This window comes from Carassius auratus, unplaced genomic scaffold (genome assembly GCF_003368295.1).
Source record: "Carassius auratus strain Wakin unplaced genomic scaffold, ASM336829v1 scaf_tig00216266, whole genome shotgun sequence".
Lineage (NCBI taxonomy): Eukaryota > Metazoa > Chordata > Actinopteri > Cypriniformes > Cyprinidae > Carassius > Carassius auratus.
This window is the reverse complement of record NW_020528482.1, coordinates 71945-122500: the sequence shown is the minus strand read 5'-3', so window position 1 is coordinate 122500 and position 50556 is coordinate 71945. Positions and strand designations below refer to the sequence as shown.

Sequence of the window (50556 nt, the reverse complement as noted above, 5' to 3'; positions counted from 1 at the left end):
GTTTGTGCTATTTACACAGTGTTTACGTTTTTTCAAGTTTGTAAGTGTCTAGGTACAGAAACCGAATAATAAAATGTAAAATAGCACTGTAAAAATTAAACATACAGTCAAACTAAAAATTATTCAGACACCTTCAACATTTCTCACATTATCAGTTTAGTTTAGAAAATGGTAATAAAATATGTCAAGAACTCAAGAGTTTAACTGTCAGAACAAATTCATCTTGATAATATCAGATAACTTTGTGCAACAGTGATAGAGTACTCGACAGCGACGATCGATCACGTAAACGATGATCGAAATTATTATTATTTTTTTTTTGATTGGTTATGGCAGCACATTGGGCGGCGCCCCTGATCTCTGATTGGTTAGCCTTCCACTTGATGCCTCAAAAGACATAAGAAGATATAATCATGGCCTCAAAGTCACGATGGCTGGTTTGCCTTTGAGAAGAACGATGAAAAAACAGTTCAGGGTAAGCTGTGCAGTGCCAAGCTGTCACACAAATCTACAACAAATACAATGCGCTATCATCTAAAATTTGTACATAAAATATCTGGCGATAACAGAGCGGCAACTCAAACGAGCATTGAATCACTTGACGTAAGACCTAAATGCAACGCAGGCAGAACCGAGAAGACGACAAAGCTATTCGCTGAAATGGTGGTGAAATATTTGCTGCCTATTAGTTTCAGGGACAGAGAAGGTTTACTTGTCCAGTGGTACCTGGCTGTTCCTGCAACATCTGTTCCAGCGGAGCTAATTTATTCCTCTAAATGTGAACAGGCTGCGCACTCGGTTCTCATCTGAGCGCGTAGACCGACTTATCTTTTTGAATAGACATTTGAATGTTTCACCGGTTGTGGTAAATATAATATCCATGTTTTTTAAATAATATTATTATTTTAGTTTTGAGTTTTAGCCATAGTTAAAATATCTAGGCTATTTGGTCTCTGTTTTATACATTATTATAATAGTTGTTTGGTTAAACTTGGTGAACTTTTTTCTTTATCTTTTAAAAACTACATTTCACCGCTGGATCAAAATATGCTGCTAAAGTTATACTGGAAGACAATGTTTTGTAAAAAAATAAAATGCAGTTGAATAAAGAGGCAAAAAAGAAAAAGTATCTTTGTGTCTTAATTTTTAAATCACAGACAAATAATGAAATGTTCTTTATAAAATAAAAATACAGTGGGCGCGGGCCCACTGCGGGTTTTCTGTGGGACAGTGTGGGCAGAGCAAACCCACACTAAACCCACATGGGCCCCATGTGGGTTAGCCCATACGGGACCAACAGCAGTTTTGCCCACAGGGGGCCCCAAGCGGGTTTCGTGTGGGCAAGCCGATTCTTGAAGATGGCTAAGGACTGAGCTGCTCTGATTGAGATGGAGAGGTCATTCAACCAGGAGGGAACATTTAATTTAAAAGTCTGTAAAAGTGTCACGCAAGCTTCTAGAAGCACATAAGTCTGAAGTAATGCATTTAGGTAAAGGGGTGCAGAGCCAGTGTTGGTTTTGTATGCAAGCATCAATACCTTGAATTTTATGTGAGCAGCAATTTGTAGCCAGTGCAAATTGATAAACATAAACACATAATAAATGTACACAGCACACACATATATTATGTAAAAAAAAATAAAAATAAATGTATTTATTTATTTTGGATACGATTCATGATCGATCGTTTAAATATTAAATATTTCTGAAAGGAAAAAGTAATATTTAATAATATAATACATAAAATTTGCGTCAGCTCTTCAGCACGTGATTAATTCTAGCCAATGAGAGCAGGAACTGTCGGAACTCTGCATAGTTAATGAGCTGTCATTCCGACTTCAACTGATACCGCCCAGCTCCGCTCAACCAGGTAAGCTTTTTAAATTTCTCAGTTAATTTCTTAATTTTCATTACAATTTGTAACATTAGACAAAATAGTTGTGAATGAATTATTTAATAGGAGTTAATTTACACATTTTAATTTTGATTAACAATGTTGCTAGTGGCGTTTTTAAATGACCAACGGTTTTAACGGCAGACTTCCGTTCGTTTTCTGAGGTAACATAATCTCTGGTAATATATCCTTTCAAATTGCACATGAATTCATTAAATTAACATTTATTTACGTCCATTGTGGTGTTAATTGGGTTTCCTTTTCTGTCTTGTTGTTTTACAGCGAGCAGTAACGTTAGGCCTAACGTACATAACGTAACATTAGTCTAATGGAGTAAGGTCCGTATAATGTCTCTTATAAACTCCTAAATAGCAACATAAACGAAGATTAATATAGCATAATACAGTACCTCAGCTACACACGCTTATCAAATCTCGTTATCATTAATGTATGGCTGTTCATAACTGATAGATTTATATGTACATTTATTCATACAAACCTATGTAATATTTAAGTGATAATTTCTTTTTTCTCCCTTATCCATTTTCAGATATTAAACCATATACCATATATTTTTTTTTTTTTTAACTTTAGTTTTAATCCATTAACATAATGTTTGTCTTCTCTCTTTTGAGTATTGTTTGCCATCTAGTCCTGATCGCAGAGTTAAGGTCCTGTCTCAGTCCTGTACTGCTGAAGCAGCTGATGGAGGTCTTCAGGGTCATCACACACTTCGGAAAGGTGCGGACAGACTGTAGATAAACTCTGCAGAGATGCTGGTCCTCCAGGACATCATTGTTGTAAGTGATCAACCTAGCAGTCATCCTGCGTGTCTTCTCAATGGTGTCAAAATAAAAATACATTTTAATTTGTATTGATATATGCAATATTTCACTGATATTCATTGATGTAAAGAGTCACTAGGAACAGGTCACTGCATCTTTTGTCATGTAAGTACACTTTAATTTGTTTAAAGCTGCATATTCATGCATCAAGTTAAAGTCATTAGTTAATTTTAAAGCGCTCATTTAAAAAAAATGAAAGGTCTGTCATTTACTTATACCTGTATTACTTACTGTATTACAATAATAAGCTATTTTTATCTGTGACTCAACTCCAGCGAACACTATTGTCTCATTTAGTCATTCACACTCTGTCACTCCCTGTGTATCTCTGCTATCAGTAAAGCATACATTAATTTATTATTAACATAAAAAAATGTTCCACAAAAAAAAACTATAAGTGCCCTGGGAGACTTCCTGAGGAGGATATTTTGACTTTGTTAAGGTTTATATATATAAATATATATATATATACACACACACACACACATATTTACATTTTAATTGTTGTTTTCTTTCTCAGGTAGATGCTGGAATGAAAAGCAGCCATGCTACAGCATCTAATATGGAGACTTCTATTAAAGTGGCTCTGTAACATAAGAGACTTGGGACGGTGGACGGAGCAGAAGATCAGACATCAGGCAGAGCTCTACTGGTGCCTCTTAGGGGATTGATTTATCTATAATTATCTATCATATCTATTTAATGTTCTGATGAAGTTATAATTGGTCATTATTCTGTTTTATAAATGTATTAAATATATTCTAGTGTTCAATAGTTTGGGGTCAGAAAGTTTTTTTTCCTTTAAGATATTACTTGTATTCAGCAAGGGTGCATTATACTGATAAAAAGCAACAGTAAAAACTTTTACATTGTTGGACAAAAATCCTATATAAAAATAAAAATGCTGCCTTTTAAAACCTCTAAAGTATATTCCCCACTGTGCCCACACCCAGCCCACACTGTCCCCACACTCTTCCCACTGTGCCCACACCCAGCCCACACTGTCCCCACACTCTCCCCACTGTGCCCACACTGTTCCCACTGTGCCCACACCCAGCCCACACTGTCCCCACACTCTTCCCACTGTGCCCACACCCAGCCCACACTGTCCCCACACTCTTCCCACTGTCCCCACACTCTTCCCACTGTGCCCACACCCAGCCCACACTGTCCCCACGCTCTCCCCACTGTGCCCACACCCAGCCCACACTCTCCCCACACTCTTCCCACTGTCCCCACACTCTTCCCACTGTGCCCACACCCAGCCCACACTGTCCCCACACTCTTCCCACTGTGCCCACACCCAGCCCACACTGTCCCCACGCTCTCCCCACTGTGCCCACACTGTCCCCACTGTGCCCACACCCAGCCCACACAGTGTACATAACTGTGGTCATGTTATGGGCACACAATTGGTCCTATTGGGGCCCACAGTGGGCTGCCCACACGGGCAAGATTTTTTGCCCACAGTGGGCCCAGGCAGGCCCCAAAGGGGCATACACTACACTCACGAGATGCCTGAATTGGTTTATATTTATATATATATATATATATATATATATATATATATATATATATATATATATATATATTTTACAATAATGTTCTATTTATTAAACTATTTAATTACATTATTTATCCTTTACTATTACTAAACTGCACTTCTACAACATTGTCAATTTCAACAATAGGGCTTGGGCGTCGTGACGTCATTACTTGGCGTGGCCGCCACGTTGAATGCTTCCTTTACTGCCACTCGGACTACTGTGCAGTGTTTAGACATACTCCCTCTCATCCGTGTGTCTTAATTTGATGAATTAAAAATCTATTTTAACCATTTTCAACCGTTGCTGTATTGTGGGGTGTAATAGCGCAACACATAATAGCCATGGGGAAAATAAAATGAGAATGGATTAAGTTTACACCGCTTTCCTGCTTGGAGGCGCGACGGAGACCATAACATCTGAATGTTAATTTATATAGCTTAAGTAAACATTGAAAATAAGGGAAATTTCTACATTCATCTTTTTGTTGCTATCCCTCTGCTGACAGCAAAAATTTGTACTATAAAACTGATGCATTAACTAACGTTAAGCGATTTGTGAAGCTAGGTCTAACGTGACTTTAGTTACAGATTGGCGTGAAATCGTGCTCTCACAACAACCACGCTATCTTAAAAAGCCCAACATCACGCTAAGGTTGCTTTCAAGTAATCAAAACGATGCTTTGGAAACATCTGTTTCGCTGGAAGGACAAGGAGTAGCAACAGGACAACAACACGGAGACTTGACAGGTCTGATGGAGGGGCTAACGGGATATTTTACATGAAAATACTAAAACGGGAAGACAGTGGGAAAACAGCTCAAATACGTGAGAACCCCGGAAAAATGGGAGGGTGGACAGCTACTAACTACACTTTTGAAACACATTGTTAAAAGTCCATGTGTGAATGGTTGTTAGCACTAACGGTTACTAAACTAGCAGCTAGGTAACGTTAGAGCGCAGCTTACCGGATTACTGTATACTGTTTTGCCGCTGTTCCGTTTCTATGATTTGCAGCTCCTGAACCCATCCATTTGTGAACTGTACATGAGACTTGACTTGTAGCTTCGGAACTATTCTGAAGTGTAGGCGCTCACAAAACAAACAAGGTAGCCGAAGATATCTGTAATGCAAACGTGCGGCAAAAAGTCTCTGTCGGTACTCCACTATTTGTTGGGAATTTCATATGGATCCAAACCGTTAATAGATCTGATTTTATCCACATACCTGGAATCCCTATTTAGCGTATCCCTATAAATCCCACAACCTTTTTGCGATTTTGACATCTTTTTTTCTTTCTACCAACTCTGCTCTTCTCGTTCAACTGACTGTATGTTTACATTCGCGAAGCTGGCAACATGGCCGCCACGTCCCAGAATGCAACTTGGCGCCCAAGCCCTATTAGGCTATAGCCTTCACTGTTGAAATCAATGGTTGTACAGTATTTGTTAACATAGTTAATGCACTCTGAAGTAACATTACCAAACAATGAACAGCTGTGTTTTTATAAACTAAGATAAATATAGTAACAAAAGTATTGCTCAATGGTAAGTTCATGTTAGTTAATGTTAACAATTCAAACCATATCCTAAAGTTAGAAACAAATAATTTACTCTAACTTAAATAATAATTTAAAATGAGAATGTAAGTGTGCTCTCCCCATTTTTGTTTGTAAGAAAAAATTTGATTAGATTTCATATCTCATTTCGCGGGAGCGGCCGGTTTTACCATTGCTGTGGGCGGGAGTGGGCAGTCAGAATATTTCACGGGAGACCTGCGGGGAACGATGGTGTGTAGTAGAACTGGAGTGCAAAATGCATTTTATTTTGAAGCATTCACGCCAGAGCATGTGAGCGGAGTCGTAATATTTCCTTAAGAGCGATGAGCGCCTTTGTGAAGATTCAGCTCCTCATGCTCAACCCAGTCCATAATCTAAGCGTTCTTTATGTGCATTTCATCTTGTATGTGGTTTACAGCTTTATAATCTATTTGTATTTAGTAAAGATCTAAGCACATTTCAGCTCGTGTGTTTGTTTGCATTTGTGATTAATGAGCCTGTTTTGAATATTGTATTACACAACAACGGCAGCTATTTTCATTGAAATTAAGTGAACGAAAATAAAAACTATCTTCTTCAGTTTTTACATTTTAGGTAGGCAAAGGTTAGATTATTATATTGAATACATTTTAATAAGTTTAATATAATTAATAAAATTATTAATACATTAAGAATTTCGTTTTGGAAAATCGCCATTTGTCAGAATGCATTATCCAAGAATTTCAACATAAAATGTATTTAGTAGGCCTAATTGTGTGTGTGTAAAAAAAAAAAAAAAATATATATATATATATATATATATATATATATATATATATATATATATCTTATATATATATATATATCTATCGAATATATATATATGTATTATTTATTTTCTTTTTTCCAATAGCAAGTTATTGTGAATGTGAAGTCTGTGAGATTTTAAAGCATTCAATTTTGTTTTATGGATTTCGTTTTGTATTTATTTTGTTAAAATTGTATTTTCAAAGTTCTGTTTATGTAATAGTTCCTTGTTAATCGTTTGGTGCATGTATGCAGTAGGCTTTGCCTGCGTTTAGGTGCCGTTAGTTTCGGTTTTGTTTTAACGGTTAAAATTTTATAACGCTAATAAAAAAAAAATACCCAATGTTTTTGCCATGTGGTGCTTTGGTTTAGCATCGGTTACTTCATATTATTTAAATGCAATCATGTTTAAAATCTCTTATTCTGGATGTTAACTTGAACGAATATTTAGTCTGAGTAACTATTTGTTTACATTTTTCATGAGCTCAGAGATAAAATCCGCGGGAGCGAACACAAACATCGCGGGAGCGGGCGGACCTTCAGCGGGTGTGTCCCGCGCAGGACTCTAACGTTACATGAGGGTACTCTTTGCTGTGTGTGGACGACCATGTCGGTCAGCCACCACAGAAGACCAAATTTGACCCAGGAAAAACCCTCCCAGCTAACACAGTTACGTTGTAACGACGTAACTGGACCAGACCATATTGGTCGCAGCGACGTACCATATAACGTTCCAGTGACGTAACTTTGTGATTCCCATATCCGTCGTGGCGACGTTATAGTGGAACGTCGCTGGAACGTGAGGAGTACGTCCCAGCGACCAAACTGTCACGTTATGAGGACGTTCCTATAAAATACCATATTGGTCTCAGCGACGTACCACATAACGTTCCAGTGACGTAACTTTGTGATTCCCATATCCGTCGTGGCGACGTTATAGTGGAACGTCGCTGGAACGTGAGGAGTACGTCCCAGCGACCAAACTGTCACGTTATGAGGACGTTCCTATAAAATACCATATTGGTCTCAGCGACGTACCACATAACGTTCCAGTGACGTAACTTTGTGATTCCCATATCCGTCATGGCGACGTTATAGTGGAACGTCGCTGGAACGTGATAAGTACGTCCCAACGACCAAACTGTCACGTTATGAGGACGTGACATTACAGGATCATATTGGTAATTCATATTTTCACCTCACCATTACCTTGAAATACATAAAGAACTAATAAACTCAATCCATCTCTGGTGCAAAAAATAAACCTTATGAAATCTAATTGTAATCTAATTATAGGGGATTCATAGTTAATACATTAATTACATACATGCAATGCAAACAAATACAAAAACATTACATTCTAATATAAAATAGACAAAAACACGCTGCATTCATTCACAAATCAATATTTATTCAGCACTACTTTCTACAAATATTAAGCCAAAACATTTTGAACATTGCACCTGTTCTTTAAACATGCAAAATGTTACTAAGTTATGAGCACAGAAAACTAAACACATCAATTCATAGATTACACAATATAAACAACAGAAAATTTTTGTCTTAAAGATGGGGAGATGGTTAATGACGTTATTATTGAAAATTAAAAATAATTATCAGTAAACTTATTGATACAACATAATTTAGTGCAACAAAAAATACATGATAAATAGATATGAAACAATTCAGCAGATACTGCACCGAGATACTGCACAAAGTAAAACTGTGAGCGTCGTATATGAGGCTCCTGGAATAAATGTCTGGTGGTGATGTGCTTTAATTACACGACATGCAGAAACAAATTTAGGCTAATTCATGCGCACGATTTTCTATTTCATTCCCTCGATTTGCTAAAACATGTACACTATTTATACATCAAGAGAACAAATTAGTAAATTGTGCATACGATTTAGCAAATCAATGAAATGTAAAAGTAATTGTGCATGTTTTAGTACATAGAGGGAACGAATTATTAAATCATGGACATGATTTCTTTCTTTTTCTTGCATGTCATGATCAGGGCTCTGTGCTCACTATCAGAGAATAAAACTAAACAATATAACAATTACCAAAGAACCATAATTCTTGAGCTTCTCAGAAAAAAAAAACATTCATAAAGCGTAAAGATATGAAAAATTAACAATATAGAGATTTCTAGCATCTCTCCTGTATTATTTGTTTTTAAGAAAATGAGCATATCGACTTTCTCAGAAGAATCTGTGATCTGTGATTACTGACTGTGGAGAAGACTCTTTCAGACAGTGCTGAGGAGGCAGAGTTAGGTGCTGGACAGCTGATAGAGAAGAGGAAGAGGGTGTTTCTTACCCCAGCAGCAGAAGACAGGCTCTTCTGAGGGAAGGACAGGAGGCTTGATGCAGTGTTTTGCTGTAGAACAAGGCTTCTTCTCAGCACCTGATCTTCTTCAGATGAGAGTTCCTCTAGTGTAGAGGCAGACACTCAGACTTCTTGCAAACTGGAATCTTTTAATAACATTTAGCATATTACTGTAGCCATGTTCATTGTTTTTATTATAACACATGGCAAGCTTATAGAAAATTGTTAAACGTGTTCTTCCTCCTCTTCTTCATCCTGGGCCTGCACTGTCAACATCCTTCTCTGAGCTGAAAGGGAGGATCATCTTGTTAATGTTGCTCATGTATGTTCACAACCAGTCAAAAATCTGGAATCTTTTCTTTATGGTTTTCAAGAGAAGTCTCTTCTACTCACCAAGGCTAAATTAATTTGATAAAAAACATTTTTTAAAGTAATTGTAAAAAAAAAAAAAAAAAACAGAAAGAAAGAAATAACAGTTTTCATACTCTTTTTTGAATATACTTAAACATATTTATTGAAATAATTATGAGGCAAAGCTGAATTTTTCAGTAACTTTACTCCAGTCTTCAGTGTCACATGATCTTTTTCATATACTGATTTGCTGATCGGGAAACATTGCTGATTATCACAAATCAGTGCATTTACATGCACCTAATCGCATTATTTCCGCTAAGATCAAAGTGTACATCTGCTCATGACGTACATGATGTAAATCACATCTGCAGTTAGCTTACTACGGTTGTTAGTTCCACTGAACTCTATTGGTAACGAAGGAACTTTTTGAACAAAGTTGGTTTTAGGGAAGCGCACCCCATATTAGAAATGATTTCCAGCATTTCTGGAAAGTTGAATTTTTTCTTCATTATTATTTTATAAAACACAAAGTTCAAAACATTGAAAAAAAGGTAATCTTTTGTAAAATTACAAAAGTCTTCTCTACCACTGGTTTTCAATTTTATGCATTCTTGCTATTAGCCAACCACCCCCAAATAAAATAAATAAATAAAATAAATAATAAATAAATATAAATGTAGTGTAGACAAAATGTTTGGGCAGCACAACTGTTTCCAACACTGATAATAATCAGAAAAATGTATTGAGCAGTAAATCATCATATTAGAATGATTTCTGAAGATCATGTGACACTGAAGACTGGAGTAATTAATGCTGAAAATATAGCTGTGCATTATAGAAATAAATTAAACTTTTAAAATATATTTAAAACTTTTGACCAGTTGTGTACATTGCCACATTTAAATGAAAACTCAACTTGTAATAAACAAAGCACACATTCTCAAAGAACTTACATTCTGGTGATAACTTCCTTCCCTCACTGCTGTCAGTTCCCTTCAGTCGTTCCCAGACCTCCTTGTTTTTAATCTTTCCCTCAAATCTACAGAAACAAACATCATTTTACAGACAATTTGGATAAGTCACGAATTGCAATAGTTATATAACTATAATCACAATGCTAAATTATATATATATATAATTATAAATATATATTGAATCGGCACACAAGTATCGGGATAGTATTGAATTGGCAGATTAGCGTATCATCCCATCATAGTTACTACAGTCAAAACAATGAAACTCTCATCAAGAGTGCACAATAACTGATATTTAAAACTGTTAAAAGAAAAGGCTCAAAATATTGCACACATATAATACACAACAATATCTCTTCCTTTGGTGTTTTGAACATTTCTGTGAGTAATGCTACACACTGTGACTCTGTGTTGCTTCAAGTGCATCATTCTGCACTGGTTGTGTTTACGTGCTGCACGCTGTATAGGAGCCATACCCTTTCGTATTATAATACAATAGCACAATGAAAGATTCTTGTTCTGTCCCATCTACCACATGTTGCTGCCTACATTACTGTGCTATAAATTTAAAAGAAATGTATTTTACACACACATACATTATACACACACACACACACATATATATAGACGGTTTCAACGGCAACAACATAAACAAACGTTACTGCGCAAACGTTACAAACGTTTGTGGACCTAACCTAACCGGTAGACTTCCAAATAGAATCAATAACAACAGCCAAGTCCCTCTAGAGTAGATATTTTTTGATAACAAACAAAATATGTTTGCTGCGTGGATCAGGCGGACTTAATGAAAATGCAAATTCATCCTTTGCCAGCAGGAGATGTTTTAAAGCATAGACATAAAGTGCGAGAAATAGAGGTTTCCCCAGTAACAGCTGTAAACAAAGCAGAGCTACGCTCACACGCTGCTTTCTCAGGCATATAACATGCAAGTCTTCCTTCAGAAATACAGCGATATAAAAACACCTGTGCCTCGTTTTGATATTTAAACATATAAATGTTAGGAATTATTAAACGTGCAGTACGTAACGTTACTCATGTTTATTCAACGAAGCCTTTTTGAAAATCGATCAGTTTTAAAATTGTGGCGAGTCTCCAAAAATAAATAAATGTATGGGAACACATCCCACAGCACTACCACCTGAGCCCAACTTAAGTCTACTCATCACCTTGCCTTTAACTGCGTTTGTAAATGGCACCGCAGCCAGACTGATATACACAACACAGACCGGAAGTTAACTTAGGTCCAGGCGTGTGCATCCGATGAAACTGTCTAATATATATATATATATATATATATCAGTTTGAGACCAAAGGTTTGGACACACCTTCTCATTCAAAGAGTTTTCTTTATTTTCATGACTATGAAAATTGTAGATTCACACTGAAGGCATCAAAACTATTAATTAACCCATGTGGATTTATATATGGAATTATATACATAACAAAAAAGTGTGAAACAACTGAAAATCCGTCATATTCTTGGTTCTTCAAAGTAGCCACCTTTTGCTTTGATTACTGTTTTGCACACTCTTGGCGTTCTCTTGATGAGCTTCAAGAGGTAGTCACCTGAAATGGTCTTCAACAGTCTTGAAGGAGTTCCCCGAGAGATGCTTAGCACTTGTTGGCCCTTTTGCCTTCTGTCTGTGGTCCAGCTCACCCCTAAACCATCTGGATTGGGTTCAGGTCCGGTGACTGTGGAGACCAGGTCATCTGGCGCAGCACCCCATCACTCTCCTTCTTGGTCAAATAGCCCTTGATGCCTTCAGTGTGAATCTACAATTTTCATAGTCATGAAAATAAAGAAAACTCTTTGAATGAGAAGGTGTGTCCAAACTTTTGGTCTTTACTGTAAAATATATATTTTACAGTTTTTATATATATATATATATATATATTAGGGGTGTAACGGTTCACAAAATTCACGGTTCGGTTCGATACGATACACTGATGTCACGGTTCGGTTCGGTTCGGTTTTCCACGCGTTTTTAGGAGCGATATGTGAACGGCCCCTAAGGCGCTCGCTCACTCAGCACGCGCTGAATGCTCGTTGCAAAATGTCGAATGCCTTTAACAGACCAGAAATATGAGATCCTAAAATAACCAACAGGTCTGGTGTTTGGGTTGGATTCCCTGTAAGCTATAGTGTCTACATGCTGCAGGGATTGTTTGCTGCTCCTTTTTTTCGTCTTTTCCCAGATAGTACTGACGCATATATCCCAGATATTCCCGCTGGGTTTTTTTTTTTTTATTGGTATTCCCGCTGGTGTACCCTGTCATGTTGCAGATGCGACATACCGTTGTTTTTTTTATCCACCACTCTCTTGCCATCACCATTATAGCTTAAAGGGAATCCAAAGTGCACCCAAACACCAGACCTGTTGGTTATTGGGGGATCTTCTCATTTCTAGTCTGTTAAACGCATTGGCTATTTTGCAACGAGCCTTCAGCGCGTACTGAGTGAGCGAGCGCCTGCTGAGTAGCCTAACATAAACATATAAGATGGTGTTTTTTTCTTCTTCGGGAGTGTCAGGGGCGTTGCCTGTTACGTTGTTTGGGTTATTGGGCTACCTTGTTGAACGCATATCATTATATTTCTATCTCTCTCTCTTTTTTTTTTTTCCAAATATAATTAATTACTCCAACGAACCGTTCGGTATACATAATGCAAAGCGTCGTACCGAACGGTTCAATACGAATACGCGTATCGTTACACCCCTAATATATATATATATATATATATATATATATATATATATATATATATATATATATATATATATATATATATATATATATATATATATATGTATATACACACACACACACACTTTTGCACATCCTGTCATACCAGTGACTGGGTGTTACTGCAATAGACTTTGCAGCATTAAGGTTAACGATTAATCGATTATTTGTTCATTAATTTAAACGACGATCGATCATGGAAATGATTGAAAATTGACATCCCTACACAGAAGTATAGAAAATTCTACATTGATTTAAATATTTTTTTTGCAAAAAACGACACTGATATCGGATCAGAATTACTGTCTCTTCTCATAGTGACAGCCAATCACATTAGTTTTCTGGTATTGCATGCACTTGATTGGCTTGCGTCTGCGCTAGGGTATTTGCGTAAGATGTTCTGACTGGAGGACGGCTGCATTGGCGCTTGAGAAGTCTTCAACTTCTATTTAGAATTAATTTCTAGAATTAATTTCACCATGCTTGACGTCACTTCATTTAAAAGTAAACGAGAGGCGTTGACGCCCCATGTGATGGGGCGTTATATGTCTGGATACCGCTGCACAAATCTTTCAACAACGAGAAATGTAGTTCCTGCACGGCCTTACATCCAGGACAGCAGAATGGTCAGGATGGCCTTGAAACACACAACCAACTGAAATCAATTTAAAAGTATTTAGTCTTGCCTGAGTGATGCTGAAACAACCAGGTTTAGTTTTTCACCCAGGAGAAACTGCTTCCTGTGGAACAGTCTCCATGAAGAATGATCTCTTGATCCTGGATCCTTGCTGCCATCCACGCAGAGATGATTTGGAGGATATGTGGTTGTGTCTAAAGGGTAATGAATCAATGTTACAAGAATACTGATAGCAGCACTATTGATCCTGTACCTTATGTAAATGTTTTCAGTACCGAACAAGTCAGGAACCAAATTAGTACCAGTTCTTGAAACCCATCTCTACTTGTAATAGTTGTCTTGTTGCTGCTGCCCAGACTGTCTCTTCCACTGATGATAAATATATGTGTTCATTTTAAAGCAATAAATAATACATTTAAATTATTAGGTGGTAACAAATATATTTCCTTATAAGGAACTCACTGAATCATGGACTCAACTGGTGGTTGTCAGGCCCTAAGAAAGTGAACAATTTGTTTACTTTTTGTGAAACGAAAGTATCAGATCAATTTGAGAATTAAACTAGCATTAAAAAGCATGCATGTGAAAAACACCATCAACACCAATAATGAACAGATGACAGAATTTACAAGCCTGTCACTTGAGGAAGAAAAGGGGAAATTATTAACCCCACATAACGTTACACTGAACATGATTTCGGGAGCCTCGGTCTAATTAACATTAAACTTTATATTTAACGTTATATCGGTTTATATTCAAGTTCACAGCATGGCTAGCATGAGCATCATCAAGCTCGAGCAGCAGGTATTCAAACAAACTAATTAACGTTACTACGGTTAAAAATTGAATAATTAGAAAGTTAATACTGTATAGTTTATAGTGATAAATTTCAAATAATTTAAAACAGGTAAGGTTATATTCGATTTTAACAGTTACCGTTACCTTAGACCACCTCTGAGACTGCTTTTGAGCTAATTAACCAAACAGAGCATTTATTTATTAAATTGGAAGAGAAAACCTACAAAAATACAAAAAACTACTCCTCTTTGATGGCATTTAACGTTATATCAGTTAAAATCTATGAATAAAAGTAGATTTATAGGACTTACCTTTCCTCCGTGTCCGTCTGCTGGAAGTTGACCGTTACAAAATGACGGGCACGCGCACGTCGCGCACTTCACTCAGAAAGTGACGTGCGCTGCTAGTTTAAGGTTTAAATGTTAATGAGTCCCGTACTCTCTTTCATTAACAAACATTGTCACCATTTGCTAAGTAAATTGTTTATTTTATTGTTCTTAAACTGATGGCATATATATATATATATATATATATATATATATATATATATATATATATATATATATATATATATACAATTATTTTAACATGCTTGATTAATTTTTTTTGTATATTTCCCAAAGAATATGCTGTTCAAATGGTATCTTAATAATAATAATACATATAGTGCAATGATATTAAAAGTTATCTGAAGACCAGCTGACCACGTCGCTACAACGTCCACAATGGGACTAACTAGCGACGTCTTTTGAGTACGTGCCCACGACGTTTCTGGGAAGTTAGCCAAGATTAAAAAAAATGAAACTTTACCACGACGTCTTCACAACGTTGCCATAAAGTAATGTCGCGCTGACCAAATGACGACTAACTGGCAACGTCCTCACAACGTTCTGTGTTTGCTGGGCTGTCATTAAAGATGAATTACGAATAAACACCAACCTCCTTGTTCCTCGTGATTTATTCTGCAGGTTTTTGGTTCCTCGTGTTTTATTCTCCATGTTTCTGGTTCCTCGTCTTTCATTCTCCAGGTTTCTGGTTCCTCGTGTTTTATTCTCCATGTTTCTGGTTCCTCGTGTTTTATTTCTGGTTCCTCGTCTTTTATTCTCCAGGTTTCTGGTTTCTCGTGTTTTATTCTCCATGTTTCTGGTTCCTCGTGTTTTATTTCTGGTTCCTCGTCTTTTATTCTCCGGGTTTCTGGTTCCTCGTGTTTTATTCTCCAGGTTTGTGGTTCCTCGAGTTTTATTCTCCGGGTTTCTGGTTCCTCGTGTTTTATTCTCCATGTTTCTGGTTCCTCGTGTTTTATTTCTGGTTCCTCGAGTTTTATTCTCCAGGTTTCTGGTTCCTCGTGTTTAATTGTGCTGGTGTCTGGTTCACTCGTGTTCTCTTCTCTCTCTTCTTTCACAAACTGCATCTTCACAGCAGCAGATCTCAGTTCAGATGATAAACTCCTCCAGATATTCTTGCTTGCTTCAAAACACAGTGACGATTGTTAGGATGAGAATATTACAGGTGTTTACTGAACTGATTCAAAAACTAACATTTTCTCTTAGAAACGTGTCTAACCGTTTGTGTTAAGGCAGTACACCGACATAACAACAACAGAGAGCGCGGTGAAACTGAACTTCTTCCTCTAAGCTTTAATGATGTTTGTCAAACAAACGAATGTGTTTAGCGCCTCCCGCTGGACTGGAGCGAAGCGACCAGGGGTGCGCTTCCCAAAACTATAGCTAAAAATTGCTAACCTGTTAGGAACTTTGTTGGTTGGCAATGGGAAATTGCATTGCAACCAACAACGTTGCTAACTTAGTTAGCAACTATGGTTTTGGGAAACGCACCCCAGACTAGTGATGTGTCGTTCTGAACGTTCGTGTGTCGTTCATTTGATAAAGCTAGCACTTCAATTAATTATATTGTTAATTTTTTTTATTTTGTTTGTGAAGTTTTTTTTATTCACAAGCAAAAATTCTTTAAATCGCAGCCTACTTTTCCAAAATTTTTAATTGAAATTCATGCATGTCTGAAACCTCTAAGGTTAATTAAAAACAAGAAAAGTGACAGATTCCTGAAATATTATGACAATATTTTTGGTATTACCACTGATGCATAATGTTTCCTCTATGTATCCCTTTTTTATTATTATTATTTTTTTATATATTTATATTTCATTAGATTTGGTTTATATATGTGAAGCTTTACATATACTTGATAACATTTGATTCCTGTAGATGTTCTATTTGTTCTGTTCTTTATATGTCCTTGTTGTCTAAAGCATATTCAATAAAAAAACAAAAAATATATATATATGTTTGGCCAGGTCTGGCATAGGCTACAATTTCGTTTGGTTTTAAATTAGCCTGTAGCCTACTCAATTTAAACGTGAATGTGTGCTAGGTATCCTAACTAAAAACATGACAATATAGGTTCCATCATCCCTTTATCTTATGTGAAAGACGATCATGCCTTTCAACCATCAATGCAACCCACAGACGTTTAACAGGATGCAGTTGTACTTTGAAAAGCCAATTCAATTGCGTGATATCTGACGCTTTCAGGGACAGTAATGTACAGAAAATTAGCATTTGTTTTAATAACCTGTAGTATAGCCTACTTTATCAGCCTTTGGCTTTCAAACCTACTTTCCATTTCAACATCCACCCTTTGCATGTGTCAGAGATGCACCTGACCTTAAAGCAACTCCAGTGCAAACCTTTCTGCGTATTATAAGGCGCTCTGAGCAACAACAACGTGGTGTAATTGGCTTTTATTTCAATAATAATTATATATATATATTATATAATAAGGGTAAGTTTGCCTATTTAAAAACTTTCATCATAGAGCCCTGCACACTGACAACTAATTATGCTAATTTTCAGCATTGTAGCACACACTGTATATCAATGTGCTTATCAACATTCCTGGAGTTGCATTGCTGAGCCAACTGCAACAATGTGTTTGTTGTATTATTTCATTGATTATTGCTCACCTTCTAAAGTGGGCAATGTGTGTTGAAAATTACTTGCTTAGATAAATTACTTGCTACTTGATAAATTAGTAGCATTGTAGCTTACTGGGAGCACTGGCCATTAGCTACAGCTTCTCAAGTTCAGTATCACCGATTTTGGTTGTGTATTTCCTATCACACATCACTTGCTAATTGTATTTGAGTGATGGCAATTTCATGCATATACTGAGCAATATAATTCTAATTTAGAAACTGATCAAAGTGATGGTAGCCTTGGTGCAATACAGGCACGGATAGAGGAGCTGGCTGTCCTCGTCAAAGTACGCAGCCTAAACCTTTACAAGCAAACAGGTATTTCAGAATAACATATACCTATATTTAGGTTCTTATTAATTCTACTCAATTCTAAAGTTTCAGTTCCTAACCATACACACTGTGACCCTTTAGAAAATGTCCATTGTACCTATGCAGCTAATGGAGCCTTGTCCCGACAGTTTATGTATAGCAATATGCATGAAATCTGAATCAACTATAAGAAATTAATACTCTGTGACTTTTTTGTCAGATAGCAACAAGAGGCGACATAAGATACGAAGAGTCATTTAAATGACAAAAAACGCCTGGCAGCAGCTGTTGCAGAGTACAATCATCTGGCTGAACCTGGACACGTGGCCTTGCCAAAGTGAAAGTAAGTTTATTTTATTCTCTTTTTTTTAAAATAGAAAAACATTTACGTTCGGTCTCATTATGCAATATTGGTTTCCATCTCAAGTAAACCTCAGACCTATGTTGCAGAAATGTCAAAATCCAATCTTTATATTGTCTATCTAATATCAATCACATTGCACAGGGCTCCTTTGAAAAGTAGATGTAATATCTCAATGGGACTCTCCTGGAAAAATGAATGATGAATAAAACATGTTCTATACATAAAAATTCCCCTTTCACCTTTAGCAGACCTTCACACCAAAAGGAAGGTATTTGATAAGTTTATGGCTGTGCAACGCCTGAAGGAGGAAGAAGTAATCCTCTGTAAGGAAATGCTGCAACACTGGACATCACTAAAGACACAATACTTGACACTGCCCAGCCGGCATTTCAACGTTGATTCAACGTTGAAACAACGTCAGGTACCATGGTTGAATCAACGTTGAAAAACCTTTCGATTTTGCAAATTGGATCAACGTTGAAATCACGACGTTGATTCACCGTTGAAATCGTGACGTTGATGTACGGTTGAAATCACGACGCTGATTCACCGTTGAAATCCCGACGTTGAATCAACGTTGAATAACCTTTCGATTTTGCAAATTGGATCAACGTTGAAATCACGACGTGGATTCACCGTTGAAATCGCGACGCTGTTTCACCGTCTTACCTGCATTATGGGTGAATTAGGGTCGTGCTGCAGACCTGGGATGAAAGCTGAATGAGGTGTTGATTTTGAAAAGTTAATCAGCGTTGATAACACGACGTTGTTTCCCCGTCGTACCTTGCACCGTGTATAAATACACCTAGATCCTAGTTGGCATTTAGATCAACATGGTACATGCAAGGCTAAAAATCTAATGACTGGCAGCAATGGCTTTACAAACAACTTCAATAAACTACCACATGCTCAAAATTGTCACACAGCAGTTTAATTTTGGAAACATACTGTATAAAACAGATGAAAATAATCCCACACTTTATTATGTAGAGTATGCATGGAGGTAATGCTAAAAACAGGTAGAAGAGCAATCCAAATACAATAATATTTAAAGGTTTTTGTAAAATAATTTGGCACATAAATGCATATTTTTTTGCAGCACTTACAAGACAAACCCTTGTACCTTTATGACTGAAACCAGTGGATCTTTTATTTTGGTGGAAACCTACAGTTTCTGTCAAAAACATGTTTGAGTAATGTGTCTCATTACAAGAGTTGTGTACATTTGTGCAGTGAAAATGTGTTGCACAGTACGAGAAGGGAACCTTCCACCAGTTGATTTCTAATGGGAACCCCCCCGGACTGTGTCTTCTTTACCGTGGGGAATGCAGAATGAGATTTCTACCGCAGGGCACTCTAAAATGTTAGAACCAGCAGCCTTAGTGTATACGGTGTGGTTGTGCTTCGGGTGATCCTTGAAAGTGTCCCAGCGCTAGGTCCTTTCTGACGCCGTCCCCTCCACTCTCTCCCACTTGTGTACTTTCTGTACCGTCCTGTATAAACATTTACATTTAATCATTTAACAGACGATTTTATCCAAAGCGACTTACAAATGAGAATAACAGAAGCAGTCAGGTGTACAAGCGAACAACAACAGTATACAAGTGCTATGACAAGTCTCAGTTAGTCTAGTACAGAACACATAGCCAGGTTTTTTTTTTTTTTATATATATATATATATATATATGAAAGACAAGAAAAGAAGGAAAAGTGCTAGCATTAGTTGGTTAAGTTCTGGTGAAAAAGATGAGTCTTAAGATGTTTCTTGAAAATGAGTAAAGACTCAGCAGTTGGGATTGAGATTGGGAGGTGATTCCACCAGCTGGGCACAGTCCAGGAAAAGGTCCGTGAGAGTGATTGTGAACTTCTTTGGGATGGCACCACAAGGCGTCGTTCACTTGCAGAGTGCAAACTTCTGGAGGGAACATAAGATTTAACCAGTGAGTTTAGGTATGTTCACAATGTTTGACAATAACTTTGATATTGTGAAATATATTTAACTGAAAACTGAATGCAAAATAAATCACACAATATTTTCACTTTACAGTTCAGTAACAGTGATGTTGGAAACAAAGTGGACAACACTATTCATTAAACACTTATTTAATGTATTCAGATGAAAATGTACAATATTAACAAATTATTCACAAGCAGTGTTTTCAGAGCCCCCAGTTACACTGTTTTAATCAGAACACTAACATTACAGTGTAGAAAAACAAGTCAATTCAGTACATTTTTATTAAACTAAGCACAATCAAAACCTATCACAAAAGGTCAAAGCATCTCTAGCAGAAGTGACGGTGCAATGTAGCAGAAGAACAATTTCTTACCAATGTTTCAAGAACAAGCTGGATCCTCGATGACTCTACAAGGGGAAAGAAGAAAGAGTTTACTGAAAAGTTCTTAAAAAGCAGGATTTCATTTTATACCATTTCTTTAACCCAATGGTTCTCAAACTTTTATATCAAGTACCACTTCAGAAAATATTTGTTATTAAATATTAAGTTGCACCATAATGACCAACATTACATTTCAGCAGCGTAGTTGGCCAAACTATTCAGCTACAGGTCTACAGTTAAAAAATGAGGCAGTTTTATTCTAATAAGAATATTTATTGTTGTCAGACATTTTACCATGGTAAATACAGTTTGAACATTAACACTACAACTGTGCTTACATACACAGGTAAATGAAAAAAAAAAGTTTAAATTAAAATGTAATTTTAAATGTAATTATGTAACAAAAGTTACAAAACTGTACTGTACTTTCACTCTAACATACTTAAATGTGCAAAAAAAAAACTTACTCAAAGATTAAGTTAAAATATATTAACATTAATTAGTTTAATTTAGTGATTCACCTGCATAACAACTAGAGGGGGCCTGACACTTTGAGAACCATGGCTTTAAACAATCCTTTCTTTTTTTTTTTTTTTTCATTTTCATTAATTCATTAAAATTATATTATTTAAATACCGACATTTGCACTTATATGTTGCAGAAAACACTTTGAAACTATTATAAGAATACAAACATATATAACACACCTAATGCATGGGATTCATATCAGGAAAATATGGGAAAATCTCTAAAAGACAGACATTACCACATAACTTACCAGCAACACATTGGGTGAGCATCTAACTTGATCATCTGTGATAAAGCAATGCAAAAATAGACACACGGGTATTTATTTATCTGCAGGTTACATGTCCTTTAAACTACCCATTTGTAAACTCTGGTAATACTTTACTATTTTCAAAAGATAATAAAGATAAAGTTAGCGATTTTCTTACCTCATTTTGCCAGGATGTTTTCAGGACCTCGCAGAACACCTGACCCTTTTTGTGTTCACAGTTTTTGTTCTCCATTGACATGTCACGACTCAAATTCGCTCAAAATAAATAAAAAATGTACAGGCAAATATGAAATAATTCGGGACCGACCGAGCAGTAAGTTATAACGAGCAGCAGCTCACAGTTAGCCGCCTCACTCACAGAAAGACGACAATAACGGTCATATTTTTAAATGTAGAAAAGCGCGAACCGATTCAGTGTCCAGTTTCCTGAATGACAGCCAGATTAACCAATCATGATAGAAGTAATAAAATAAAACTACCAATGGGAGTTGTTTTCAGTGTGATAAAGCAGCGAAATGTATAGTTTTATTGTTGTTAATGATGATAATATTTAACATATACCTTTAGATTTTAGAATAGGTATCATGACTAAAATATTTTTAAATGCTATTAAAATAATAATTAATTTAAATAATTTAATATAAATAATTTAAAAGCTTGTTAACCTTTTTCTACCATTTAGCATTAAACATTTTTAACATTGTTTCATTAAAACAACTGACCTTATTTCAACCATATTTCAATGTTGAAAGTTGGTCATGTGCTGGAAGTTTTTCAACAGTTCATCTTTAGACGTTGAATCAACGTTGTTTCAACGTTGAAACCACAACTGACCTTATTTCAACCATATTTCAACATTGAAAGTTGGTCATGTGCTGGATGTTTTTCAACCATTCAGCTTTAAACGTTGAATCAACGTTGTTTCAACGTTGAAACCACAACTGACCTTATTTCAACCATATTTCAACGTTGAAGGTCGGTCATGTGCCGGCTGGGTGGGAGCCCTTTCTTCAAACTGTAAGCACATCTATGTCTGTGTCACTGTTTATTTAGATAGAACTGTCTGCAATATTTTACTACACTTTCACCTTAAATACAGTTTTGCTGGAGTGAGTATGTGTCACGGAGTGACTGTGACGGGGCGGAACCAAAAATGAGGAAGATTAGTTCCGCCATATACCATATATCGCAAACACCGCCGCTTCCGGGAATTCCGGTGAACCCAAATCGGCGTGTTATTGGGAACAGGTGTCTTGTTAAGCGTGGCGATCACGAATTTGGCAATTCAGTGAAGAGGAGACACATAAATAGGGCATCAGAAACACAGGAAATGGTTGGTGATTCCGAGAGAATCGTGTACTGTGGAGCTTGGGCAAAGAGAGATACACACACAGGGCTGAGTATACGAATATCTTTATTGGAGCATTGTGTTCAGATGCATTGTGTGAGGTGAAGTTAACACACATTGAAGATCTGCTAGGATTGCAGGAAGGAGGAAAGTGGAAAGATCCAGTGTTAATGAAAGGGTGAGTACACTGAAATATTAGTCGTGTCAACGGTTACTTTGCAAGTGTGGAATATCCATATACCTCTTGTGAGTTGTGACCAATGTGAGCGGCCCCACCGTAATAGGATTAGTGGGTGTGCCGGGACCAGCGAAAAAAAGGAGTCTGGTGCCTTGTCGTGGCTGTGACATTTCCTCTGCCATCTGCTGCATCGGTGCCCCCAACGTCCAGGAACTAATCCCCGGTCCTATGTGGTTTTGACCCTAATTCACTGTGAGCTTTTGGAGTGCAGTGGGTGAGTCCTTTTCTTTGTTGTGTGTACACTTGAAGTCTGCAGTGTCGTGCTGTGTCATGTCGTCAGTAATCACCCTCTAGGCTGGGAGAGTAAACCCTGTGGGGAAGAACGTGCACCGGTGTTGTGAGACAACCGTCTTTTATATACATGCCCGCTCGTGGCTTTGGACCCCTACTCCACCGAGTGGTGACGTGTCAACAATAGCAAGTAAGGAACAGTGTGCATATTGTGGGGGACGATGACTGCGACGTGTTGGCTGCTATATGAACATCCAGCACTGTAGCCCTTGTGTATGAATACCTGTTTGTGGAGTGCTTTCCGAGGTTCGCCCCTGTCTAGATCTCTGGTCCGTTGTCTGGAAGAGAGGAGAGGGAAGCGTTCGAGTCATTCCTGAGGTACATACCCGGTGGCACAAACCTACCTGAAGTCACCCAGCGTGGTGGCACCAGCTGAGGCCGTGGAAGGCCCAACGTGCAGCAACTTCAATCTGTACTTCTATCCACTCTTGGTCAAATTCAAGAGGTGGTGAGTCTTTCTCCATATATTCACTGAAGCTAAGTAAATTTGTGAAGGAACTCTGTCTGTCTGTTACCAGTCCTACAGGTCTGAGCTTGAGGCTCTGAGCCATCATGGGAGTGTTTCCACGGTTGGAGGTGACCGGTTTGAGTGTTGGTCTGGGAAGTCTGCCCCAGTGAAGAAGACCACAGTTGTCGTGACATATACACATTCTCTAGACTCCCGAGCTGAAAAGGGCTTAAGCCTGACGTCCACCTCTTCGAGGGTCTGTGAGTTGTATCCATTCAGTATTGTCATCGAATACCCACCTGTATGCCCAAAGTCAAACTCCAGTTGCCCTTTGTATACTCTACTGTACGCCCACATTTAAGAGCCAGCATATTGTCCTTGTATACTTGCGTGTACGTCCAAAGTAAAGACCCAGTTGTCCTTCTGCATACATACTTGTACGCCCGAGTGAAATACCAGTGCATCGCCCTTGCATACTCGCCTACAAACTCCATCCGTAGGGTTTACCTGGACGAAAATCCCCGTGACAGAGTAAGAAGCGACTCGGACCTATACTCTCTGGCCTCGAGAGTGGATATTAGATTCCCTTTTCCCTTCCCTTCACACCTTTTAGATAATTTAAATAAAGTTTGTTTTACTCATACTCCCTTTCTCTCGTGTGTCTGGTCATTGGGATGTTCTTGGGACCTCCTCGAGGTGGAAACTAGGGAGGGGAGAGACTCACGACATCTGTGGTCCGCTCCGACCTGTGACATATGTTTGGTGAAGATCCCCATTTCCTTGATTGCAGTAATTAACTAGTCACTCTGGAATGCATGTGCACACTAACAAATGTAATTGACTTCATTGATTTATTGTTATGTTTTTGCAGCCTCTCTTGTTGACTTCTCTGAGGATGCACAAAAAGGACTGCAGTGTCTGGTTCATCAGAGGCTCAGCAAACTGAAAGCAAAAATGCTTTTAGTCAACATCCATTACAAATCTATCCTGAATGATAACTCTCACCTGGAGATGGAGTTGGAAGAAGACATATAACTTGATGCTATAGCCTCTGATTTCAGCTGTTCTGATGAGGACTCTGACTGAATGTCATCTGCCATCAAACATGCTTCAATTACTGTGTGCTAAATTCAGAAAAAACAGGTGTTAATTATAGGGCCTAAAAACTCTGCTTGTAATAACCTGGAACACTGTCTAAGACTTGATGGTTGCTGTCAATTCTTCGTTATCATTTAGGAACCTAGGTCTGCTACTTGATGGCAATCTTTCCTTAGAAAGCCACGTTTCTAGCCTTTGTAAATCTGCATTTTTCCATCTCAAAAATATATCTTAGTTACGGCCTATGCTCTCAATGTCAAATGCAGAAATGTTAATCCATGCATTTATGACTTCATGGTTAGACTATTGTAATGCTTTATTGGGTGGTTGTTCTGCACGCTTAGTAAACAAACTACAGCTAGTCCAAAATTCTTACTAGAACCAGGAAGTATGACCATATTAGCCCGGTCCTGTCCACACTGCACTGGCTCCCTATCAAACACCATATAGATTTTAAAATATTGCTTATTACTTCTAAAGCCCTGAATGGTTTAGCACCTCAGTATTTGAATGAGATCCTTTTACATTATACTCCTCTATGTCCGCTACGTTCTCAAAACTCAGGCAATTTGATAATACCTAGAATATCAAAATCAACTGCGGGCGGCAGATCCTTTTCCTATTTGGCGCCTAAACTCTGGAATAACCTACCTAACATTGTTCGGGAGGCAGACACACTCTTGCAGTTTAAATCTAGATTAAAGACCCATCTCTTTAACCTGGCATACACATAACATACTAATATGCTTTTAATATCCAAATCCGTTAAAGGATTTTTAGGCTGCATTAATTGGGGTGTTATGGGAAGTGTTTCCGGTTTACCTATTTACTTGCTACATCATTAGAAGAATGGCATCTACGCTAATATTTGTCTGTTTCTCTCTTGTTTCCGAGGTCACCGTGGCCACCAGAACCAGTCTGTAACCAGTTCAGAGGGTCACTGCAGTCGCCCGGATCCAGTACGTATCCAGACCAGATGGTGGATCAGCACCTAGAAAGGACCTCTACTGCCCAGAAAGACAGCGGAGTCCAGGACAACTAGAGCCCCAGATACAGATCCCCTGTAAAGACCTTGTCTCAGAGGACCACCAGGACAAGACCACAGGAAACGGATGATTCTTCTGCACAATCTGACTTTGCTGCAGCCTGAAGTTGAACTACTGGTTTCATCTGGTCAGAGGAGAACTGGCCCCCCAACTGAGCCTGGTTTCTCTCAAGGTTCTTTTTCTCCATTCTGTCACCGATGGAGTTTCGGTTATTTGCCGCTGTCGCCTCTGGCTTGCTTAGTTGGGGACACTTCATCTACAGTGATATCGTTGACTTGATTGTAAATAAATGCACAGACACTATTTAAACTGAACAGAGATGACAACTGAATTCAATGATGAACTGCCTTTAACTATCATTTTGCATTATTGAGACACTGTTTTCCAAATGAATGTTGTTCAGTGCTTTGACGCAATGTATTTTGTTTAACGCACTATATAAATAAAGGTGATTGATTGTTTGATCATAATATGGATGTGCTCTGTTTGACAGAAACTTGGCTAAAACCTGATGATTACATTATTTTAAATGAGTCCACCCCCCAAGATAAAAGGCAAAGGGGGAGGAGTTGCTTCAATTTATAACAACGTTTTCAGGATTTCTCAGAGGGCAGGCTTCAAGTATAACTCGTTTGAAGTAATGGTGCTACATATAACATTATCCAGAGAAACAAATGTTAATGATAAATCCCCTGTTATGTTTGTACTGGCTACTGTATACAGGCCACCAGGGCACCATACAGACTTTATTAAAGAGTTTGGTGATTTTACATCCGAGTTAGTTCTGGCTGCAGATAAAGTTTTAATAGTTGGTGATTTTAATATCCATGTCGATAATGAAAAAGATGCATTGGGATCAGCATTTATAGACATTCTGAACTCTATTGGTGTTAGACAACATGTTTCAGGACCTACTCCTTGTCGAAATCATACTCTAGATTTAATACTGTCACATGGAATTGATGTTGATAGTGTTGAAATTATTCAGCCAAGTGATGATATCTCAGATCATTATTTAGTTCTGTGCAAACTTCATATAGCCAAAATTGTAAATTCTACTTCTTGTTACAAGTATCGAAGAACCATCACTTCTACCACAAAGGCTGCTTTTTAAGTTATCTTCCTGATGTATCCAAATTCCTTAGCATATCCAAAACCTCAGAACAACTTGATGATGTAACAGAAACTATGGACTCCCTCTTTTCTAGCACTTTAAATACAGTTGCTCCTTTACGCTTAAGGAAGGTTAAGGAAAACAGTTTGACACCATGGTATAATGAGCATACTCGCACCCTAAAGAGAGCAGCCCGAAAAATGGAGCGCAGCTGGAGGAAAACAAAACTTGAGGTATTTCGTATTGCTTGGGGGGAAAGTAGCATATCCTACAGAAAAGCATTAAAAACTGCTAGATCTGATTACTTTTCTTCTCTTTTAGAAGAAAACAAACATAACCCCAGGTATTTATTCAATACAGTGGCTAAATTAACAAAAAATAAAGCCTCAACAAGTGTTGACATTTCCCAACACCACAAAAGTAATGACTTTATGAACTACTTTACTTCTAAAATCGATACTATTAGAGATAAAATTGCAACCATTCAGCCGTCAGCTACAGTATCACATCAGACAGTGCACTATAGACCCCCCTATAGGAACAGTTCCACTCATTCTCTACTATAGGAGAGGAAGAATTGTATAAACTTGTTAAATCATCTAAACCAACAACATGTATGTTAGACCCTATACCATCTAAGCTCCTAAAAGAGGTGCTTCCAGAAGTCATAGGTCCTCTTCTGACTATTATTAATTCCTCATTGTCATTAGGATATGTCCCCAAAACCTTCAAACTGGCTGTTATTAAGCCTCTCATAAAAAATAAAAAAAAAACACAACTTGACCCCAAAGAACTTGTTAATTATAGACCAATCTCGAATCTCCCTTTTCTGTCCAAGATACTAGAAAAGGTGGTATCCTCACAATTATATTCCTTCTTAGAGAAAAATGGTATATGGGAGGATTTTCAGTCAGGTATCATAGTACTGAGACTGCTCTCCTTAGAGTTACAAATAATCTGCTCTTATCATCTGATCGTGGGTGTATCTCTCTATTAGTTTTATTGGATCTTAGTGCTGCGTTTGACACAATTGACCACAGCATTCTTTTGCATAGACTTGAACACTTTGTTGGCATCAGTGGAAGTTCATTAGCATGGTTTAAATCGTACTTATATGACCGCCATCAGTTCGTAGTAGTGAATGAAGATGTATCATATCGATCACAAGTGCAGTATGGAGTACCTCAAGGCTCAGTACTAGGGCCGCTACTCTTCACGCTTTATATGTTACCCTTGGGAGATATCATCAGGAAACATGGTGTTAGCTTTCACTGTTATGCTGATGATACTTAGCTCTATATTTCCTCGCAGCCCGGTGAAACACACACATTTGAAAAACTAATGGAATGCATTGTCGATATAAAAAATTGGATGACGAGTAATTTCTTACTGCTAAATTCAGAAAAAACAGGTGTTAATTATAGGGCCTAAAAACTCTGCTTGTAATAACCTAGAACACTGTCTAAGACTTGATGGTTGCTCTGTCAATTCTTCGTCATCAGTTAGGAACCTAGGTGTGCTACTTGATCGCAATCTTTCCTTAGAAAGCCACGTTTCTAGCATTTGTAAAACTGCATTTTTCCATCTCAAAAATATTTCTAAATTATGGCCTATGCTCTCAATGTCATACACATAACATACTAATAAGCTTTTAATATCCAAATCCGTTAAAGGGTTTTTAGGCTGCATTAATTAGGTAAACCGGAACCGGAAACACTTCACATAACACCCTATGTACTTGCTACATCATTAGAAGAATGGCATCTATGCTTATATTTGTCTGTTTCTCTCTTGTTCCGAGGTCACCGTGGGCACCAGATCCAGTCTGTATCCAGTTCAGAGGGTCACTGCAGTCGCCCGGATCCAGTACGTATCCAGACCAGATGGTGGATCAGCACCTAGAAAGGACCTCTACTGCCCAGAAAGACAGCGGAGACCAGGACAACTAGAGCCCCAGATACATATCCCCTGTAAAGACCTTGTCTCAGAGGACCACCAGGACAAGACCACAGGAAACAGATGATTCTTCTGCACAATCTGACTTTGCTGAAGCCTGGAATTGAACTACTGGTTTCGTCTGGTCAGAGGAGAACTGGCCCCCCAACTGAGCCTGGTTTCTCCCAAGGTTTTTTTCTCCATTCTGTCACCGAAGGAGTTTCGGTTCCTTACCGCTGTTGCCTCTGGCTTGCTTAGTTGGGGTCACTTCATCTACAGCGATAACATTGACTTGATTGCAAATAAATGCACAGACACTATTTAACTGAACAGAAATGACATCACTGAATTCAATGATGAACTGCCTTAACTATCATTTTGCATTATTGAGACACTGTTTTCCAAATGAATGTTGTTCAGTGCTTTGACGCAATGTATTTTGTTTAAAGCACTATATAAATAAAGGTGATTGATTGATTGATCTGAAACAATGCTTAGTGAGGTGGTACATGTCAAAGTAACATCCACATGAATGGCAGGAACCAAGTTTTAGCAGGAAAACATTGAGCAAAGCATCACACAAGCTTGCCTTATGCCCATAGTGCATCCTGGTGCCATTTGTTATTAAGGTAAACGATGCACATGCACCTGGCCATCCACAGAATGTATTGCCCATTGTTGCCATTTTTGGCAGTGGACAGGTCAGCCTGGGCTGTGACCATCACCTGTGGATGTGATTTGACATGAATTGGAACATTCCCACTTCCTATTATTTTGTTCTCATGGACCTATACTGTGTTCTATTGTATATTGGTGAATCAAAATTACGGCTGATACTTTTTGATGTGTAGGCCTACCAGGAAAGCTACTTAAACAATAAGTAGCTTTCCTGGTAGTACTGGCTACGGCTAATTTAACCATAGACGGTTAAAATAGCCGCCTGCACCTAAAACCCGAGGGTCACATCAGGCCCGCTATGTCTATGATGTAATAAATTCAATAAACCTAATACTGCAAACTATCCTCAAGAAGGAAGAGGCCACAAAAACTGTCATGGAAGTGGGTATACAGTATTGTTCAAAATAATAGCAGTACAATGTGACTAACCAGAATAATCAAGGTTTTTCGTATATTTTTTTATTGCTACGTGGCAAACAAGTTACCAGTAGGTTCAGTAGATTCTCAGAAAACAAATGAGACCCAGCATTCATGATATGCACGCTCTTAAGGCTGTGCAATTGGGCAATTAGTTGAATTAGTTGAAAGGGGTGTGTTCAAAAAAATAGCAGTGTGGCATTCAATCACTGAGGTCATCAATTTTGTGAAGAAACAGTTGTGAATCAGGTGGCCCCTATTTAAGGATGAAGCCAACACTTGTTGAACATGCATTTGAAAGCTGAGGAAAATGGGTCGTTCAAGACATTGTTCAGAAGAACAGCGTACTTTGATTAAAAAGTTGATTAGAGAGGGGAAAACCTATAAAGAGGTGCAAAAAATGATAGGCTGTTCAGCTAAAATTCAATGATGAACTGCCTTAACTATCATTTTGCATTATTGAGACACTGTTTTCCAAATGAATGTTGTTCAGTGCTTTGACGCAATGTATTTTGTTTAAAGCACTATATAAATAAAGGTGATTGATTGATTGATCTGAAACAATGCTTAGTGAGGTGGTACATGTCAAAGTAACATCCACATGAATGGCAGGAACCAAGTTTTAGCAGGAAAACATTGAGCAAAGCATCACACAAGCTTGCCTTATGCCCATAGTGCATCCTGGTGCCATTTGTTATTAAGGTAAACGATGCACATGCACCTGGCCATCCACAGAATGTATTGCCCATTGTTGCCATTTTTGGCAGTGGACAGGTCAGCCTGGGCTGTGACCATCACCTGTGGATGTGATTTGACATGAATTGGAACATTCCAACTTCCTATTATTTTGTTCTCATGGACCTATACTGTGTTCTATTGTATATTGGTGAATCAAAATTACGGCTGATACTTTTTGATGTGTAGGCCTACCAGGAAAGCTACTTAAACAATAAGTAGCTTTCCTGGTAGTACTGGCTACGGCTAATTTAACCATAGACGGTTAAAATAGCCGCCTGCACCTAAAACCCGAGGGTCACATCAGGCCCGCTATGTCTATGATGTAATAAATTCAATAAACCTAATACTGCAAACTATCCTCAAGAAGGAAGAGGCCACAAAAACTGTCATGGAAGTGGGTATACAGTATTGTTCAAAATAATAGCAGTACAATGTGACTAACCAGAATAATCAAGGTTTTTCGTATATTTTTTTATTGCTACGTGGCAAACAAGTTACCAGTAGGTTCAGTAGATTCTCAGAAAACAAATGAGACCCAGCATTCATGATATGCACGCTCTTAAGGCTGTGCAATTGGGCAATTAGTTGAATTAGTTGAAAGGGGTGTGTTCAAAAAAATAGCAGTGTGGCATTCAATCACTGAGGTCATCAATTTTGTGAAGAAACAGGTGTGAATCAGGTGGCCCCTATTTAAGGATGAAGCCAACACTTGTTGAACATGCATTTGAAAGCTGAGGAAAATGGGTCGTTCAAGACATTGTTCAGAAGAACAGCGTACTTTGATTAAAAAGTTGATTGGACATGCCCCCAGAGTGTAGCGCTGTGCTTGGTTGGATTAGCTGCTGGCTGTAGTAACTTGAGCTAGGTAAAACCAATTTTCCCTTGTTCTCAAGTTTCCCTTTTTTTCATACGGACAGTACTCGGTGACCACGAGAAATAGAGATCTATGTGAAAACTTGACAGATTTGTCCTTTAAAGCAACCCATAACAATTGTTTGACCTTAACATAACATTTTCAAAATCATTTTAATGGCAACCTCATAACATGACAAACGGCACTTTTGGCATTTTCAGAGCAGCCAAAATCAAAACAGAACTGAAGCAAGATGTTTACCACATTTAATTAGTTTTAGCTGAAATCTAACCTTTCATTTTACGCTTAGAGCTGCGTTTTGCAGCTGGAGGGAGAGAGAGAGGAGGACCCAGGTGTTGGAGGGAGAGAGGTGTAATGATGAGACAGAGACGTTCGGATCCATGTGCAGAACTTTAATGAAGAATGGTCAGACAGGCAATGATCAGTAACGGCGTCAGGTATGTAGGGATAATCAGAGTCGAAACCAGAAACAAGCAGATGTCTCATGGGCACTCCATCTAATGATCGTGACATAGACGACCACCATAGTTGAACAGACATGACAGAGGCCCACCAGGGTGGAGCAGAGGACCCCCACAGTGGAGTTGATGGCACAGGAAAGCAAGTCTGGTCAGGTGGGACTGAAACAGTGAACATAAACAGGTTAATAGCGGCCTCCATGGCCGTGATGAGATGGTAGCTGGCCTCCGTGGCCATGACAGGACAGACAGAGAGTTGGTGTATGGTCTCCGTAGCCCTGACCGGAATGAATGACAGCTCATTGACGGCCTCCCTGGCCGTGACAGGATAGGACGAGAGCTCTGAGATGTGACGAGGCTCTGGTAGATCTGTGGTGATTTGACTGGGTTCATGAAGATCAACTGTGACTTGACTTGGTTCACGGAGGTTAATGGTGACTTGCCTTTGCTCATGAAGATCATTGATGACTTGACTTTGCTCATGAAAATCGTTGGTGACTTGATTTGGTTCCTGAGGATCAACTGTGACTTGACTTAGTTCACGGAGGTTAATGGTGACTTGACTTTGCTCATGAAGATCATTGGTGACCTGACTTTGCTCATGAAGATCATTGGTGACCTGACTTTGCCCATGAAGATCATTGGTGACTTGACTTGGTTCCTGAGGATCAACTGTGACTTGACTTAGTTCACGGAGGTTAAGGGTGACTTGACTTTGCTCATGAAGATCGTTGGTGACTTGACTTGGTTCCTGAGGATCAACTGTGACTTGTCTTGGCTCATGAAGTTTAACTGTTGTTTTACTTGACTCTTGGGTGTTAGAGGTGACTTGACCCATCTCTGGATGGTCAACGGTGACCTGACTAGACTCCGGGAAATCGACGGGGACCTGATCAACGGTGACCTGACTTGACTCTGGAAAGTCGACGGGGACCTGATCAACGGTGACCTGACTAGGTTCAGTGAAATCAACGGGGACCTGATCAACGGTGACCTGACTAGGTTCTTGGAAATCAACGGGGACCTGATCAACGGTGACCTGGCTAGGTTCTGGGAAATCAACGGGGACCTGATCAACGGTGACCTGACTTGACTCTGGAAAGTCGATGGTGACTTGCCCTGACTCTGGAGGGTCATCGGTGACTAGCCCTGACTCTGGAGGTTCATCGGTGACTAGCCCTGACTCTGGAGCGTCATCGGTGACTAGCCCTGACTCTGGAGCGTCATCGGTGACTAGCCCTGACTCTGGAGGGTCATCGGTGACTAGCCCTGACTCTGGAGGGTCAACGAACACTTGACTCGACTCTGGAGGGTCATCGGTGACTAGCCCTGACTCTGGAGGGTCAACGAACACCTGACTCGACTCTGGAGGGTCCACTGGGAACTGAATTTGAGTTTGATTCCACCACCTCCTCTTCAGATGCTGGATGATCCCCCACCTCCTGCTCTGCTTGGTTTTCCTCCTCTTGCTCTACTCGGTTTTCTTCCTCTTGCAATGGATTTGGGTCCACCTCCTCAGGGACATCCTTTTCTTGAGCGACTAGCAGAGATGCTCACAAGTCTCTGAGCTAGAGTCCAAGTCAAGTCTCAAGTCTCTGAGCTAGAGTCCAAGTCAAGTCTCAAGTCTCTGAGCTAGAGTCCAAGTCAAGTCTCAAGTCTCTTTATTATATTAAGTCTCTGGTTATAATAAATGTTGCATCACGTACAGCGACCCATCCAAGCTGCTTAGAACACTGCATAGCTATATATAAGGAATTCAAAGTATGTAATATGTTATTATGACAGCTCTATCTATTAGCATACAATATCAACTTTGATTTTGGTATATAATCAGTGTAAACAGGCTATTGCAACATGACAAAAACACCAAGAATGCTTTACTTTTAAGTTAATATCTGTATTTTGCATTTATGAATTCAGTAATGGCCTTCTGTCTGTCCTGGCTGTATAGCTGCACACCTCTTGTCTGGCTTAAGAATGAACAAAGCTACGCTGACTTATGTTATTCATACAATACCTATTCACAAATAAACATCAAAAACAAAGCCGGCTGCAATGAATTTCTGTGCAAAACAGCTTTTACTACAAACACTTCAACACAAGAACATTGTTATCACACAAGAACATGTTGATAGAGAACCAAAAATATTTAAAGTAGATAAAATTAGAATAAATAAAATGGAAATGTCTACATACTATTACTACTGTAAACTTTGCAAATAGGACATCAGCCCCTTCAAGTCAATGAACAATAACAAAGTGGGCTGCAATGAATATCTGTGCAAAACGTCATGGCTCCGCTCCTACCCAATGACAGAGGCACGCAGGTTTTTTTCCACTGGAGTACTCACGTGAAGGATGCGTGCACAACTAATAACTAATATCATCACGCTATAAAGGGTTGGCCTGCGCTGGGTGCGCCCCTCCCCCGTAACTGTTCTGTCTCGCGGAGGAGCTCATTTGTGTGCATCTGTGTGAAACACGCGCTCTGAAACACGCATAGGAAAAAAGAGCGACAGAAAGAACGGCTCTCCCCCAGCCGTCACTCGGCTCCCATCGTTCATGTTTATGAGCCGTTCAAAAGAATCGGTTCGTTCGCGAACGTCACAACTCTAACAGCGAGCTCATCTGACGTTTACTAAAAATTAACATTGTTCACGAGTCCCGGAGCTCGAGTCCGAGTCGAGTCTGAAGTCTTTCGAGGACGAGTCTCAAGTCGAGTCTGAAGTCACTGTTTGTGCGACTTAAGTCGCACTCGAGTCCGAGTCTCAAACTCGAGTCCCCATCTCTGGCGACTAGTTCTGCTAAATTTTTATATTAAATGTTAATGACAATGTTGTAGAATCAGTGTAACCTATGGACTCGAGTCGCTTATTGCTTTTCTAAAACTGTTACTATAAATACCTGGCAAAGATTCATAAAGTAAGGCACAGCAACTAGAAATATAACGAGTTGTTCCTAGATAATCATTTTTCTGCCAATAAATATATTTCCTCTATCTGAATGGTTGCCAAGCAATGTCGTGACGCAGCTACTTTAACATTTGTATCAAGTTATAGTAGCCCAGTAATTTAGAAGAAAATGCAGTCAAGGTGTATGTTTATGCTGCATTTTACAACGGCATTGAGTGCAATTCAGTCAATCACAATCAAGGACTGGAACTATCAGTTTTAGAAGTTGTACATATATAACATGACCGATACAGGTGCATCTCAGAAAATTAGAACAAAACAGTCCATTGTCCTAACCCAGATTGGATGATTAAATACTCAAAAAACCATTGCCAGTGTGTTTATCTAGTTAGCTGATTAGAGCTCTTCTCAGGTCGACATTTGACAATTTACAGCTCATGGAAATTAAAAACTCCACCATCTCAAAATATTCCAATAAAATACAATATACACTGTATAAAATCATCAAGATTAAAACAATCAAGAGCAAAAAAAAAAAAAAAAAAAGCTTGGAAGATTCTACTGTACGTGTAATAAATGTAGAATATAAAGTTTCAAGTTTTGAAGTACATAGACTTACATTGATCTATAATGTTCCTTATAAATGTGTAAACATTGTCACTTTTGGGAGATACAGTAGGTTAGTTTGTTTTGCCACCTCAATGAGCTATACTAACATAAAGGTGGGTCTGACTGAGAAGGGTATGTATAATCTTATCTTACTTTAAAGATTTTAGGGTCACGCTGTACTTGGATAGTTTGCCCACACACTATCTATAGATGCTCAGATCACCTCACTATCTGTGGACAGTGTCTATATTTATGTTGAACATAAGTATGCATTACTGTGTTCATGTTGAAAATTTCAGGAAATCTTACTTCGTAGTAGGTGCTCATAAAGACTTTGCATCTTTTTAATAATTTTGGAAATCTCAGGATTCCCTGGGTTTCCAAGGCAATGTAATAGGTCAGCTGCCATTCCCCCTGTCCTGTTCTTATGTCCCAGGAATAAAATTGGATAATACTCCAATACGCTGAGTTTGTTAACCTGCAATAGCGATGAAATCAGGACACATATTTGGATTATAAACAATTATGCAGTTAGTGCCACTGTAGTAATACAATGACTAGACAATGAGATTATACAGACAATGTACTTATATAATGTTACGAATTACAGATCAATGTGATTGGTAAGGCTAGATCAATGAGTTTAAAGTTAATGGTGATTGTTTGTTTATCCTGGACCAATTAATTACAAGTGTATGTTCACTAAAATGGTACAATTGGAAACATTTTCAAATAGAGTGTACCCAGACCCTATCCACAAAGGGACACACCAAGTTTCCTGGCACAAGGGAGTGTTGTGTTTATTATTTTGTATTTATGTTTTGATTTGCTTGCTTCCTGGTTAATGAAGAGTTAGTATTGAACATTATAAGTATGCTCCTTGATTTTCTACAAGGCTCCAGATTTGGGGAGGAAAATGTTGACATTAAATTTCATCATGTTCACTCTCTGGTTTTAGATGACAACCACAGGTGGAAAAACAGAAGGGCGAACCTGAGGAACCAAATGGAAACACATTGTTTTTTCCTAATACAACAATTTCTGACATCTTACCAGTGTGATACTCTCTCCTTACTAAATCATGACATTCCTGCACATAAATTCCTTAACAATGTATAAGGAACAAGGCCTACTTTGTGATTATGTGATTGGAAGTTCATATAACAGTCTTATATTATAGGCATAGGCCTATGTGGTTTAACTGGATATGTAGGGCTAGACAGTAGAAAGAGAGTAAATCCAAAGTATAGAAGTTGGATACATTTTTCATGAAACCACATCATCTGCAAATGTTGCAAGTTAAACATTACTGTTATTATATACACAAACATGAGGTCATATATTGTATAGGCCCTACTAGTTGCTGTGCTTGTCTTGTTGGCTATAGTTTCATGGCTATAGTTTCTGTTTTGAGGGTAAGCTGCTTAATAAGCCTAATTCTGATGTTGGGGTAGTTCAGAAGTGGTAACAAAGATTAATCAGAAAGCCACTGTCCATGGTTCTGATCATAGACTAGTAGAGCTATGTTGTTGAGTTATTGTAATGTAGCATAATCATATTATATTTAAAAGCTTGGATTCTTGGGAATAGATACAAGACAATCTTCATCATATACAATATGCATACTGCTTTGCGTTATCAAAAATACCCTCCAGCCCTTGCGTATATGGAATCCCAAGGAATATGTGGATGCAAAGTATTGGTTCTTAAAATATCCACAAGAATCCATACAAATAGATTATCCAATATAAGTTGTGACTTTGTGTAGTCCATCTTATACAAACCCATTGAAACAGCCATGCCATGGCAAACATAGGCTCCCGATTTCTGTTTAATTATTAATGATTTAGTGTTGTGAATCTAGGCTATATGAGAACCTCTGAAATGCAATTCTAATACTGTACATGAACTGTTTTACCCATCATTTGAGAGGATTATACTTCTTACAGAAGGTTTCTTGAGCAGTGAGCCTTTTATTGCCAGTAAGCACTTTGGGAAACCTAAGTTCCTACTTGGAGTCTTGATAAGGACCTTGAGCAAAGTGCATGGGCATACTTTTACAAATAATTGTGTAAATTACTATTTTTTTATATATTTTTTATAAACAGCTTCACAAGACCTGTTGTCAGGCTGCAATTGTGTTTTTGAGACACTTCAAGTGATCTACATTGCAAAATATGGCTAGTTCAGAGATATCTAACATGTAGAAAGAAAAGGCAATAGAAACTACTTGGCCTTAGCTTTCCAAAAAGGTCAAGCTTTTATGTCATACTAACAATAGTCTATGTGGGAATGACTTACAGACAACTGAGCAGCCCTCAGTATTCTGCTCACATTTCTGTTTTTTTCTCACAGATTCAGTCCAGTTGGCGGGAACCTTTCTTTGGGGCTTTAGTGGGAAAAGACAGGCTTTACACGTGTTTTGCGGTAGGCGATTTGAGACCTGGCAGTTGGGGCACTTCAGAGTCTGTGGTTTTGTCATGTCTGCAAATGAAAATGACACATATATTATTGTAATAATTGTACAATAACTATATATATATATATGTATATATATATATATACAGTACTTACAGACATTATGCATATTGTATATGAAGAAGATTGTCATGTATCTATTCCCAAGAGTCCAAGCTTTTAAATGGTATATAATACGATTATGCTACATTACAACAACTCAACCACTCACAACATTATAACAGGTACCAGTATATATATATATATATATATATATATATATATATATATATATATATATATATATATATATATAGTACAGACCAAAGGTTTGGACACACCTTCTCATTCAAAGAGTTTTCTTTATTTTCATGACTATGAAAATTGTAGAGTCACACTGAAGGCATCAAAACTATCAATTAACACATGTGGAATTATATATGGGATTGTATACATAACAAAAAAAGTATGAAACAACTGAAAATGTCATATTCTAGGTTCTTCAAAGTAGCCACCATTTGCTTTGATTACTGATTTGCACACTCTTGACATTCTCTTGATGAGATTTAAGAGGTAGTCACCTGAAATGGTTTTCACTTCACAGGTGTGCCCTGTCAGGTTTAATAAGTGTGATTTCTCGCCTTATAAATGGGGTTGGGACCATCAGTTGTGTTGTGCAGAAGTCAGGTGGACACACAGCTGATAGTCCTACTGAATAGACTGTTAGAATTTGTATTATGGCAAGAAAAAAGCAGCTAAGTACAAGAAAACGAAATGAAGGTCAGTCAGTCCGAAAAATTGGGAAAACTTTGAAAGTGTCCCCAAGTGCAGTCACAAAAACCATCAAGCGCTACAAAGAAACTGGCTCACATGCGGACCGCCCCAGGAAAGGAAGACCAAGAGTCACCTCTGCTGCCGAGGATAAGTTCATCCGAGTCACCAGCCTCAGAAATCGCAGGTTAACAGCAGCTCAGATTAGAGACCAGGGCCCGGTTCCCCAAAACGTTCTTATCGCTAAGTAGTTCTTAACTTATTCTTTAACCTCTCCCTTAATCTTATGGCACGATTCCCGACACGTTCGTACGCTAAGTATATCTTCTGTAATTCACACTTTCATAAGGTTGGTCTGGACCATTCGTAAGCTCTCTCTTAGTTTTGTTTGAGCTCAAGACGCTACTGTACAGCAGTCTTTAGAAATCAGCTCAGTGCAGTACAAGTCAAATTTATGGTATGACAACAATGATTTTATGTTATGGACATTTTAACAATGGATACAATGGACAATGGATACAGGCCTATTTATGAAGTTGACTTTATTTGGTATCAGAACTAATATGGTGGTAATTAGCCTAGGCTATTTCGTAATGTAAAAGCGTTTAAATTGGCAATCACTTTTGATAATTAAAATCTGGCAAACAATTAGGCTCTAAATGGCAGCCAACTATGGCAGCAATCCAACGTGTCCTTTTATTGAATCAAAGATTGCGCCGGCCACGGAGCCGTTTAGTCCATGTAAAATAAAATGTATTCTGCAAAACTTCAGCCCTTTTGACATTTCGCCTGACGTGGCTATATTTAAAAAGTTTCGCCTCCCAAGACAACAAATTTTGGAGCTACTGGACCTTCTCAGACCTGCGCTTGCCAGGCTAATGCGGCGGAATTTCGCTTTATGCCCTGAAGTCCAGCTGCTTGCAACACCTTTTGCTAAAGGTAGCTTCATCGAGGTTGTGGGAGAGGGCTACGGACTAAGCAGGACCTCTGTGTGGAGGTGCGTCCACACTGTCACCAACGCCATTCTGCGCCATGCCGGGGATTACATCCGGCTGCTGGCAACACGCCAGGAGATCCAGGAGGTGCACCAGGGCTGTCATGCCATTGCTGGCATTCCCAGAGTCTTGGGCCTGGTGGATGGCACACTCAGCCCTATCGCCAATCCATCAGTGCTTGATACGGCGTACATATCGCAAAAGGAATACGCGGCCATAAACGTCCAGGTTATAGTGGACCATAGGGCTGTGATCTCCGACCTGTTGGCAAGGTGGCCAGGCAGCACCCATGACAGTTTTGTCTGGGCCAATTCTGCCTTGGGTGAACAAGCAGAGAGAGAGGGGTTTGGTCAGAGCCTGTTCTTCGGGGATAGTGGATACCCTCTGAGAACATACTTATTCACACCACTGTCCAACCCACAGACTCGGGCTGAAAGAGCCTACAATGCTGCACACGTTCGCACGCGCAATATTTTTGAGTGTGCATTTTTCATCTGGAAGCTGCGCTTTCGGTGCCTGCACAAGTCGGCAGGAGGACTGCGACTGAAGCCTCACAGCTCTTGCGCAGTTACGGTGGCAACGGCAATACTCCATAACATGGCTGTGCGTGGAGGCGTACCTATTCCGGAGGAGGAGGAAGAAGTGGAAGCGGTTGAGGAGGAAGATGAAGAGGGAGAAGTTGAGGTCCTTTATCCTCCACAGATGGCTGCCCTGCACGCTGCCGGGGGTTGAAGCAAGGCAGCTTTTGATTGCAAATGTTTTTGGTTGACTTGTATTTACTTTTTGGATTAACTTGCTGAGCTATCATTAGCCATCATCCATGATTGAATGGATTTTTCTTTTGATTCGTATTATAATGGAATTTTTAGTTTTCAGAAAAAATGGGAGTTTCAAACCTTGCATCCATTAAATGTTCTGTGTGTGATTTGAATTATTTACTCTTATCACGTTAGAATTTCTGAGTCAAAAGTTGACATATGCCATATCTTCATTCATTTATTGGGCATTGAACGCAGGTCACATGGTTGTCAGAGGATTCCCTTTCGCTGCTTTGCCTCATGCATAGCTACACGTCGTCAAACACAGATAATGTACATTACAAACTAATGTCTTTACCAGCCTCTTCAAACGAGTCTTTATATCTGAATTTACACTTAGATTGACACTGTTTAATTTTACTTGTGGATAAATAAGGTATCTCATAGATAAAGCAAGATTTGATGCATAGGTTTCCAATGGCAATAAAGAATCAGTTGTTGACTCATTAAGGATGACAGAATGACATAACATCTTGTTGATGATCAATTATTTTTAATGAAAATGCACATACAAACAGGGACACGGTCACTGGTGTGACTGTTGCTCAGCATCTTTTAAAGACAAACTCTGTGAGGAAAGGATAGGAACATCAAAATCTATAAACCAAGAACAACTGGCTCACCTTCAGCTGGCAGCAAGATTGGCACGGAGATTGAGGGCCTGTTGAATTGGGCCTCTGCTAGGGCATGCTGCTGCTTGGCCAGTTCCAGCTTGGCTCTCTTCAGCTCCAGAGACTGGCGAGTGAGCACATTTGCTTCGGTAAACTGGCGCCGAATGTCCTGCAACATGACCAACTTCTCCTTTTCAAGGTTCACCAACTCTTCGCTACACCGACATGGTGAGATTATGGAGCAACGTCGTGGTGTAGTGTAGCGAAGTCCTGGCGAAGACATGTGTATGGGAGGTGGTGGCGTAGTGCACCCTTCCGGCCTGGTGCTGCCAGGTGAGGAGAGTGCTGCTAGTGGCTTGGTGTCTGGGGAGCATGGCACATTGGGGGGGTGGCGATGATCTGGAACATGAGGCCTGTTCAGCGTCATCTCTTCTAACTTCAATCCCCCCAGGGATTCCATGTGAGGCTGTGTCTCCCATGATCGCCAGTGCCTTCTCCTCATGTGCTGTTAATGGTTGCAAGGAACTCGCTCGGTCTCTACGGACAGCATAACCTCTCACCTTCACCTGGCTTGAAAAATCATGCCAATTTTTCCTGACGTCCTGCCAGGACCTTTGGTGTGCCTGATCCGCAAGCAGCCATCTTCCTTGCTATGTCACTCAATAGCTCTTTTTTGTTGCGGTTGCACAAGTTACTCAGAAAGCTGGAAAACAGTGTCACCTTGTGCAAGCTCACCTCATCCAGCAAAACATCAAGCTCCTCTGACGAGAAGCTTGGTGCCCCTTTTTTTTACGTTGCTTCCCCACCATATTCTGTATCTAACTCTCTCTCTCTGTTCATTGTAGATAGGTTGCTTTTTATTGAAAAAAAATAACCAATGGCAATCAATACCGCATTAAACAGAAGTAACTGCAGCTGCTTGCCAATCAATTCTGATTGTAAAGTACCTTGCCATTAATATAAAAGTGTATTACATAATCTTTATAAGTCGTTAAACCCATATCAAGAAGCGGCACAAGTGGCACAATGGGATAAGGAGGGTGAATGATTAGCGAGTGATACCCGGTTCGTCTACCCATCACAACATATCGTGTGAACATATTACTGACCATTTGATAATTTCGTTTATAGTCCATATTTTACTGATAACTTAAACTATATTAAAATAAATGTACTGTAATAATTTCAGGAATGTTTCATTTTCATAGAGCGTGTTGTCTTTCTTAACGCTGTATTGCACCTTCGCGTGAAGTGGAAAATCGATTCCTGAGCAATCAATGCCAACTAATTCAGCACCCTCACTTTGGACGGCACTCTTGTAACATCGGATGTAAGAGGCAGCATGCTAAGAAGCTTCCTAAGGGACACTTCGGGGAACACACTTAGGAACAAACAACTGTGGTAAGATATATCTTTTGAGGTCTTCTTAGCGCGCTAAGAGTGAGCGTTATCGGGAAACCGGGCCCAGGTCAATGGCACACGGAGTTCTAGCAGCAGACACATCTCTAGAACAACTGTTAAGAGGAGACTGTGTAAATCAGGCCTTAATGGTAGAATATCTGCTAGGAAACCTCTGCTAAAGAAAGGCAACAAGCAGAAGAGACTTGTTTGGGCTAAAGAACACAAGGAATGGACATTAGACCAGTGGAAATCTGTGCTTTGGTCTGATGAGTCCAAATTTGAGCTCTTTTGTTCCAACTACCATGTCTTTGTACAATGCAGAAAACGTGAACGGATGGACTCTACATGCCTGGTTCCCATCGTGAAGCATGGAGGAGGAGGTGAGATAGTGTGGGGGTGCTTTGCTGGTGACACTGTTGGGGATTTATTTAAAACTGAAGGCATACTGAACCAGCATGGCTACCGCAGCATCTTGCAGCGGCATGCTATTCCATCCGGTTTGTGTTTAGTTGGACCATCATTTATTTTTCAACAGGACAATGACCCCAAACACACCTCCAGGCTGTGTAAGGGCTATTTGACCAAGAAGGAGAGTGATGGGGTGCTGCGCCAGATGACCTGGCCTCCACAGTCACCGGACCTGAACCCAATCGAGATGGTTTAGGGGTGAGCTGGATCGCAGACAGAAGGCAGAAGGGCCAACAAGTGCTAAGCATCTCTGGGAACTCCTTCAAGACTGTTGGAAAACCATTTCAGGTGACTACCTCTTGAAGCTCATCAAGAGAATGCCAAGAGTGTGAAAAGCAGTAATCAAAGCAAAAGGTGGCTACTTTGAAGAACCTAGAATATGACATATTTTCAGTTGTTTCACACTTTTTGTTATGTATGTAATTCCACATGTTTTAATTCATAGTTTTGATGCCTTCTGTAATGGGGCTGTTCTAGGTGGGGATTGAACCCGGGTCTGTTTGGTCCAAAGTCACTGAATTAATGGATTGAGCTAACTCCCCACTAAATGAATCCAAGAGCAGGGATGGTCAAATGGCCAGGAGTCGTGGGTCTTCAACAAGACAAAACTTTACTAATAAAAAGTGCAACAAAACAAGAGAAGCTGTGCTTCCAAAAAACAGTACAAAGAAAAATAGACACAAGGGTCCAAAGACTAAAACTTAAACTTTGACAGACTTAGCTTGCAACAGGTAACATAGGCTCAAGACTGAACAATAAGGCATGGCACAAACACACTTAAATAGGGCAAGACACAGGTGTGAGGCATCAGGCATAATGAGTGGTAGTGTTCAGCAGGAGTCTGGTGAGGGTCGCCACCTGCCGACCAGGAGGAAAATAGCAGTCCTGTTAAGGATTCCTTACAAGAGTCCCCCCTCTAAGAACGGCTCCTGACATTCACTTGGTGGAGTCTTTGGGTGCGACGAAAATCCGTGATGAGCGTAGGGTCCAGAATGTCTCGAGCAGGCACCCATGAGCGCTCCTCTGGGCCGTAACCCTCCCAGTCGACCAGATACTGTACTTTCAGTCTGACCTGATGAGAATCCACCAACCTATGCACAGTCTAAGCTGGTTGTCCATCGACAATCCGGGCAGCTGGGGAAGTCTTGTGAGCTGGGGACAGAGAAGAACCAACAACAGGCTTTAGCCGAGAGACATGAAACGTTGGGTGAATCCTTATGGACCTTGGCAGCTGTAAAAAGGATCTTAAAAGGACCAATATAACGTGGAGCCAGTTTGCGAGATTCCACCCGCAGAGGCAGATCTCTGGTTGCAAGCCACACCCTCTGACCCAGCCGAAGCACTGGTCCCAACCTCCGATGCCGGTTCGCCTGCCTCCGCTCTTGTTGAGTTGCCTTCAGTAAAGCTGTCCAAGCCTTTTTCCAAGCCTGTTGACAAAGGCGAACTAGTTGAGCAGCAGCAGGGACACATACCTCTGGCTCCTGTCCAGGGAACAAAATGGGAGGGAAACCGTACTGGCACTCAAAAGGGGACATGCCTAAGGAAGAATGGTAGAGAGTATTATGTGCAAACTCTGCCCAGATTAATCGAGAGCTCCAAGTGGTCTGATTGTCTGCTGCCAAACATCTCTAAGTTTTCTCGATCTCCTGATTCACCCTCTCTGTTTGCCCATTAGACTGGGGTGAAAACCAGATGACAGACTGATGTCAGATCCAATGAGACGACCAAAAGCCTTCCAGAACCGGGAGGTGAACTGGGAACCTCTATCAGAGACAATATCCTGGGGGAATCCATGAATCCTGAACACATGCTGCATTAGGAGCTCTGCAGTCTGGCTAGCTGTGGGAAGTTTGGGTAACGGCAGGAGGTGACAGGCTTTAGAAAATCTATCCACCACCACAAGAATGACAGTATTACCTTGGGATTCAGGCAGACCTGTGACATAGTCCAGAGATATATGCGACCAAGGATGTTTAGGGATAGGTAGAGGATGCAGTAGTCCTTGAGGGTGGGTTCTGAGCTCCTTGTTCTGGGCACACACAGTGCAAGCGGCGACAAAATCACGGACATCCCTTTGCAACTTTGGCCACCAAAATCTCCTCTGGATGAGCTTGCAAGTTCTAGAGGACCCAGGGTTACCAGAGGGGAGGGATGCATGTGCCCACTGCAACACATCAGAACGTAAGCGTGCTTGGCGGGAATTCAGTCTCTTGGCCTCCCGAATGTAGGTTAGGTTTCTGTGGTCTGTCCAGATGAGGAACGGGTGCTTGGCCCCTTCCAACCAATGCCTCCACTCCTCCAATGCCACCTTTACTGCCAACAGCTCTCGGTTTCCAATATCATAATTCTTCTCTGCCGCAGTTAGTCGTCGAGACAGATAAGCGCATGGTTGAAGTCTGTTGTCGACCCTGGCTCTCTGGGACAAGACTGCCCCTACCCCTACATCAGAAGCGTCAACCTCCACCACAAAGGGCAACTCTGGGTCTGGAAGGGTTAAGATAGGGGCAGATGTAAAGAGTTTCTTGAGCTTGTTAAAAGCTTGATTGGCCTTCTCAGTCCACATGAATGATCGGGCAGACTTCTTGGTGAGTGTGGAGAGAGATTCTGCAACAGAGCTGAAGTTTCTAATAAATCTTATATAAAAGTTTGCAAACCCAAGAAAACGTTGTACCTGCTTCACGGAATTAGGTTGAGGCCATTCCTGCACTGCTCGCACCTTGCCAGGGTCCATCTGGATGTTGTCCTTGGAAATGATGAAGCCAAGAAATGGGGTTGAAGACACATGAAATTCACTCTTTTCAAACTTGACGATGAGGCTGTGTTTAAGTAACTGGGAAAGGACCTGTCGAACATGTTGAATGTGTTCTTGGTAGTTGCGTGAGAAAATAAGGATATCGTCAAGGTAGACAAAAACAAACTTGTTCAGCATCTCCCGCAAGACATCATTAATCAGCGCCTGGAAGACATTGGGGCATTGATCAGGCCAAAGGGCATTACTTTGTACTCATAGTGGCCCGTCGGGGTGTTGAAAGCGGTCTTCCACTCATCCCCTTCTCGAATCCTGACCAGATGGTAGGCATTTCGGAGATCTAATTTGGTGAATATGGTGGCACCTTGTAGGATCTCAAGTGCAGAGGTCATCAGGGGCAGGGGGTAGCGATTCTTAATGGTGATGCGGTTGAGACCCCTGTAGTCGATGCAAGGCCTGAGGTCACCATCCTTCTTCTCAACAAAGAAAAACCCTGCTCCAGCAGGTGAGGTTGAAGTACAAATAAAACCATTATCCAAGGCTTCCTTGAGGTACTTCTCCATAGCGGTCCTCTCAGGGGCAGAGAGAGAGTAAAGCCTACCCCGCGGTGGGCATGCTCCAGGAACCAAGTCTATAGCACAGTCATATGGTCTGTGAGGGGGAAGGGAGGTGGCTCGGGACTTGCTGAAGACTTCCTTGAGGTCAGCATACTCTGGAGGAACTCTGGACAGATCAGGGAGACACACAGGAGGCATAATACTCTGGGTTTTCGAAATGGGAAGCTGCAGTGCATCCGTGGCCTGGGGAACTTGAGGCGACTCAGGGTGAAATGCTGGGCACTTCGCAAGGGCAGATTTAAACTGAGATACAGGTAGCTCTTGAGTATCAGACCTGTCTGTTTTGAGATTGGCAGGGCACCTGGATAGTGTCGACATTGGCTCTGGGTATACCTCCAGTTTCTCAGTAGAACGGCAAAAAGAAAGAGCAGAAACACAACAATTAGTTCCCCAACCTTTAACTACGCCTCTAGACCAGTCAATATTTGGGTTGTGACAAGTTAGCCATGGAAATCCAAGAACTAAAGGGAGTTCTGGTAACTGGATGAGAAAAAACTGTATTAGCTCCTTGTGACCCCCAACTTCAGACTGAATAAACGAAGTGCAGTGACTAACCTGTCCCGACCCCAGAGGTCTGCCGTCGAGAGCTGTGATGGTTAGAGGTTTCTGGAGGAGCATGGAAGGAATGCCCAAACGTCTGGCTACATCAAGATCTAAAAAGTTCCCAGCAGCCCCATAGTCAATGAAAGCACCAAGCTGGTGATTCTGGTTGTTATGGAAGATGGTGGCTTGGATAGTAACTCCAGAGGTTGTAGGATGAGGGAAGATATTTACTCTCGTTCCAGTTCCCCCTTTCCTGGACGAGAACTGGCTTTTCCCGACAATTCAGGACAGTTGGAGCGGAAATGGCCAGACCTTCCACAGTACAGACAGCGTCGCTCCCTCATCCGTCGATCCCTTTCAGTCTGGGTTAATCTTGTTCGACCCAACTGCATGGGTTCCTCCAGATCACTGGGTTTCCCGAGTGGTTCAAAAGTATTGGAAAATTCCTGAGGACGATACACACTGGTTTCCCGACGTCGTTCCTGTTGTCCTTCTCGGAGACCATGATCTATTCGGATAGCCACCTCAATTAAAGATTCCAAATCCGGAGAGGGGTCTCTAAAAGCCAACTCATCCTTAAGTTCCGGAGACGAGGCCTGGTGGAATGTGGCCCTTAAAGCTCGCTGGTCCCAGCCACTCTCTGAAGCTAGGGTACGAAACTCAATGGCAAACTCTGCCACACTTCGAGTGCCTTGAAAGAGTCGAAGCAACAGTAATCCACACCTGTGCTGGCTGGATGGTGGAAGACTTTCTTCATTTCAGCAATTAAGCTGCTACTGTTTGCAGTAAGTGGTCCCTGTTGGTCCCACAAAGCAGAGGCCCAGTCTAAAGCCTTGCCAGTAAGAAGGGTTATGATGTAAGCAACTTTGCTACTCTCTGTGGGGAAGCTGCCAGGTTGTAACTGAAATACTAGGGTGCATTGAGTGACGAACCCACGACACTTCTCGGGACTATCATCAAATCGTTCTGGTGCTGGTAATTTAGGTTCTGACAGGGCGGCTACCACTGCTTGAGAAGGATTACCATGTGACAGCTGAGGCTCTTGTGAAGAAGAAGCTGGAGCTTGAAGATTTAAACATTGAAGAATCTCAGTAAGGATCTGCTCATGTTGCTGAATGGCAGCAGCTTGGCCTGATATGGCAGACAGAATGCGATCCACATTAGATGGTGGTGGACTCTCCTCCGCTGGATTCATGTTTTCTGGTTCAGTCTTGCTGTAATGGGGCTGTTCTAGGTGGGGATTGAACCCGGGTCTGTTTGGTCCAAAGTCACTGAATTAATGGATTGAGCTAACTCCCCACTAAATGAATCCAAGAGCAGGGATGATCAAATGGCCAGGAGTCGTGGGTCTTCAACAAGACAAAACTTTACTAATAAAAAGTGCAACAAAACAAGAGAAGTTGTGCTTCCAAAAAACAGTACAAAGAAAAATAGACACAAGGGTCCAAAGACTTAAACTTAAACTTTGACAGACTTAGCTTGCAACAGGTAACATAGGCTCAAGACTGAACAATAAGGCATGGCACAAACACACTTAAATAGGGCAAGACACAGGTGTGAGGCATCAGGCATAATGAGTGGTAGTGTTCAGCAGGAGTCTGGTGAGGGTCACCACCTGCCGACCAGGAGGAAAATAGCAGTCCTGTTAAGGATTCCTTAAACCTTCAGTGTGAATCTACAATTTTCATAGTCATGAAAATAAACAAAACTCTTTGAATGAGAAGGTGTGTCCAAATTTTTGGTCTGTACTGTACATATATAACCCTAATTACAAAGTCAAAATGCTCTCTGATGTGGCTCTTAAAAGACAAGCAAAAGAGTCAAAAGAAGAAGAATGAGGACCAAGTAGGAGTGAGATATGTCTGTACAAATGAAAATATTTACATTTTTTTTCAGTGATTATTGATGAATTCGTATGTTATGATGAAACTGGCAAATCAGAGATGCAGGTTGGTACTGTTTTCATGGTAAAGATTTTCTAATTTATAAAGGCTATGATGAATGTGTATTAATATCTGATAATGCAAGATGCGAAGAATGCAGAGCAATGTATTTGATGAGACCTTGCAGCCCACAAACAAATAAGCCACAATAAAAGATGCATGTTCATTCTTGAAGTATAACATTTTTATTATTATCGTCGTTGTCAATACAAATTAGAACCTCAGGAAGGTTTCTTTTTCTTAAAACGCAGCATAGAATGCCTTCTCCAACATGTTGCAAGTAAATGAAACAGTTTGCCAACTTGCTACTGTAAATGTAAGCTTGCAAAACTTCCTCCACCTCCGAATTCTTCTAATTGGGCAAATGCTGTAGACATTGATGAGCAGCACTTAGGGCTGTTCTTTTCCACAATCTTTGGAATCGCTTCCAATTCCAATTCCTGGTCCCGGATTTGATGGGTAATGTGTCCCCTCACTGTTGTTTTCGATTCTTTTCCAATTCTATATTTTTTTTTTTTTGATTGAAGGAACCAAATTTCAGCATGATGACCGCAGGATAGGTCGTATAATGTATCCTTCCTATAATATGAAGCTTTGTTTGTAAAAAATACAATAAAATAAAGAAATAAATAAAAATGACATGAACATTTTAATTTTGTCAGCTTTGACCATGAAATTTAATGACTGATAGTACTGAGCCCTACTTAGTACTGACCAACTACTTTGCCAAGGGACCAAACTTTATTTGGCATTTGGACTCGTACGATAAATTGAAACCATATGGCCTTTGTATTAATGGCTGCGTTGATGGCTTTTCGCATAAGATTATTTGGCTTAATGCATAGACAACCAGTAGCGATCCAAAACTAATCGGTGGTTACTATATTGAAGCAGTGGAGCATTTAGGAGGATGTCCTAGAGTTGTTAGGGGGGATCTTGGAACTGAAAATGGTCATGTAAGCGACTTTCAACGTTTTCTTAACATCAGTCACGAAGATGAAATCCTTGACAGCTATTTGGAAGGTCCAAGTACTGCCAACCAAAGGATCGAGTACTGGTGGAGGTTTCTGCGCAAAGAGTGCATGGAATTCTGGATTTCCCTGTTTGCTGACCTCAGAGACAATGGATTCTTCAACGGAGGATTCTTGGACAAAAGTTTGCTCCAGTTCTGCTGCATGGGACTCATCTAAGTGAGTTTATCTGAAATTATGTTTTGATGCTTCCCTGTGTGTGTGTGTGTGTGTGTGTGTGTGCATGTTTTTGTGACATATCAGGACACAACTCTGTATAATGACATGGCTATGACACAGGTATTACAAGGAGAGGGTGACTTATGAGGACATTACCCATGTCCCCATTTTTCAAAACGCTTATAAATCATACAGAATGAGGTTTTTTTGAGAAAGTAAAAATGCAAGTTTCATGTGAAGGTTAGGGTTAGGGGTAGGGTTGGTGAATGGCGATAGAATATACACTGTTAAAAATCGCTGTAAAAAAACGGCCAAATTTCGACAGTAACATACTGTTTTTCAGTAAAACAGTGCATTCTGGGTAATATTCATCGTTTTCGAGAAGGTAGCCTGCTGCTATATATCGTAAATTAACAACATTCAAAGTTGACACTCAGCGGCTGTGTTTCAAATCACACCCTACACCCTCATTCACTATTCCACATGAGTTTACTAA

The 50556-nt window shown here is 39.9% G+C and overlaps 2 long non-coding RNA genes across 2 annotated transcripts; both read left to right on the top strand.

Moving 5' to 3' along the window:
* Window positions 1-17592: 17592 nt before the first annotated feature.
* LOC113097413 (uncharacterized) lies at window positions 17593-18522 on the top strand. Its single transcript, XR_003288849.1, has 3 exons — window positions 17593-17797; window positions 18012-18134; window positions 18401-18522. It is a non-coding gene; the product is annotated as an uncharacterized LOC113097413 (long non-coding RNA).
* A 4255-nt stretch (window positions 18523-22777) lies between these two features.
* LOC113097412 (uncharacterized) lies at window positions 22778-24995 on the top strand. Its single transcript, XR_003288848.1, has 3 exons — window positions 22778-22819; window positions 22926-23093; window positions 23174-24995. It is a non-coding gene; the product is annotated as an uncharacterized LOC113097412 (long non-coding RNA).
* The last annotated feature ends 25561 nt before the right edge of the window (window positions 24996-50556 follow it).